General features: G+C 42.6%; 5 protein-coding genes and 1 non-coding gene across 9 annotated transcripts in view; 3 read left to right on the top strand and 3 right to left on the bottom strand.

Moving 5' to 3' along the window:
• The window catches only part of LOC120044602 (permeability factor 2-like), a 1403-nt gene extending 507 nt beyond the window's left edge, over positions 1-896 (top strand). The window contains exons 2-4 of the mRNA XM_038989273.1: positions 1-132; positions 379-465; positions 751-896. The exon at positions 1-132 is cut by the window's left edge and continues 1 nt beyond it. Coding sequence (XP_038845201.1) covers positions 1-132; positions 379-465; positions 751-760 — 229 coding nt within the window. The 3' untranslated portion in view covers positions 761-896. The remainder of the gene's footprint in view (positions 133-378; positions 466-750) is intronic.
• Positions 897-10134: 9238 nt separating this feature from the next.
• LOC120044601 (putative nuclease HARBI1) lies at positions 10135-11708 on the top strand. 2 transcript variants are annotated; one of them, XM_038989272.1, is made up of 4 exons: positions 10135-10567; positions 10637-10752; positions 10849-10960; positions 11055-11708. In XM_038989272.1, exons 1-4 carry the CDS (start codon positions 10135-10137, stop codon positions 11423-11425), a joined length of 1032 nt encoding a protein of 343 aa, XP_038845200.1. In that variant the 3' UTR covers positions 11426-11708. The 2 variants fall into 2 exon arrangements, 1 of the variants encoding a protein (XP_038845200.1); XR_005476568.1 differs by lacking the exons at positions 10637-10752; positions 11055-11708 and having other exon boundaries at positions 10450-10567; positions 10849-10898.
• Positions 11709-56719: 45011 nt separating this feature from the next.
• On the top strand, positions 56720-61732 carry LOC120038875 (sphingosine 1-phosphate receptor 1-like). The gene is made up of 2 exons (XM_038984463.1): positions 56720-56815; positions 58391-61732. Exon 2 carries the CDS (start codon positions 58664-58666, stop codon positions 59864-59866), a length of 1203 nt encoding a protein of 400 aa, XP_038840391.1. The 5' UTR covers positions 56720-56815; positions 58391-58663; the 3' UTR covers positions 59867-61732.
• A 1082-nt stretch (positions 61733-62814) lies between these two features.
• Positions 62815-65852, bottom strand: LOC120038887 (kinetochore protein Spc24-like). 3 transcript variants are annotated; one of them, XM_038984468.1, is made up of 6 exons: positions 65739-65852; positions 64441-64609; positions 64198-64342; positions 63447-63551; positions 63231-63307; positions 62815-63103 (listed from the first exon to the last, which is right to left on the bottom strand). In XM_038984468.1, exons 2-6 carry the CDS (start codon positions 64592-64594, stop codon positions 62997-62999), a joined length of 588 nt encoding a protein of 195 aa, XP_038840396.1. In that variant the 5' UTR covers positions 64595-64609; positions 65739-65852; the 3' UTR covers positions 62815-62996. The 3 variants fall into 3 exon arrangements, with proteins under 3 accessions (XP_038840396.1, XP_038840395.1, XP_038840394.1); XM_038984467.1 differs by lacking the exon at positions 65739-65852 and adding an exon at positions 64851-64951; XM_038984466.1 differs by lacking the exon at positions 65739-65852 and having other exon boundaries at positions 64441-64870.
• LOC120038866 (protein KRI1 homolog) lies at positions 65002-70739 on the bottom strand. Its single transcript, XM_038984453.1, has 19 exons — positions 70514-70739; positions 70135-70205; positions 69860-69965; positions 69648-69753; positions 69498-69558; positions 69357-69406; positions 69128-69218; positions 68949-69026; positions 68751-68857; positions 68486-68618; positions 68295-68390; positions 68021-68191; positions 67853-67928; positions 67646-67758; positions 67332-67485; positions 67072-67202; positions 66521-66585; positions 66316-66411; positions 65002-66221 (listed from the first exon to the last, which is right to left on the bottom strand). The coding sequence occupies exons 1-19, from the start codon at positions 70596-70598 to the stop codon at positions 65735-65737; spliced, it is 2277 nt and encodes a 758-aa protein (XP_038840381.1). The 5' UTR covers positions 70599-70739; the 3' UTR covers positions 65002-65734.
• Positions 66767-66864, bottom strand: LOC120045238. The gene has a single exon (XR_005476669.1). It is a non-coding gene; the product is annotated as a Z30 small nucleolar RNA (small nucleolar RNA).
• Positions 70740-71402: the final 663 nt, after the last annotated feature.

Raw genomic sequence — 71402 nt, 5'->3', positions numbered from 1 at the left:
GATGAGTCTGAGAGGCGTGGGGGCTGACCTGCGATGTCGCTGCATTGAGACGGAGAGCAGACGTATTGGTAAACTCATTAAGAAGATAGAGATGTTCCCTCCCAGCTCGCACTGCAGAGACACTGAGATCATGTGAGTCCTGCTGCTTCCTGATTGTAGTCCTATTACACTGGCAAATGCTTACTGTAAAATATGGCTATTATATGATGTTGACATTAAATGTGGTTACTATATAATGTTAACTTAAAAATATATAACTTCAATTAATCAGTCCTACTCCCTGACTACCATCCAATTTCACTAGCTAATGCTGACACTAAAATGTAGTTATTACCAGGTTTCATGATTGTCTGACTTTGCTGTGTGTCTGTCCTGCAGTGCCACTCTGAGCAAGAGTGGTCAGGAGATTTGTCTGGATGTCAGCGCTCCTTGGGTCAAGAGGGTCATTGAGAAGATGCTGGCCAAGTAAGTACTAGATAGGCTGTATGAGTTTAAGGATGTAAACCGACCGGTTAAAACCACACAGATAGGATGACTGTTAAATGACAGAGAGTTTGACTGGACAAAATGATGTCATAAATACAGCAGAGCATGACTTGCTTCACCTGACTAGGTTCAAATGACATTTTCTTTCATCTTTTACTATCCTAAGCTTGGGGAATTGTCTTGTCCAGCTTCACAAAAAGTTCTGAATCAACTTGACATTGTTGATTATATTGTAATAACGTAATCTTTTATTTTCCTCAACAGCAACAAATGAAGAGGGGGAATCATTCCATGAATACTCTGGGATTCTGAACTGTTACAAGATACAAACCAAATAAGTATTTATAAGATTGATAGGCTGAATTCTATCATTTTCTATCCATGTTGAAATACAATACTAGATTTAGAGTGCCATGAGACTTTTTTAAATGAAGAGACAGTCGGTTTCTTATATACAACCAAGTACTATGTACTAAGCTTATATTTTCTTTTTATTTATCAATAGTTTTTATTTTGTTGAGATTTACATACATTCCAGTTGTATTGGAATGATTTCGTAATGAACAACATCACATCCTACTTGACCCTCAAATGTATTTATACAAACCTCAGTATATTTATTGATATATTTATTTAGTTGCCTATTTACTCATATGAAACTGTTGAATCATGTTGAAACTTCCACTTTAATTCAATTACAATAAATGTGTGGAAAAATCCTCTGAAATCTGTCTCTCGCTGTCTCTATTTTCTGTATATAACCATTATTCCACTTCTAGAATTCAATCACAGCTTTTTACAACAGCTGGACTTAGACCAGCCTTATGACACTTTTCCCTGAAGCAAGGGAGGGTAGAGCATTGTAACAACACGACTAACAAGCAATCATTCAGTAAAAATAAGGACATCTCCTCACAGTAAACCAAAAGTTGGATTTCCATTTGACAGGAAAAGGGTAATTAATTGTTGCCTGTTGTACACAGTGGCCAATGAGCTTGGCTTGGATACAAGTCACTTTAGACTACCCCCATTCCAGAATGGATGATTGTACTTTGATTTGATGTTATTTGAGAAGATTCAGAACTCATCAACAAAAATATTTTGCTCGATGAAACTTCTATAAAAGAAAAATTGATGCAACATATCACAGCGCTCACATTTTTAAATATCTGGAAGTGGAGCTTGGCGCTCTTTTGGTCATTACATGATCATAAGGTACATGTGTTTTAAATTCATTATCAACCACTATGTGATCTACATCTCATTGCTTCAAGTTCATTTGCTTTACTTCAATGCTGTACTGGCAACAGAAGACACGCACAACTGACAAGGTGAAGACGATGTAGACTCCAGGTGAAGACGGTGTAGACTCCAGGTGAAGACATTGTAGACTCCAGGTGAAGACGGTGTAGACTCCAGGTGAAGACATTGTAGACTCCAGGTGAAGACGGTGTAGACTCCAGGTGAAGACGGTGTAGACTCCAGGTGAAGACATTGTAGACTTCAGGTGAAGATGGTGTAGACTCCAGGTGAAGACATTGTAGACTCCAGGTGAAGACGGTGTAGATTCCAGGTGAAGACGGTGTAGACTCCAGGTGAAGACGGTGTAGACTCCAGGTAAAGACGGTGTAGACTCCAGGTGAAGACATTGTAGACTCCAGGTGAAGACGGTGTAGACTCCAGGTGAAAACGGTGTAGACTCCAGGTGAAGACGGTGTAGACTCCAGGTGAAGACATTGTAGACTCCAGGTGAAGACATTGTAGACTCCAGGTGAAGACGGTGTAGACTCCAGGTGAAGACATTGTAGACTCCAGGTGAAGACATTGTAGACTTCAGGTGAAGACGGTGTAGACTCCAGGTGAAGACGGTGTAGACTCCAGGTGAAGACGGGGTAGACTCCAGGTGAGGACATTGTAGACTCCAGGTGAAGACGGTGTAGACTCCAGGTGAAGACATTGTAGACTCCAGGTGAAGACGGTGTAGACTCCAGATGAAGACGGTGTAGACTCCAGGTGAAGACGGTGTAGACTCCAGGTGAAGACATTGTAGACTCCAGGTGAAGACAGTGTAGACTCCAGGTGAAGACGGTGTAGACTCCAGGTGAAGACGGTGTAGACTCCAGGTGAAGACATTGTAGACTCCAGGTGAAGACAGTGTAGACTCCAGGTGAAGACGGTGTAGACTCCAGGTGAAGACGGTGTAGACGGTGCAGACGGAGCAGAGGGAACATGTCCAACATGTCATCCTCCCCATGGCGAGCAGTCATTTGATACAACTGTATGACAATCATAAACTTGTGTCGAAAATTAAATGTATATCTTTCCAGAATGTAATAATTACAGTGCATTTGAAAAGTATTCCGACAGTTTCACTTTTTCCATATTTTGTTACGTTACAGCCTTATTCTAAAATTGATTAAATACTTCTTTTTTTCATCAATCTACACACAATACCACATAACGACAAAGCGAAAACAGGTTTTTAGATTTTTGCTAATTTATTACAAATTAAAAACAGAAATGTAAACCTTATTTACATAAGTATTAAGACCTTTTGCTGTGAGACTCGAAACTGAGCTCAGGTGCATCCTGTTTCCATTGATCATCCTTGAGATATTTCTACAACTTGATTGGAGTCCACCTGTGGTAAATTCAATTGATTGGAAAAGTACACACCTGTCTATATAAGGTCCCTGTCACGCCCTGACCATAGATTGCTTTGTATTTTTCTATGTTTTGTTTGGTCAGGGTGTGATGTGGGTGGGCATTCTATGTTGTATGTCTAGGTTGTCTATTTCTGTGTTTGGCCTGGTGTGGTTCCCAATCAGAGGCAGCTGTCTATCGTTGTCTCTGATTGGGAGCTATACTTAGGTAGCCTATTTTCCATTGTGTGTTGTGGGTGGTTGTTTTCTGTTTAGTGTATGTTCACCTGGCAGAACTGTTCGTTTATCGTTTTTGTTGTTTTGATAGTATTCATTAAAAGTAATTATGAGTACTTTCCACGCTGCACCTTGGTCTTCTCCTTCTCCTCGATACGACGATTGTTACAGTCCCACAGTTGACAGTGCACGTCAGAGCAAAAGCCAAGCCATGGCGTCGAAGGAATTGTCCGTAGAGCCCCGAGACAGGATTGTGTCGAGGCACAGATCTGGGGAAGGGTACCAAAACATTTCTGCAGCATTGAAGGGCCCAAGAACATAGTGGCCTCCATCATTCTAAAATGTAAAGAAGTTTGGAACCCCCAAGACTCTTCCTAGAGCTAGCCACCCAGGCAAACTGAGCAATCGGGGGATCAGGCAGGTGACTAAGAACCCAATGGTCACTCTGACAGAGCTCCAGAGTTCCTCTGTGGAGATGGGAGAATCTTCCAAAAGGACAACCATCTCTGCAGCACTCTACCAACCAGGCCTTTATGGTAGAGTGGCCAGACTGTCACGTCCTGACCATAGTGCTTATGTGTTTTGCTTGTTTTAGTGTTGGTCAGGACGTGAGCTGGGTGGGCATTCTATGTTGTGTGTCTAGTTTGTTTCTGTGTTCAGCCTAATATGGTTCTCAATCAGAGGCAGCTGTCAATCGTTGTCCCTGACTGAGAATCATATATAGGTGGCTTGTTTTGTGTTGGGGATTTGTGGGTGGTTGTTTCCTGTGTCAGTGTTTGTGCCACACGGGACTGTGACGGTTAGTACGTTTGTATTTTTGTATTTTGTCTAGTTTTCTTGTTATTAAATCATGGAAACTTACCACGCTGTACATTGGTCCTCCGATCCTTCTCGCCTCTCCTCGTCTGAGGAGGAGGACGACTTAGACTGCCGTTACACAGACGGAAGCCATTCCTCAGTAAAAGGTACATGACAACCCACTTGGAGTTTGCCAAAAGGCACCTAAAGGACTCTGAGACCATGAGAAACAAGATTCTCTGGTCTGATGAAACCAAGATAGAACTCTTTGGCCTGAATGCCAAGCGGCACGTCTGGAAGAAACCAGGCACTGCTGGGGTTGTTTATCAGCGGCAGGGATTGGGAGACTAGTCAGGATCGAGGGAAAGATGAATGGAGCAAAGTACAGAGAGATCCTTGATGAAAACCTGCTCCAGAGCGCTCAGGACCACAGACTGGGCCAAAGGTTCACCTTCCAACAGGACAACGACCCTAAGCACACAGTCAAGACAACACAGGAGTGGCTTCGGGACAAGTCTCTGAATGTCCTTGAGTGGCCCAGCCAGAGCACAGACTTGAACCCGATCGAAAATCTCTGGAGAGACCTGAAAATAGCTGTGTAGCGACACTCCCCATCCAACCTGACAGAGCTTGAGAGGATCTGCAGAGAAGAATGGGAGAAGCTCCCCAAATACAGGTGTGCCAAGCTTGTAGCATCATACCCAAGAAGACTTGAGGCTAATCGCTGCCAAAGGTGCTTTAACAAAGTACTGAGTAAAGGGTCTGAATATACATTTTTATACATTTGCAAACATTTTTAAAACCTGTTTTTGCTTTATTATTATTTTGTATTGTGTGTAGAATGATGAGGGGGGGAAACGATTTAATCCATTTTAGAATAAGGCTGTAATGTAACAAAATGTGGAAAAAATGAAGGGGTCTGAATACTTTCCGAATGCACCGTACGTGTTATTTAATGCTTTCATGGTATGGTGTCATTATAAACAGGTATTTTTAAGAGGGCATTGCCTTGCACTTGTACTGTACTTGTTGTAACGGCAGTCTAAGTCGTCCTCCTCCTCAGACGAGGAGAGGCGAGAAGGATCTGAGGACCAATGTGCAGCGTGGTAATTTTCCATTATTTAATTAACACAAAACAAGACACTATACAAAATGACAAAACAAACTAACCGTCACAGTCCTAGCTGGTGCAGACAAAACACAAAGACAGGAAACAACCACCCACAATCCCCAACACAAAACAAGCCACCTATATATGATTCTCAATCAGGGACAACGATTGACAGCTGCCTCTGATTGAGAACCATATTAGGCTGGACACAGAAACAGACGAACTAGACACACAACATAGAATTCCCACCCAGCTCACGTCCTGACCAACACTAAACAAGCAAAACACATAAGAACTCTGGTCAGGACGTTACACTTGTACAGCACTTGTACTGTATCAGACATGCATGTGTCCTGTTCTGGACTGTTCAGCAGGAGTGTGGGGTGCTAAGATGTATCTTTAAAATGAACATGTCCATAACAGAGCACTATGTTACTTTTTAGGTGTCCACAAGTTTGCACCTTGCAATAACTGGGAACATGGGCTGGGAACCCTGTGAGGTGTATTTGATAACATAGTATCAGTTGAAAACTGGTCGAAGCCAACATACCATAACCCGAAATCCTGGGACTTTACCGTTTTAATGTTAATTCATACCTTTATACAATACTTCCTCTGCTCGGGAACACAGTCAGAAACTCCAACCCTTACTATATTCCATCTGTTCCTAAATTGGATGTATGGGTTTACATAGCTCTCTCTCTGTGTGTGAGCTATGACCTGTGTCCATGAACCACACGGAGACCTACACAGCCTAAATTCTATAATGGCTCTTAGTCCTAGACTGCCCAGGAGTCAGAGACCCCTTTTGGTCTACATAAAACTCCATTGACACATCCTTCCTAACCTCCACTCTAACTTCCTGTCTATCCAGATCAAGGGATCTCTTATGCTTGATTAATACAAAATTCTCATCATCGAAACCATGGGTCAAGTTATCACCTTCTGCATACTCAGGTGGGGTGTGGTGTATTAGGAATATGGCTCCCACAATAAGACAGCTCAGACCAATCAGCGCCCCTGTAAAGCCCCACCCTCTCCCAGAGAACATATCAACCGCCAGAGGCCAAGCCACACCTTCACTTCTATGAACGCTCACAGCGGGGAAAGGTCGGGTATTAGGGATTCTTCAGTAAGAGTTGGCCCCCAGTACCCTGTTGGTTCTGGTTCTGCTCCTACCCCTGTGATTGTTCGACAGTGTCAGTGTGTCCTACCCTCCTACAAGTGTGAAATGCCCCCCCGGTAGCTGCTTTTCAGGGCCTCACTGTGAATGCAGTCACAAGGAGTGCTTGGTCTGGCCCCTCCCAATGGGGCTGCATTCCACCTATTCTCCTCAGGTGATTGGACCCAGATCCAGTCCCCTGGCCCAATCATGTCGGTAATCCCCTCCTGTAGTTCTCCTGTAGAGCATAAAATCTTGGACATACAGGTTTGGTTAACAAACAGTTTTTTAATGTGTTCTGCTAGAACCTCTGTCATTCTATCTGTTCTATTTGATTAGCTAGAATGTCATCCATTATTATCCTAGGAACCCAACTCTAGGAAGAATATCTTGACCTAATTTTTTAGTTACCATACTCGTCTCCGCCAAGTAAGTTGGGAACGCTATATATATATAAAAAAAATGTTTTGTTTATTATTATTATCTGATAGGCCACATCTGATAGGCCACATCCTATCCTAGACCATCCCCCCTTGTATACTTGGCTCCGCCCTTGTATCAATCCTGGATCAACATAACAATTCTCTGTTAAGTGTTTTATCTACTTTAAAAGTTATCAGTGTTTTCCCTTAGTTCCTGAAACCAACTAAGTTTTTCATTCCCTCTGTCTCCCCTCAGTAACCGTGACCCAGTCTGTGCCACTCCTATCTCTCTGCTCTGCTCTGCTCGCACCCACCCTTCTAAATTCTGTGTAATGGTACGGCTTATCTCGGGACGCATTCCACTGATTATACTGGGCCTTGAGTCCCTTCACTGCCTGTAGCTTGGTCCCAAACATTAACTAAGTGTCTCTCTGTTATCTGAACCCATGGAATTACAAACCAAACAAAAAAATGTCTATGGTGGCAATTTCTAAAGTCCTTACATAGGTTAAATAAGGTTATCTCGATCCTGTCAATAATCCTGAATCACCACAGATAGTTCGCCACTTTATACTATTCACACTATGATCAAATGAGGCCAAAACGAATGCTAACCATCTAATATGCTTTCTGTACTAATGAGATATCTCCTACAGGAGCCCACTGTATTTTATCTAAACAATAACATGAACCTCCATAAGTTGACCAATGGCGCCCTCTAGTGACTTTTCATCCTCCACCAACACCCACAATGTTAATTTTGTATCACCTCAGAAGCCATCAGCCATACCACCACTTCAAATAAGTGTTATTTATTATATTATACAAAATAAAGAACCCTTTATCAATTTTTTTTAACGTATTTATGAAAACTCAGAAAACAAAACTTCAAATATTCCATATGCGAGTGTGTCCCTTTAAGATATTTACACATGGAATTCCCCTCAAACCCAACGTTTACTACAAGCAAAACCTAGCAATTATAATAAGTATATTGTACACCCTCAAATCATTAGTTTTAAATTTCCTTAATGGTTGATGTAACTCATTCAGTCTTTCTCCAAATTGTCTCCCCAAAATACTTTATACCCTGCCATTACACTCACACAACTGTGATAAATGTGTACTGTCCCTTTAAAATAAAATACTCCCAGCCAGCCATACCAGGGGCCTGTTGCACAAAAGTAGAATTAAGACATCCGGGATAAATGACTCAGCTGAGCTCAATGAAGCCAAAACATGTGCGTCCAGGCTTAATTGGTTGCACAAAGACCAAGCCAGGATGAGCAGACACGGATTCATTAAGCCAGGTGAAACCAATCCTGGATAGGTGCGCGCTCACGGCTCACTCAAATAGACCCCGCCACAGATCACAGATTAACTGATTTACCATGGCAACTAGAGCCGCGTACTTTTCCCCGTCGGAAGCACAAATCCTCATGGAGGCATACGAGGAGGTAAAAGATATAATTAAGAAGAAAGGCAACACCGCCACAGTGATAAAGCAAAGAGAAAAAGCGTGGCAAAGTATTGCAGACCGCCTGAATGCGTAAGTAGTGCACAATTACACACTCACCGCTCCGCTGAAACATCACAATTACAATTCAAATATTTAATTCACATCTCCAAAAATGCAGTTGTACTGTAATTATGAAACGGTTAAATTTTTAATTGAAATGCACTGCAGATATGAGTGAAATTGTGTAAAGTAACTCCATCACACTGTATAAAGCTAAGATAAAGTTTTTGATATTTTTACTGAAAACAAGACAAAAATACCAAGTAATTTTTTGCAGTGTGACTCCATTAAATGTGTGTGTGTGTGTGTGTGTGTGTGTGTGTGTGTGTGTGTGTGTGTGTGTGTGTGTGTGTGTGTGTGTGTGTGTGTGTGTGTGTGTGTGTGTGTGTGTGTAGATTAAACATGAACGGGCCAAAACGGACATGGCAGCAGGTCAAAATCAAATACAAGAACATTCTGCAGAATGGTATGGTCCCTGACTAATATTTAACAAAGCACAAGCATATATTGTACCCAGAAGGTGCCTGCTCACACATTGTCTGTACTGTTTTAGCAGTGAAAAAGAATACCCACAGACAAGGCACGGGTGGTGGGTCACCAAAGGCTGACCTTACCCCAGCAGAGGACATGGCCTTGGAGCTAAATAAAGGCAGGCCCGTCTTAGAGGGGATCCCTGGGGGGAAAGAGACGAGCATAGGTTCCTCCCAAGATGCCACCCGCTTCATTCAAGGTATGTCCTTCCATCTCTACATGGGATACAACCACATTCATATTGAATCAATTTGGACTGTCTGACTTTGGTTTACCTATTGCCTTGCAGTGTCTGGCAGCACTGTGTTCCTGTTAGAGCCACCAGCACAAGCACCAGACGATGCTGATCCAGTGAGTACTCCATCAAAGGCATACTGTAGGCCTGGCATGTCTTGTCTACTAGCTTCAATATGAATCCGATTAAATGTGATAGGGTGAAGGCCCCAGTGCAGCAGCAACAGCACATGATGGAGACGATGATGAGGAGGAGACCATCTCTCTGGATTCCAGAAGGCATGAGGTATCATGTTAAGACTGTGAAAGTACTATTTACTCTACAATGGTGAGGAGTCCTCATCAAAATCAAAAAATCTAATTTCTTTTACAGGACCCAGATGCTATACAGTGGGAAAACCAGCCTGGCAACATAGTGCGTATTAATAAAAGGACACCACATCCTGCCAAATTCCAGCTGCGCTAATTGTATTGTGTTCACAGAGCTCACAAGCTATCAGAAAGTTGTATGGCAACCACCTCCGGCGCCAAATAGAACTGGCAGACATAGACATTCAGTACAAGAAGAAAAAGATGGAAAATCTTGCACTGGAGTCCGAAATAAAAAAGAGGACAATTAGGAAACTGGACCTTGAAATAAAAAAACTTGAGAGGGAGGTGAGATATGCCTTCAATGTACACTGTATGCTAACTGTAACACAAATGTATTAATCATTATTTTTCTTTCCTCCCCCAGCTCCAAGAAGATGACACAGCTCAAAATAAAAATTAGGTATATTCTCGTAAAGTCAAGTGAGCCATGACATATGAGCTCTTATTGTGAGCACACAGGACGGTGGCATCTTTCTAAGGTTTTTTTTATTTTCCCAGCAATCAGTACAACCAAGTCATCGTTATAAGGCATCGCCCTCTTTTGCCCACCCCCCCAGCACCAGGTGTGGCCACTAGCCTATATGAAGGCCCAAAATTGTGTGTTCCTTTCTGCTCTGACAATGGCATGCCCATTCGTGCGAGATGTGGTGGATGAAGAAGCACTTGTGCTGAGGAGAGCCTTCAGGCGAGAAAGGGTCTTCAGGGACCGGTTGGACCCACTGGCCTTCCCTGATGACCATCTATATGAAAGATACAGGTTTTCTGCAGATGGCATCAGGTATCTATGCAGACTACTGGGTCCCAGGATTAAGCACCGCACTGCACGGAGCCATGCACTGAGTGTGGAGCAAATGGTTTGTGTGGCCTTGCGCTTTTTTGCTAGTGGAGCCTTCCTGTACTCAGTGGGGGATGCAGAACAGCTGAACAAGGCCACAATTTGCCGCACAATAAGGAGTGTGTGTCTGGCTATCAAAGCATTAGCAGATGTCTTCATCTCCTTCCCTGGCCACAGAAGACTCTGTGACATCAAAGAGGAGTTCTATAGGATTGCAGGTAAGAGGATCTACAAATTACAGGACAACTGTTAACACATAGTAGGATACTCATTACTTTGTGTGACAGGTTTCCCCAATGTCATTGGTGCAGTTGACTGCACACACATAAGGATAAAAGCCCCCTCAGGTGCCCATGAGGCCGATTTTGTGAATAGGAAATCCTTTCACAGCATTAATGTTCAGGTGAACATAACTTTTTGATATTGTCCATTGACGAACACTCTGCATTGCCAGTGATGTGCATTGATTGGTGTAATATTCCTCATCTTATGATTTCAGATGGTCTGCAATGCTGACTGTGTGATCAGCAATGTTGTGGCAAAATGGCCTGGCTCAGTCCATGACTCCAGAATCTTTCGGGCCTCTGAAATCTATCAGTGCCTATCACAAGGTAAGCCACACAACCCCTATTTATAACCATCATGGCTGTGTCAAGAATATCACTGTGTTTATGAGGTAGTAATGATGAGATTTTGTGTTGACAGGTGAATTCTCTGGTGTGTTGCTGGGAGACAGGGGGTATGGCTGCCAGCCTTTTCTCCTGACACCTTTCACAGACCCCCAGGAAGCACAGCAGGCCTACAACCATGCCCATGCCAGGACCAGGGCCAGAGTTGAAATGACCTTTGGCCTCCTGAAGGCACGCTTTCACTGCCTTCACAAATTAAGGGTCAGCCCTGTTAGGGCATGTGATATTACTGTGGCTTGTGCTGTCCTCCACAATGTGGCCTGCCTGAGGAAGGAGAGGGCCCCCAGAGTGCCACCAGCCATGGACTGGGACAATCCGGCAATCTTCCCTGATGACGACAGTGGTCGGCTGCTGAGGGACCAATATGTGTTGAATTATTTTAGTTAGTATGTGTGCTTTCAATTTTGGTTAAATATGTCCTGCGGTGGCAGAGGAATTTGGGTTTTTTTGCGTTCGTTTTTTTACGAATTTGGCCTCTTATGATGTTTGTGCGGTATACTGTGTGTAATACAAGGCTGCAGGGAGGCTACTGCATCCATTCATTTGTCTGTTCAGGTGATGTGTATGGATTTGTCCTGCATTTATTTTAGTGTGCAGACATGCAGGGTGTGTTATATACAGACCTTTGAATGTGTATGTATCATTTTGTATAATATGCTTGGATTCTGTGCTTTCCATCTTGTAGAGTCACTGTGACTTCAGTTTCGAAAGGAGCTGATGGTTTACCTGCTTTGTTTTGTCCTTATTCAATAAAGGAACATAATGTTACACATTGTGTTTTTATATTCATATGGAATGTGTATTTGTTTATATGACAGAGTACTAGGGCCACACTGAAGAAAAAGGATAAAGTCATAAATTTATGAGGCTGGTTCTTTCTGCAGAAAAGCTACATATTGTTTTTACAGTTTTGATACTTATGACAATGTGATACTTAATATTCTGGCACATCAGCATGTCTTTGTTTATGAAACCATACTGAAGTACAATTTCACGAAATGCCCCACATCTGTCATTTTAACAACTGTCCTCCTTTAAAACAACTGGTTACAATATTATGACTTGTGTTTTTTTCCCCTCTGTGGCCCTAATATTCTATCATTTTATAAATAGCCTTATAGTCTATGGGAAACTGTAAATTATCTAATGATAGCAACATCATCTAAAAATCATTTTTTATCCAAAATCATTGAAATTAATGATCACAAACGTTTAAATAATGACAGTGGGTCTAGTTATATGTGATAACAATGTATAGTGAGCAGTGAAATAACTATTGGTTTCCATTTGTGGTGACTGCTGACTGACATTAGGGATGAGATTAAATAGATCCTGGAATTTAGCCTGGTCTGGAGCAGGCTAGCTCCACAGAATAAATCTCCATGGTAATTTATACCATAACATATCCTCCTGCCCCCTATCCATCTTTAGTGCAACCGGATTACGGATCAATTGAGCCAGGATCACCAAGATATCCTGGCTTAATCCCTTATCCTAGTTTTGTGCAACAGGCCCCAGTTCATTGTTCCCCATAATGAAAACAAATAATGTTTAGAATACGTTTACTTCTTGTTCGAATTACCTGGTGTTCCCTAACCAAAAACCAATAACTTTTAGCCACTTTTGAAAAGTGACTCAAAGCTATAATGCACGCCTTTTCCCTCTAAATGACACAACCAATTTTCTCTGTCATAATTTGATACGGCCACACCCGGTGGGGAAAGTACAAATTGTATCCCGTTCCTCCTATAATACCCAGTGCTAAATTCAACGTTGTGGTTAATATACGGATTTGCCAATCATTATCAAATGTTGAATATACAGGTTTAGTAATTTTATCAAATAGATTAGTATAGTTCAAATCAAGATATGCGTTTACATATACATTCACACTGTTGCTCTCTTTAATTAAAAAACTCCTCAACTATAGTATTTATTACTAAATGGAATTAACAATCCCTAATATAAGAATTCTTATCAAATATCTATTCAAATTAATCACAGTCACAACATCATTGCCTGGTTGCAAAAGTGCATCGTGAGTTATGTCAACAACTAGCGCTCAATCGGTGTTCAGAACGCAGCAACTTTCAACGAACTGTAAATCATTGTTGACTAACTGCAACAGGCAATAGTATGGGTTCGATAACCCAAAACCAATTTATCACAAAGGTTGGATCTTGAATATAATTTTACAACGTCAATCAACATCTCTCAATCGAAATTATACTGCCAGAAGTACAGTAAAGAGTGTACCTGAACAATGGCCAAATCCATTCGAGTAAAGTAATTGTGTATCCCCCCTAATGACGTTGTTTTACGTCGTTACACAACAAATCAACCTGCCTTTAGCAACGTACCCTGAAAATTAGTAGCCAATACAATACCAAAACTAACTCTCTTATTCCTGCCTCTAGGCAAAACATCCACTTACTCCAACTGAGTTTTGCACCAAAACTATCCTATAAGTAAAATCAACTTCTCAACTTTCTCTACTCCAAAATGTAAACGTACCATATACTTCGCTAAATTTATATCGCATGTCAATCATCCATAATAATTATAACATTCCGATGGGCACAACTTTATCGTATTTCTCCGTTATTCTTTAGAATTCATCAGGTTTAGGTAACTGTCACTTCTACGATTCAGTAATATAAATACGACTCATGTCTCCATACATTATTCATGAAGATCATTGAGGCAACACAACGTATCACATCGAAAGCGCATCGCTATCATTTAGAATTAGATTAGTCTTTCATTTTAACCTAAACAAGTTATTAAAACGTTTCAGTTTATATCCTATACCGACACTAATGACCATATTTTCTCAGGCAAAACATACAAATGGTTTAATTACAATTAAAGACTCAGATTTTAGTCAGAGCATTTACCGTGAATCGAAGTCAGGTCTCAAGCTTGGGAGGCAGTTATTTAACCCCTGAACACCATCACTTTTGGAATAAAGGAACCAATAACCCTATTATTAAAATTTTCTGTAGTCGCAAACTCCCGTCCATTCCGGGACCTCCTTGGAGCATTTACTACCCATGTTTAATAAATCCTTGCCGCTCCTAGTAGCTATGGTCCTATTATTATAATTTTTCTATGATTTATGTATGTGTTGTTTTTACCGTTAGTTTTTACCTAGTTATTTTGGTTGTTTATCTTTATCTTTAAACTTTATCTATAGCGTTGCATTTGTTGGACATTAAATCTTACCCGTACAAATATAAGCTATTTCCCGAGGGCGTAAAGTCCCAGTTAATAACCTATTATTTTGTGTCATAGGACTTTTAAAGTTAATATCTCGTATCTTACTCCGCCATATTAGGTTTCCCTCTCTCCTGGAACCTCCTGTCTATAGATTTGGCTTTTATCTCAGATGTATAGATTTCGGTTTCCCTCTCCTCCTTTTTTGATACATCTTTCAGTATTGGATAAGTGCAGTCATCTTGCCCGAACAGAACCACCCTTCCTTCTCACAAAGCCTATTTAGGTATGTCTTTTGAATTAATGGCTGTCCTATCTGCACAACACGACTGCACCTGTCAACACCTGTCCTAGTATCTCGTCTTAATAACCCCTCTGGCCCCTATGGCACCCGGATCTATTAAGTTATTTTTATTTACGGTAGTGCACCTTACCTCAGGTCAATTTCAGACCTGCCCCCTTATCGATACCTGTATATTGGTCATACAAAACCCCTTGGATCTGTTTGGAATAGCAAAGGTCCTATTATTGATAAATTCTAAACCTTTTAGAACATTAAATCAAGGATAACTTAAATCATTCCCCCCAGAATCGAGAATATAGGCTACTGACCTTGTCGCTGACTGGGAAAAGCAATGTTCATTGGATTCTCGTCACCACCTCTGTCGTGTACCAGTTCACCACTGGCCTGAAATAAACCCTCAATTCAGAGGTCAGGTCTTTGTCTTACGGATCCTGGATCCGGCCGTGCACGGTTTTCAGCAGTTTCTTGGAACGACAGAGGCAGATTTTGAGATCCGACTCGAAGGACCAAATTGTTAAAGGAATTTTGATTCCTGTTTATTAACCAATTCAATTAAAACCCTCTGCCCATAAATAAGAATTTGTAAGATAATTATCAGCCAAATGGACAGAAACCAGTCTTAAAATCAATCAATCAATAGCGTTTATTCTCGAGAGTACTGATCATAATACATTTTACATCAGGTTATATAATAAAGATGATGTCATAGGTTTTAATGTCCAACCTCCTCTCGGATACAATGGCAATACAGTTCGAGTTCTCATTACTGTCTGCCACCTGTTAAACTATCTACAACCAACTCAAGGTCTTTCCCCTCCCTGGGTAGAGACATCATTCTAGCCTGTCTGAAGATAAACCCATTCTTTCTAAACAAGGAACACATAACATTCAACATTTATGAGTTATAATTCTAAGCCAAATGTATACATATTTTAGTCATTAAACACAAAAATCCCGTAACAGAATTGAAACAGGTAAGATCAGGGATATTGTCTCTGCTTATTGAAACAGGTCGGTATTGTAGTGAAATGGAAGAGGACAGCCTATGTAACTATTGTGACCTCAAAGAAATAGAGAATGAAACTAATTTGATCATATATTGCCCTTTCTGCCACGATATACGCTTGCTCTTGTTCCAGAAAGCACACCAGATAGACCCTGGCATTATGTGGCTGAGCAATGAGGAGAAACTGAAATGTTTTTTTGTCCATTGTTTATTTCCGTTTGTGGAATATTTAGATAAAGCCTGGAATAAAAGAAAAAGGGCTACCTGCAATTAAATTGTAAAAATGTTTAGCTTCTATGTGGTAAATGGCACATGTGTGTATATAGATTGTGTATAGGCTTGTCTCCCATATGAATCTTCTCTGTGCCAGACTGGGTTCAAACGCCTTCTGTTAATTTTTTTCTGTATTTATTTATCTGTATATGTTATGTATGTATGTATGTATGTATGTATGTATGTATGTATGTATGTATGTATGTATGTATGTATGTATGTATGTATGTATGTATGTATACAGTATGTATGTGTGTAGGTATATTTTACTGCTCTAGGGATATAATTATTGCTTGGATAACCTTATTTACTATTATGGATTGAGTTTTACCTTACATTTTTTCACTCTTCATTCGATGTGCAATGCAGAGAACACTGGAAGAAGAATTATCATTTAATTACCACAGTGAATTATTGTAATATTTGTTTATGTGTCAATTAACTGGTCAAGCCAACTGGTGATTTGACACGAAAATAACATGTCATTCAGTCATTCATGTACCTTACTGCCCTTAGATAAAACAGTAGACCTATAGTTTTTAATTACCTATCATTACCTATCCGCAATTTGGGGCTGCTTGTCGAAGTAGACTTCATTTACATACACATGGCATGTTGAACAGGCCAACGAAGCCTCATATGCACCTGAGTATAAACACAGTACCAGATGGTAACAGAACAGATCACAAGTAGACTATGAAATGCAGGCACTGTCATCTTTCCAAGCAATATACTAAGACAGAAAAACAATACATTTCAACTTCTTGAGGAACCCATGTCTTTGATCATGGACATGAATGTGGATGTTGTCCTCCACATGAGCCTTCACTGGGATTCTCTGTCCTGAGTGGGCTATGTAAGCAACTTTAACTCTGCAGACACAAGTGACAGAGAGCAAAACAATTGGACTACAAGAAAATTATGCTACTTCTGTAGGCAAACATTTTTTTTTCGTTAAAAAGATAAGCAAATGGTGGCACTCCCAAACAGAAGGCGTATTTCAGTTTCTTTTAACATACACATAGAAAATAGGCTAAACATATTTGGCCCAATTTCAAAGACATTCCTTCATTTCAACACCTGGTCATAAAGACTCTGTAATAGACTATTGGTACAAATGTTTCAAATTATACAAACTAAAGTATTACAGTTTATCCTATGGTAGTTTCAATGAGCAGCAATATCCCAAAGGCCGGCAGATGGCAATATTGAGTCATTTCATCTTACCGTCCAAAGGCTTTGTATGCAGCCGGTTATACATATGCTCGTATCTCCGTGGACTGGTTCATACATAAAACATTCTCCATTCAACCTGCAAATAAGGTTTTCATTAGTTACCACAGCCACAAAGTCAAAATGGCTATATCGTAAAAATGAATAAAAACTCAAATTAGCTTTTTGGTCTTAATTTAAGGTCCGGGTTAGGTTAGCAGTGAGTTTTGATTAGGGTTAGGTTTAAGATTTTAAGAAGATAAATTGTAGAATTACGCAGGGTTTATTACTTTGTGACTGTGGTAACTAGTGACAGCCATGCCAGAAGTGGCTAATGCCTAGGAATGCTAGTCCCGGATGTTGAGTGATGCGTTCAGCCAATCAGGTTGCAGCAGTCTGTTGTTTACGCCTGGCTAACCTAACAAAGCAGGTGTAAAAGAAAACACCTGAGCGGAGTTCCCACATCCGGTTTTCAGAGGGAAATACAACTACACTACTTGACCAAAGGTATGTTGATACCTGCTCGTCGAACATCTCATTCCAAAATCATGGGAATTAATATGGAGTTGGTCCCCCCCTTGCTGCTATAACAGCCTCCACTCTTCTGGGAAGGTTTTCCACTAGATGTTGGAACATTGCTGGGGGGACTTGCTTCCATTCAGCCACAAGAGCATTAGTGAGGTTGGGCAATGACGTTCGGTGATTAGTCGTGGCTCGCAGTAGACATTCCAATTCATCCAATTCATGTTCGATGGGGTTGAGGTCAGGGCTCTGTGACGACTGGTCAAGTTCTTCCACACCGATCTCGACAAACATTTCTATATGGACTTTGTTCACTGGGGCATTGTCATGCTGAAACAGGAAAGGGTATTCCCCAAACTGTTGCCACAAGGTTGGAAGCACAGAATTGTCTAGAATGGCATTGTATACTGTAGCATTAAGATTTCCCTTCACTGGAACTAAGGGGCCTAGCCTGAACCATGAAAAACATCCCCAGACCGTTATTCCTCTTCAACCAAACTTTACAGCTGACACTATGCATTCGGGCAGGTAGCGTTCTCCTGTCATCCGCCAAATACGTCCGTCGGATTGCCAGATGGTGAAGCATGATTCAACACTCCAGAGAACGTATTTCCACTGCTCCAGAGTCCAATGGCGATGAGCTTTACACCACTCCAGCCAACGCTTGGCATTGCGCGTGTTGATCTTAGGCTTGTGTACGGCTGCTCAGCCATAGAAACCCATTTCATGGAGCTCCCAACGATGTGCTGACGTTGCATACTTTTGTATATATAGTGTAGGTTGAAACAGCTGGTTCCCTGAAAATCAGATGCATCCGGTTGTTGGTAATTCCACAAAGGGTGACCCCTGGCTCTACACGGGGCACAACATCAGGAAGTAGCATTAGCCACTAGTATGGTGGTGGAAAATGGCGTTTCGTAAAGAAAGAACTCATATTTTTCCTGTTTTCTTCCCTCCGTCTCGTCATTAAATCGAGTTACAGAGGAAATCGACACCTTTACAACCTGAACGGAGAATGTTTTATGTACGAACCGGTCCACGGGGGATATGAGTTTATAGCTAGCTGCATACAACACCTTTGGACAGTAAGATGATATGACTCGGCATGCGCTCAGGACCTACTTTCAAGGAATTTTGATCCTTCTAACATTAGACTGGAGAGGCTTGGGAATTCCCCAGGACAGCGAGCGTTGATGGAGGAAGTGCAATGATGCGAAGGTGTAAAAATTGTGTTGTTAAGATCAGAGATTTGTCTCCTGAGTATACACCTTTGTTCGAGGTGTACATACCTGCGTCTCCTGATTACAAACCAATATGACTTATATGTATTCATGCTCTCTTGAGAACCTTGACGATCTTGAAATGGAGTCAGATGGCAGTGGTGAAGGCTCTGAGGTTGAGCCAGTCCAGGATGAAGTAGGCCTACCTGCGGTGACAGGTGTAGTGAAGACTTCCAACATTTGGCCTGAGAATCCTACCAGAGATGAGTTTGGACAGGTAGGAGTGAGACTTTTGGGAAGAGTGGATTCTTGCTTTTTGGCCGACCTATACATTGTGTCGGGCTGGGTAAAGGACAAACTGGGAATGGATGCATGTGAAAGTTTCCAGAAGTGGAATTGTTTTGATTTGTTGTGTATCCGCCACCTAGAGTAAGCACACGCTTTGAGTCACGCGGCACGCGGCTCAAACTGTGGTGTGCTTTGCTCTCTGGAGCCGCTAAAAGGGGTCATCAGTGGGGTAGTGTTGAGTGTAAAAGGGGTGATCAGTGGGGTAGCGTTGAGTGTAAAAGGGGTGATCAGTGGGGTAGCGTTGAGTGTAAAAGGGGTGATCAGTGGGGTAGTGTTGAGTGTAAAAGGGGTGATCAGTGGGGTAGCGTTGAGTGTAAAAGGGGTGATCAGTGGGGTAGCGTTGAGTGTAAAAGGGGTGATCAGTGGGGTAGCGTTGAGTGTAAAAGGGGTGATCAGTGGGGTAGCGTTGAGTGTAAAAGGGGTGATCAGTTGGGTAGCGTTGAGTGTAAAAGGGGTGATCAGTGGGGTAGCGTTGAGTGTAAAAGGGGTGATCAGTGGGGTAGCGTTGAGTGTAAAAGGGGTGATCAGTGGGGTAGTGTTGAGTGTAAAAGGGGTGATCAGTGGGGTAGCGTTGAATGTAAAAGGGGTGATCAGTGGGGTAGCGTTGAGTGTAAAAGGGGTGATCAGTGGGGTAGCATTGAGTGTAAAAGGGGTGATCAGTGGGGTAGCGTTGAGTGTAAAAGGGGTGACCAGTGGGGCAGCGTTGAGTGTTGAGGTGGATCAAATGAAAAATAATATTTGTGATGCCCGCCGTTTGGTGAAACATAGACCCTGTGGCAATGGCGAGACTTAGAATGCCCTGTATGTCTTGTTGACCTTTGACACAGAGTTTGTTCCTGATAAGGTCAGGTTAGGTTATATTTTCTATTCTGTGAGGACCTATGTTCGAAACTCGCTTCTGTGACTTTGGTGCCAAGGACTCGGACACATTGCATCAGTTTGTAGAAGGGAGATCCCACGATGTGAGAGGGCATAGTCAGAGGGAGAGTACAGTTGGGATAGAGAAAGCACTGTGTCAACTGTAGGGGTGTACAAAAGCTGAAGAACAAACGCACATCCAGGTACTTTCTGCAGGTGCTGGAGTTGTAGGCAAACTCATGGAAAACTGTAAGGAAAACGCTGCACACTGCTGCTCATGCTCCCAGGTGATATTTATAACAACGTTTCGACCCTTAGGTCTTCATGCGGCATCCATGCAGCTTGGGATCCCAAGTGCCTTGTGAGAGAGAGAGAGAGAGAGAGGTTCAGATTGCCAGAGTTGGAGTGAGGCAGAAAGTTTCCTATGATGAGGCAGTGAAGAGAGTAGAAGATAGCCCAATGGTGAGTGAGTCAACTGGGAGGTCTCCAGTGAGTAGGCCTGAAGAGAGAGAGCCAGAGAGTATACGTTTTAGTAAGGTTGGATTTCTTGCATTTATATCCATGGTGATCAACTGCACTGCACTGATGGAGCAGAAATCACAGAGATAGATGTGGTAGTTGCAGCAGCAGATAAATATTTGGGCATGAGAGATTTTAGTGCAGAAGATCTACAGGGAGGAGGTGAGGGCCCTGGCGGAGTGGTGTCAGGAAAATAACCTCTCCTTCAATGTGAACCAAACAAAGGAGCTGATTGTGACTTCAGGAAACAGCAGAGGGAGCACACCCCCATCCACATCGACGGGACAGCAGAGGAGAAGGTAAAAAGCTTCAATGTCCTCTGCGTACACATCACTGAATATCTGAAATGGTCCATCACACAGACAGTGTGGTGAAGAAGGCGCAACAGCACGTCTTCAACCTCAAGGCTGAATAAATTTGGCTAGGACCCTAAGACTCTCACAAACTTCTACAGATGCACCATTGATAGCATCCTGTTGGGCTGTATCACAGCCTGGTACAGCAACTACACCGTCCGCAACCGCAGGGCTGTCCAGAGGGTGGTGCGGTCTGCCCAACTCATCACCGGTGGCAAACTGCCTGCCCTCCAGGACATCTACAGCACCCGGTGTCACAGTAAGGCCAAGAAGATCATTAAGGACCTCAGCCATCCAAGCCATATCCTGTTCCCCCTGCTACTGTCTAGAAGGCAGGCGCATGTAGGCGCATCAAAGCTGGGACTGAGATACTGAAAAACAGCTTCTATCTTAAGGCCATCAGACTGTTAAATATTCACCACTAGCCGGCATACACCCAGTACCCTGCCCTGAACTGTCACTGTCACTAGCCGGCTACCACCCGGTACTAATAGAGACTGCTGCCCTATGTACATAGTCACTTTAATAATGTTTACATATTGTTTTACCCACTTCATATGTACAGTTGAAGTCGGAAGTTTACATACACTTAGGTTGGAGTCATTAAAACTAGTTTTTCAACCACTCCACAAATTTCTTGTTAACAAACTATAGTTTTGGCAAGTCGGTTAGGACATCTACTTTGTGCATGACACAAGTAATTTTACCAACAATTGTTTACAGACAAATTATTTCACTTATCACTCACTGCATCACAATTCCAGTGGGTCAGAAGTTTACATAGACTAAGTTGACTATGCCTTTAAATAGCTTGGTAAATTCCAGAAAATTATGTCATGGATTTAGAAGCTTCTGATAGGCTAATTGACATCATTTGCGTTAATTGGAGGTGTACACGTGGATGTATTTCAAGGTCCACCTTCAAATTCAATGCCTCTTTGCTTGACATCATGGGAAAATCAAAAGAAATTAGCCAAGATCTCAGAACGCAAGTACGCAAGTATAAACACCATGGGACCACCCAGCCGTCATACCGCTCAGGAAGGAGACGCGTTCTGTCTTCTAGCGATGAATGTACTTTGGTGCGAAAAGTGCAAATCAATCCCAGAACAACAGCAAAGGACCTTGTGAAGATGCTGGAGGAAACAGGTACAAAAGTATCTATATCCACAGTAAAACCAGTCCTATATCGACATAATCTGAAAGGCCGCTTAGGAAGGAAGAAGCCACTTCTCCAAAACCGCCATAAAAAAGCCAGACTACGGTTTGCAACTGCACATGAGGACAAAGATCGTACTTTTTGGAGAAATGTCCTCTGGTCTGATGAAACAAAAAAAGAACTGTTTGGCTATAATGACCATTGTTATGTTTGGAGGAAAAAGGGGGATGCTTGCAAGCTGAAGAACACCATCCCAACCATGAAGCACGGGGGTGACAGCATCATGTTGTGGGGGTGCGTTGCTGCAGGAGGGACTGGTGCATTTAACAAAATAGATGGCATCATGAGGATGGAACATTATGTGGATATATTGAAGCAACATCTCAAGACATCAGTCAGGAAGTTAAAGCTTGGTCGCAAATGGGTCTTCCAAATGGAGAAGGACCCCAATCATACTTCCAAAGTTGTGGCAAAATGGCTTAAGGACAACAAAGTTAAGGTATTGGAGTGGCCATCACAAAGCCCTGATCTCAATCCTATAGAAAATGTGTGGGTAGAACTGAAAAAGCGTGTCGGTTAGGACAAGGAGGCCTACAAACCTGACTCAGTTACACCAGCTCTGTCAGGAGGAATCGGCCAGAATTCACCCAACTTATTGTGGGAAGCTTGTGGAAGTCTACCCGAAACGTTTGACCCAAGTTAAACAATTGAAAGACAATGCTACCAATTACTAATTGAGTGTATGTATACTTCTGACGCACTGGAAATGTGATGAAAGAAATAAAAGCTGAACTATATCATTCTCTCTACTATTATTCTGACATTTCACATTCTTAAAATAAAGTGTTGATCCTAACTGACCTAAGACAGGGAATTTTTACTAGGATTAAATGTCAGGAATTGTGAAAAAATGAGTTTAAATGTATTTGGCTAAGGTGTATGTAAACTTCCGACTTCAACTGTATATAGTGTATTCTAGTCAAGGCCTATCTTCTTTAACTATTGGTTTACATTTACTATCCATAATGTCTATACATCCCATCATATATATCTACATATATATTTATATTCCGGACTCTGACATTGCTCGTCCTAATATTTACGTATTTCTTAATTTGATTATTTTACTTTAGATTTTGTGTGTTGTATTTAGTATTGTCAGATATTACTTCACTGTTGAAGCTAGGAACATAAGCACTTCGGTACACCCGCAATAACATCAGCTAAATATGTGTACGCGACCAATAAAAGAAGAAGAAAAACAAGAATGAAACGATTCAATATCACCATCTGCCGACCTTTGGGTAGAGCAGCCAGAAGTTGGAAGAGCTCGATGACTTCCACTTCCAATTAGATATTTGTAGCCTTTTTGTCGGGGTTCTGAAAATGTCCATGTTGTATTTCTTTGTCTGCTCAATATTTCCATGCGTGAAAGTATTCAATAGAAGCAAATTAACATTGCCATGAGTGTGTTTGGTTCACATAAAATCGAATTGAACCTAGGTGAGAAACAATGTTGCCAGGTCGAAAAACAAGGACATGAACAAATGATTACATACAATGCTTGTGGAATTACAAAATGTGTCAGTAGGCTAATTTTCTTTCTCTGTGGCGCTTCAATTGCTTTTGACAACAGAGGGAGCTCTTGCATTGCATTTTAAAGAAGAGGGCCAACATTAACCTTTCATCAACACCAAGCAGTGGTAAGTTCTTTTGTTCTTGTCTGTTATTGAAATGGAAATAACTTTCCCTGCATTTCCAACAGCCTATACATTTTATGATAAGCATTAAATTGAAAACAGTGAGGGTAAGGTAAGGTTAAAACTCCTGAAGGCCTACACACCCTTTCATGCTGTAATATGGCTGAGATATTCCCCAGAGCACACACACCACTCTGTCAGGTGTCTCTCTCACACACACTGACAGACAAACTCCCACCTCATTTAGCTTGACTTAATTACCTTCTTTGACTGACACCATACACCATACTGCACTAGTTAAATACTGCCTGGTCAAATAAAGGTTAAATAAAATTAAAATAAAACTAGCAACTGTACCTGTGTTCACTGGCTGTTACCTCCTGAGAAAGCAGTGGGCTACCACTACATATGTGTTGTAGAGGCACTAATTAAGATACTGTATAATGATGGGATATTGCCATCCTGGACTCAGGGGGTTGATGTAACATAGTAAATGTAAATCCTTTTAGTATGATATGTTACGTTTGGTATGGTATGTATTAATTTGTGGATGTCCATCATCCATTTTATATAATATGTTACAAATTACAATTCATAGAATATTTTACGAATTTGCAAAACGTATGATGTGTTACGAATTCCAATTTCTTGTGGCTAACATTGGCTAGGTGGCTAATGCTAAATTTAGCTAAGTGGCTAAATTCGGTGGTTAAGTTAAAGGTTTAAGGTTTGGGTTAGGATTAGGGGAAGGGTAAGCTAACAAATGGTTGTAAAGTATCTAAAACGTAGTAAATAGTTGCAAAGTTGCTAATTAGCTGAAATGATCAGCTTGTCCGTGATGAAATTCAAACACGCATCCTTCGGGTTGCTAGACCTTCGCGTTATATGCCGACCCTTCCACCCCGACCAGCCATCTGCTTTTGTTTTTGCCTTAAGTAACCTTCTGTTTTATGTAACCGAACTTAACATATCCTACTAATTTGAGTGTCCCAGATGTACATTTACTATGTAACGTCTAATCTATGAGACCAGGCTGATATCACTGATAAAGGTATTACCTCAGCAGTTGGACATGTCAATTGTGTAGCTCTGCAGTAAAGATTGAAGCACAGATGGAAATCTTACCACACTTCCCATTATTGTAGCCACGGTTCTTGGCACCTAGAATATCCCTTTACCCAGTTGGCCTTGGTCAGTTGTTTGTTATTGTAGGATGTTTGAGGGGCATTACAAATCTGTCTAATATTAATGGTTTTTGGTTGTGTTCCTCACTCAACTCTATGCAGATTGACAGCAGTGGTTACAACTCTGAAACAGTAGTTTCCCCTGAGTTGTTGTCAGAAAATCCTACAAAGACAGAGAGTGCAGAATGCAGATGTTTTTTTGTTTTAAAGCTCAGTGTGTATCAGATTGTCAGACGCTCTGAGGTCAGAGTGCTAGCGGGGGGATTGTGTACAGCAGCTAGTTGTTAGAGCGTATGTGAGATGAACGGTGTTATGACTGGGCTCTACTGGGTGTGGAATGGGGAGTGTAAACATTAGCTCTCAGGCTCTCTGCCTCTACAACACAGACAGGAGTCTGAGAGAGAGATAAGAATGTGAAGATGTACTGTAAAGATGTGTACCTGACAGCTTTGTGCTCCTCTCACTTCCTATGTCTCCTCCCAGGATCTAAGGGCTGCGATGTAATGCCAATCTACTATCTCTCACTGTTATCATAACAAGCAATGAGTTGGGACTTGTCAAGGATCTCCACAAGGACCATTGAATCACGGCGTGGTTTCAAAAGTGTATTGTTTGGTCTAAGATCTGGAGGAACTGTGGAACAATGTGCTAACCTCAGAGTAACTGGCAGGGATGGATCCTCTGATGTGCTGCGTACATTGGGTCTTGGCAATGATACACGATTCCACTACACAAACACTACCAGCAGGGCTGCAGCCAGCAGCCTGATGATTTTCTTTCATGTGGTCCTCAGTAATCCCCCCAAATATTATTGTAACGAAAGCTAAAACATGAGTTTCCAGAGAAATTAACCCTGAGGCAACTACACCTCTATATAATCACCCTAACAGCCGTAAGGGAAAGGTGAGCAATATGTAACTTTCTGAGATAACGAGTTGTAAAATGACTGTCTGAATTATATTTGTAGGCCGTGATTCTATCCGTAGCGCAGTACGCTGGACAGCTGGCTATGTGTTTTTTTTTAAGGTAACTCTCCGATTGAGCTGACATCTTCACATATACAGCGTTTACTGTGAATGTAATATCCGCAAATGTGGGAACTTTGCCTTTCAAAGCCGCATTGTCTACAACGCGCGTTCGGATTGAATCGGGTTGAATATCTGTATATAGACATTTAATGTTGGTTTATTACTATTGCAGTGGATTATTATCATCAGACAGTGCCAGTAATGTAGTCTGAAATGTTTCTTACTTCAATTTAATTTTAAAAAACGTTACTTATCCCCGAGGGGCAATTCATTAGGGCAGTCTGCAGGAACTACAACAACAAGGCAACATACCACAATGACAATACCACGTACAGGGTTGGAAAGGGAGGGTATATTACTGGTAACTTTAGCTTAAGTTTACCAGTAACTACCAGAATTTGGGTAACTTTCAAGTATTTATTTTATTTTATCACATGACGTCTAGTGGCCTTTTTGGGTGCTTAAGATTATCACAGATGTCTGTAATTATCTCTGGCTCTCTGTGTGGCCTTATCACATGTAAAATATATAAAATAATAAAATAAGATGATTTTCAAATACAAAATAGAATGACAAAGCTGTAAAACATTATCCTAAAAATAAACTGTCAACTTAGTGAATACCTTTGGTGTTTAATATGAGGGTTTCAGCATGAAATATCCTTTCTTTTTTATACACTTAGATTTTTTACTTTGTAAATATGTCTGTCTTTTGGCACCAAACTGATGGCAGTTGTGAAAAAGTCAATAGTTGGAAGAGTTGCAGAGTTAATAGAAAACAATTCCATTTTTTTCATTAATTACACTATTTTCTCTTGAACCAGGTTGTCTATCCACTAGAAACTCATGGACAATATGGACACATATAGAAAAATGTAATACTATATATGAACACATATTTTTTAAAGTTATTCAAGTATAAATGACCAAAGTTACCATAGATTGCCATAGATTCTGGTAACTTTGCTAAATTACCAGTAGTTTTGCAACCCTAACCACACACAACCATCACATCATCATTAATATCATCATAGACCACAGGACAGGACAATACCGGCATACAGGTTTAAAAGTCATAATATAATTAAAGTCCATAATAAAAGGTCAAAGATCAAGTCCATTACCTGATGATGTATGTCTTTACATGGATACAGCCAGACAGAGGGAGCACCAGGCAACAACTGCTTTCAAGGAGCCCTGGGGGGTCATGACCCTGGGGTGGTGTGTGGTAGAGAGAGGGGCGACCGCTGCACTGAGGCTGCGTTGTTCTCGTACCCTGCCCAACCACCCTACACCCCTCATAATCCCCCCAACCAACCAGGCTACTGCTCCTGACCCCCTCAGCTGTGACGGCACCACATTCCTGGGACAATTCATCTGACAGATACATTCCATCAGTGGCATTCTTTACACCCACCTGGGTCTCTCTATAGTTTAGATTACACCCATAAGGCTCCTCCATAACTCCTGTCGAACTAAATATTTTCTGTACTTTCTGTTGTGCTAGCACAGCAGTCATATATATGACAGCCAGGCCTTTGATATCTAGTAAAGTTGCATGTTGTTTGATATTGATGGAGTAGGGGATGCATGCATGCCTCTGTGCCATCCTAAAAAGTTTTACTTTTCCTACAGTTTCACCAGTCTGTGATGTTTGTACACTTGTGGATACCTCCTATGAATACATTTGCTATGTTTGCGCTATTAATCTAGATGTGTAGGTGGTGATTATGCACGTGGATGTCTGTTGAACCGCTGGCCTACATTCTCTCTAGGCAACAGGCAAGAGAATCTGAGGGGACATCCCACTGTTGTCTCTGACTGCTTGCGAAATCCATTACTATCAGACAGACCACACACTTCAACCCAAAACAGCAAAAAATACACATCAGAGGGGCGATTTAATCTCCAACTCATCCATTTGGGCCCCCTCTCCCGACACACCTACTGCAGAGACTGGTTGGGGGCCATGCTAAGAGGGGTTGGAACCAGTGTCAGAACAGTGCTCTGGTCAAGAATAAACAGTCTTTTGTAAACTTCCCTCTCCTGGAGTCATGTGTCTGTGGACTGGGCAGCTGATTTAATTAGTACAGTAGACGTTTCTAAACCTTTATAAAGTGCTAAGGGCCCGTGAAGCCAGCTATGAGCTGGATAGTCGATGTGTTTATTACATTTGCCAGGAGGTTTCTTAGGCATTGCCACAGGTGGTACTACATTTAGATGTAGCATTACATTTGGACGGTAGTGAAATGTGTTTTACAATAACTTTACTGCAGGGAGTTACAGTATATATGCTAACGGGCAGTATAGTTGCCATCACATGTCTGTCAGTACTGGGCATCAGTGTGTGAAACGTGTGGATGGTAGATGATGGGTAACAGAACTGCCTGCTTCACGGCAGCTTGCCTCTCTCTCTCTCTCTCTCTCTCTCTCTCCTTCCTGGTGATGAGTGTCTGTCCCATGATGGGAAATCTGGGTCGCCTGCTCCACACACACACACACACACACACACACACACACACACACACACACACACACACACACACACACACACACACACACACACACACACACACACACACACACACACACACGCTCATGGACACATGCATCAGCCCACTCATCCTAAACTCAGCAGCTTGCTCCCAGGAGGCTCCCCATGTGTCCTCACATTCCTCTCTGCTGTAAACGGATCAGTGTTTATCCTCCGTCTCCTCAACATGAGGACATTCTACAGACAGACAGCAGCCCCACTCCGCTCATTAGCTCTGACTTTGATCCCTCTTCCTCCCTGTCTGACTGTCCGTTACCTGTCTGACTGGCCCTCCACTTTAATGGAATAATCGTCTGAATGTAGCCTAAGCCGGAACCCAAATCGGCTGCGCGCGTGAGCCATCGTGCGCCATCGTGCATAAATGTATTTTGTTCCCCCACACCAAACGCGATCACGACACGCAGGTTAAAATATCAAAACAAACTCTGAACCAATTATATTAATTTGGGGACAGGTCGAAAAGCATTAAACATGTATGGCAATTTAGCTAGCTAGCTTGCACTTGCTAGGTAATTTGTCCTATTTAGCTTGCTTGCTGTTGCTAGCTAATTTGTCCTGGGATATAAACATTGAGTTGTTATTTTACCTGAAATACACAAGGTCCTCTACTCCGACAATTAATCCACACATAAAACTGTCAACCGAATCGTTTCTAGTCATCTCTCCTCCTTCCAGGCTTTTTCTTCTCTTGACTTTATATTGCGATTGGCAACTTTCATAAATTAGGTGCATTACCGCCACCGACCTCGTTCGTCTTTCAGTCACCCACGTGGGTATAACCAATGAGGAGATGGCACGTGAGTGCCTGCTTCTATAAACCAATGAGGAGATGGGAGAGGCAGGACTTGCAGCGCGATCTGCGTCACAAATAGAACTGACTTCTATTTTAGCCCTTGGCAACGCAGACGCTCATTGGCGCACACGAGCAGTGTGGGTGCAATAATTGAATAATATAGATTTCTAAATTTATTTTGCAATGCTCTGCACACGACGCAAGGGATGTAGTCAGGGTATAAGAGTAACAGTATGTATTCAGCACATTCTTCACTCTTGCCTACTTTGGGTTATCATTCACTCAATGCATACTGTTTGCAATGCTAAGGATTTCATGGCCTTATTGGTCTTCTTCCAAGTTTGGGTTATTGACATGACATGACATGACTAAAGGGTATGTTCGACAGGAATGTGACCTTAACCACTCTCTCTTTCTCTCTCTCTCTCTCTCTCTCTCTCTCTCTCTCTCTCTCTCTCTCTCTCTCTCTCTCTCTCTCTCTTTCACTCACTCACTCACACACACACACACAAACAAACACGCACGCACGCACACACGTACGTACGCACGCACGCACGCACGCACGCACACACGCACGCACGCACGCACGCACGCACACACACACACACACACACACACACACACACACACGCACACACGCACACACACACACGCACACACACAAATGCAAACAGTTCTGCTTGCAAATGGCATTCACACTTAAGAAATGTTATTTGTCCACACAGGATCACACACCCATCACTTTGACACTATAAGCTCAGTAAGCATTCATGACAAAAGACAAACAGGTCACAACAAGTGTGCATATTGTTTACAGGGCTGCTCAATTTTCTCTAGAACCAGAGCTACAGTACATTACCAACTACCCTTGACAGAGGGTGAACCGCCTTTGCCACTCCAAGCCAACTCATTTAAAACAGGTTTCTCTATGTGACACCACTTTCAGTTGTGTATATGTGTGGGAAAATGTCACTCTATCTCATGCAAATGAACGGAGACGCTCAAACTATGAGGAAATGTTTTTCCTCCTATTACAGTGAGGTCCCAGCTTATCATGGCCACCCTAACTTTGTCTCTGGGCCAAGAATAGCAGCAATGAAAGAGTATTATCTCTTATCTCCTTTGATTGTGTCAATGCCTTCCAGCTGTGAAACATTCTGGCAAAGAAGTGGATGTTTTTTAAGCTATGATTTTCATTTTGGTAAAGTAAATTATATGGTTAATCCCGCATACTAGCCTAGGTGTCACAGATGAAGCAGTGAGTCAAAGAGATGTTGCCATTATCTGTCATTTGATCTTGTTTCTCAGCTTACCTCAAACAGATTTACAGGCTTATGTATTGATCTACCACTACGCTGTATTTATTTTCCTTATCATTCTTTCTGTAACAACAAAACAAAAAAACAGAAAGTAAACACAATTTTCAGTTGAAGGAGAGAGAGTCCGGAACAAAGATGTACCAGTTAAACCTCTCCACCAGTTAAACCTCTCCACCAGTTAAACCTCTCCACCAGTTAAACCTGTACACCAGTTAAACCTCTCCACCAGTTAAACCTCTCCACCAGTTAAACCTGTACACCAGTTAAACCTGTACACGAATGACGTCTCCACTCTTCACTTCATGATGTTTCCACTTGGCTACCAGCCTTCCACTATGGCTCCCGCAGTTCAGCTAATAGCTGTGTCAGCTCCCTGGTGATGTTACAGTACCTGCCTGGCCTGGCTGTAGGCCTTTTGGACAGTGCACTTCTATGTAGCTGTAGCAGCACATCCTCTGAGTGTGTGCCAGACGTGGAGCAGCAGATCAGAGCGAGGCCCTCTGTCCACAGGGACTCTTTACTGAGTCAGGGGGAAGATTTACGGGTGCAAGGGCTCTGAGGGATGCACACGACACTGAATGTCTTCATTGTGCTGAAAACATGTGTTGAGTGATATTGGGTGAAAGAGAGATGTGAGGCATTTCACAACCCTCCCATGGGATCTAAAGGGCAAACCATACACACACACGCAGAGAGACAGACCCCCCCCCCCCCCCCCCCCCACACACACACACACACAGACACACACACAAATCAGTGATACAGTAGGCCTTAATGCTGTGGTGTTAGAAAGAGGTCAAGATGTTATTTCTGTACCCAATTTTATGTGATTTATTAATCCATCACATCTTGGAAACATCCAACAATTTGACTACTGGGAAAAAACAAAACTATAAAATGATTGGTCAAGTGATGAACATCTCAAGTCTCAAGTCCTACTGTACTGTACTCTCAAGTCCTTCCTATTGATTTTATTTATAAATGTCATACCGGTCCAAACCGGAAATCAATAATAATAATAATTTATTATAGTTCTGTAGCGCTTTTCATAGAATCTCAAGGCGCTTCAAGAGCAAAAAAACAAACAAGCAATTTATCATGACAGCTCAACGAATTGAGGCCAAGTGTTTGAAAGCTGCATCCTCCAAAGACGGAGAGGGACAGTTGATGGCTTGAGTGAAGGGAGATAGACAGAGGATGGTAGATGATGGTTATGGAGTCTGCTGATGATCTTGTAGAGGGCAAGGAATTGGCAGCCAGATGAAACAAAAAAAATTGTGCTGTCATCACTAAGCAGATGCATATGTAACATGGGAAACATACTGACTGACTCACCCACCCAAGAGTTCTGGTCCTGGAGTAGACTTTACCCAGGAGCACTATGCTGTCTGAACGCAAGGCTACAAATCAAGCCTCCTAGCTGTTTAGACCTGTTCCATTTCATCAGGGTTGAATCCACACAGCCAGAGAAAAGCTCTCAGCCTTGAGCCTTCTGCCCTGGCTCGATGTGCTTGGCAGGAAGGCAGAAATCACACGATACCAAAATCTCTCACACACCGCATGAATTATGTGAGCTGCATCCTTTTCTCGCATTCTTTCTCTTGCTTTAGGACAGCTTTGTAAAATGGATTTATTTTGTCTTGTAATCTTGACTTCCTTTCTTTACCAGAAGAATCATGTGCCAGAAATAAAGTTCTGTAATACCAATGTATGGGAAAAGGAGAGTAACACAGGCTTCCAGTTCAAGTAAACCAAGGTTGTTTGAAGTTTGAGTGGCAATAAATCATCTTTGTCAAATTGAAATATATTCTTTCAGTGCTTCAACCACAGTAGAGTGACATTTGACTGATGTTTCAATTCAAGGGATCTATTCAGAAGTTCACCCCATATTCCCCTGAGTTCTTTAGGAAAGATTACTCAAAAACATAATGATTTCCAAGGATAAGGTTAACAGCTTTGTGTGAGTGTGTTGGTTTGCTCCTGAACGGGTGGCAGGTAGCCTACCGGTTAAGAGCATTGGGCAAGTAACCGAAAAGTTGTTTGACTAGGTGAAAAAAGTTGAGTCGACTAGGTGAAAAATCTGTCAATGTGTCCATGAGCAAGGCACTTAACCCTAATTGCTCCTGTAAGTCACTCTGGAGAAGAGCATCTGATAAATGACTAGTGTGTGCGCATGCATGTTTTTGAGTGCACTTCAACATTTGTTTGTATGTGTTTGTGTGTACGCATACATGTGTCTGTTTAGTGCGAGTGTACTACTATGTGTGTGAGGCAACTCCCTCTGATTAGAGGGTGGCATTCTGCCTGCAGAGTTTCCCTTAGATCAATTCACCCTGTAATTTTCATCCACAACACGTGCTCTCAATGAGGAGAGAGGGTGCGTGACCTCCTACCTACACATGACCACAGGAGGTGGAGTTCCCCATTCACACACCCCTACAGTTTAGGCCTCACTGACCTCCTGCAGTACTCTACATTCTAGTAAACAGGAGCTTCTAAAGCTCCAGCCTCTTGCTCTTTTGTACTGGAGCTAAAACTGTATGTCCATTGTCCTCCATATGATACAGTATGTACTATGTATACGGAAGTCGTCAGTGGAGATGAACTGATGACATTTATACAGGGTTAAAGCTGTCTTGTGTGGATTTAGGCTTCCTTCCCTAAATCTCTCTGAGCTGGAGAAGACACATAAAAGGGCCTAAAAAGACACTAATGTTGACCCAGGCAGCATGTCTTTGAGGATTTTTTTGTCAACCTTGTCTCTTTCCCTTGCTCCCCCTGTCTCTCATACTCTCTCACTTTCTCTCCCAGTCATTTGGTTTCAGTCTCTCCTTCCCCTACTCTCTCTCTCTCCTCTCTTGCACACTTACACTGCACTCACCCACATCCAAGTCCTTCTAAAGACGTCAAAGAGTCCAGAACCATCCAGAAAGACAGAGGCACTGAAGCAGGCACCACCGCAAAACAAACAGCCTGGGGGCTCCTTGGCCAGGCCATGGCCTCTCTCTGAGGGATGGGAAACCTAGTGCCTCAGAAGGGAAAACAAAGGAAAATTCCCCAAGCAGACAAAAACACTGGATTCCGTTGTTCTGAAAGTTTGAGGTTCAGGACCATTAAGTTTAAGGAGAGCTACAACAATACTGGAGGTGGATTAGAGGCTGTACTTCAGAGCAGAACAATGGATGGCAAGCAGTGCTGTGGTCCTGCTGTCTGCAGTTTGCAATCAGATGGATCTGATGAAACGCATGGGTCTGAATCCAGGGTTCTAATCTTCTCATAGGGAGGGAATGGGGAACCACACAGTCAGAGTGGGGTTCAGTCTGCAGTGTTGGAGGCCAAGACAGACTCCATGCAAAACAGGTACTGTACGTCTGAACTATGAGGGAGAGAAGTTATGTGACGAAGACAGCTCTCCATGTGCTTTAGATGATAATAATCTAGAGCAACACCATTCCAATGACCTTGATATACAGCTTCAGCCTGGCTTCAATTAGCATTAACCTCTCATCTAACACCAAGCCTTGCCACTATAATTCATGGCAAGCTTATCTTTATAGGAAAGTAAGATCACCTGACAGATGGGACTCGCACAGGGCACAATATATGACTACTGTAACACCATGGGGAATACCATTTAACCGGCAGGGGCATTTATCCCCATAGGGATCTACCTGTAGGCCAACTTCAAATGGCCAACATAGATAGGGTCCCACAAGGGCCTCAATCAGCCCACAGGACATGTATCTAACCCCACAGAGGAGGTCAATTTCCACTGGTGTGGTGGGAGTTTTCACCCTGGGGCAAAACATCACCACCATAGGGACTAATCCTCAGACTCAACTCCACAGGGCCCCACACTAAGCCATTCATTGACACCATAGAGACCACATAGACCCCACAGAACCAGGCCTGTTCACCACTTTGTGATAGCAGGACTTTTTACAGGTGTTGTTTTATTCATTATCCTTGTATCCTTCCAAGTAGAAACATAGTACTTTTTATTTTTTGTAAGGCTCAGAAACTTCTATACTCTTCTGTCAATATTGATTATCACCATGTAATACCAAGATGAAGAAAATAAGTAGTGTCTCTCGTCTTCCTCTATGCCATGAATGAAGGACGGTGAAATGTAGTGTCACAGTTCCATTGAGAGAATGAGGCCACTTTGTTTCCCTCATGTATTCTATATGTGTCCCTCACACTGGTCAGCATTCCTCATGGAGCCCCAGTTAACAGACAGACAGATACCACAGTGGCTACACTCATTGTCTGTGGTCACATGGAGACTGTGGCACACACACACACACACACACACACACACATAAAAACAACAGGATATAAACTTGCAGGACTGAACACGCACTACATTAATCAGGGGTCCCCTAAGATAATGCTGTTATCTGTTTTTACATACAGGGATCCTAGTCAGGCAGAGGGATTTCTGGTAAGATTACCCAACCCCGAACAAGGGTTTGTTTTTAGTCAGGACTACTCCTATTTTACTATCGCTCTATCTGTGTTGTGTTAGTGTGGATTATGTCAGTGTTAATCATATGGGCATATACTATAACAGGGGAAACTGCCCCACATACTTGACTATAGTAAATAGAAGGATTATATTCTTAAGTAAATTGCACTTGATTGATGACACTGTTCAGTCAAAGCCTTAGAGGGCCCTGTCTTTAAGACAGAATAGTTATAGATCTCCACAGAGAGAACATGGAACAGAGAGTCCAAAGGGCGTGTGAGCCTTCACAAAAGCACCTCTTAATGACATCCAAACGTTTGTGATTAGAACAGCTTAGCACTCTCTCTCTAGTTGGAGGATGACTAAATGATTTAATGACCCAACTGTTCCTGTGTTCCCATGAACTGTGTGAAGTTTACAGACCCAACTTTTCCCCCTCTAAAACTATCCTTAAATACTTGCAGTGCGATAAATACTTCCAGTCCCCACAAACAACAGTAGGAAATAACCCCCAGGGGATTTTACAGTGTAGGAGGCTGTGGCTCGCTGCCTTTGCAAGGGCCTCAATGTCTGACAAAACCCAGTCAACCTCAAATGACAATGACCTGAACTGATAACTGATAAGGGTCAGACAGGCATGGGTCCAGCAGTCTGGTTTCCTGGGTCCTGACATATGTTGGAAGACTGTCACAAAACATGATGAAGATCCTGCATAAGTAGTGTAAATCAAGGGTTGAGATGTTCTGAAATACATGCAGTGGTGCAGACGGCCTTACAGTACATCCAGCACACACAGAGACAGATTGATAGGATACTTGGTTCTGCTGCTGTGGTACAGGATGCTCTGCACTGTGCTTGTCTGCTGGTGGCAGCATTCAACTCTTTTCCTCTCTGTCTAGGGGAATTGTTGAGTCACTCTGTCTGTAAGTCAATGGTAATGTGAGCGTCCACAGGCACCTTACCTTATCACCACAGGAAAAGAGAGGAGAGGAGTATGTATTAAACACATTATGTAATGAAGTTTCAAGGATTCGCCTAAAGAGTTTCTATATTACAGAGAAATGCAATACTAAAGCACCTTTTTTTAAAGTTATCTCGCCATTATCTTGGAGAGGCTTATCTGCATCGATGGCAGAAAGTCAATAAAAGCAGTGGTGAGGGATCCCTTGATGTTTACTGGAGGTGAGTGGGGACAAGTAGCTCTTCCTTTTCCAGTTATGCAGCTGTGGTGGACAGCCTGCCTGGTCACTGCTCTGGCCCCGCCTCCACCGCTGAACAGCACGTTCTCCAGACCTGGCACTGCGCCTACCCAAACACCCCTGTGCCTGCCACCGACCCAACAACCCTTCCGCTTGACCCCTACGTCACACACAGCCACAGCTGCATCCGCACAACCAGGGAGAGAGCTGTGTGTGAGGGATGAAGGTGGAGTGAGGAGGGTGACAAGAGCACCTCTACTCTAAATAGACACAAAGAGGATCTCCAAGGACACATGACTTGGGCAAATACAGCCAATGTGCCTTCTTAAAAGTTGTCTTGTTTCTGTCCAGGCACCCTCCCCCTTCTACTGAGATGGAGGGAGAACAGAACAGCGAGGAGTTGGACTGAGTTTATACTGTATCTACAGCTGAGAGGTCAGCTTTCCTCTGGGACAATGTGAGGATATGACTGTTTGATGACAAGATACGATAAGCGACTCCAGGGGGGAGCAGGGGTGACGGGTGCAAGGCAACAAGTACACTTTTTTTTTTTTTTTTGCCACAGCCCTGGTTTACCCTTTCATTTTTAGCTGCTGCTACATTTCTGAGAATATTACTAATGTGTCAGTGTCCTTGACTGACTGTGTGACTCTTTTTAACTAAAAAGTGTGTCTCTCAGCTCGGGTCCCAGAGCTGGGACTGTGTTGTAAACATGATGAGCGGTAAGTCGAACTCAAAATGGCTTGTTTTCTTCTACTGTAAACTGAAAATAAACTTTGTTTAGAAGCTTTTAAGGACTCTCCTTGGCCCTCCAATGAATTTTCCTGCTTTATTTACAAACAATTTACATTTAGTCTGGATTTGCGACATCTATATTCAATCTCCATGGGTCACTGTAGATATCATGCTCTAGAAATTCAGGAAATAGCTTGTACAACAATACTTTTGTTAGTTATATCACTGTAAAAATCTGTATTTATTTGAAAAAGCCTTATTTCCAGGTGATTCAGAGGAAATAAAGAGCTCATCAGTGGTCAGGGAGGGCACATGTTTTCCCAGGGCAGAGTTAGTGATAAGCAAACACACATCCTTCTGTCAGCATCACATCAAAGGCCTCTATCTGTCGTACCAAACAATGGACTCAGGATTCCTGCTCTGTTCCGCAAAGAATCAGGTAGCAATTTAGATAACCATATCTCAGTATTTAGACATACAAGCTAAGTCAATGATATCATTTGTTGAAACAGTGCAGTGTTAATAGCTATTCAAGAACAGTTGTTTCTAAGTAACAGAGCAAACAGTCAGTTGACAGAAGGATTCTGATTGTTCAGTGGCCTTTGATGTTTTAAACTTTGATTAGGCACGTTTATGTTCTTCTTAGGTACACAGGAGATCTTTAAATGGTTACATTGCAGAATGTAAATGACACTGACCAGTGAAACATATGTACAACAGCGCCAAACATTCCCAAGATCAGAGGCACTGTTGGTCTGCGCTGCGGTATCTGATGCTGAATCTGTGATGGAGGGAGAGAGACTACTACACCAACACTGATATTTCAGCAGAGTCCACCATTGAGTTGTGGTTTTAGGAGGAATGGGTTAGCTAAAACTGCCCCCATATCTACTCTGTGTCAGACTCAAGAGGTTCTAACAGTTAGACCACTCCCAACACCCACACCAATCTGAAGACTGAAGAAAGGATATAGAACTATGAGAATGGAATGGATTAGTCAGGATTGGCAAACGATGACTTCCTGTAAAGAACGAATTGACATAGAATTACGATTACTCTCTTTTCTTTCCTCCATATCTCATTAACCCTCTTAGACATTCTCCAATACAGAGCTCTGAAAACTATCATCATCCAGTTGCTAGGGGTCGTTTGTAATGGCAGGTTGTGCTCTTCGACTACCATACCCACAAAGATGTTAAAATAGGCAAGACAGAGCAGCAGGAAAAGGAGGAGTGGGTTGAGCTGGCTCTTGGGTGAAGACTGTGAGTTTCATGGTTATGGGCTGCAGGGTGGTTAGTTACAGGGTGAAACAGCTTCAATCTAAGTTGCTGGCCACTCTTAGAAAGTGAAAACCTGAATGTGATTCACCAGGCTTTATTGGCTATAGTGCTCCCACTTCCACTGCCATCACCACCCATTCTCTACATGTAGCACATGATGATGTGTGAAACTTACTCCTCAGCCTGAAGTCTTCCCACTTGTGCCAGTGAACAGCTAGCTTTTCACGTGGCGCCGACTGGTAAGAAGCTTCAGGAGGGTGATCACTTGTGCTAGCAAGGCAGAGGTCCCGAGTTTGCGCCTGGTACAGGCCGAATAGGGAGGAATTGGTACTCGCTAAGCAAACAACATGATGTCCTTTATATATGCATGAATAAAATCTATGAAGTTGCGAAACTCAAGGTTTGCTTTATACATGAAAAAAGTTCCTCAGAAATGGATGTGGTATATTTTTGGGCAATCGCACACATTCACATATTCATATTAACTTATTTGACAAAAATAAATCTTAGAAGAAGTCACTAACATAGATTACACTTTTACGAGAAGCATAGGCCTATCTGAGTTCATAGTGTGATATTTCTTTACTGAGGGGCGAAAACAGCTGCAAGCAAATGTGCAGCCTAACTCCAGCCCAGCTGTCTAGTTGTGGTGCAACGTGTCACATATTGTAATTAGGAGGTCTCTGAAAACAGTGCAAACAGCTCATGAACTCATGGGTAAAAACAGACACACCCACCTCTGACTGTAAAGGCCTGAGTGATGCTATTAACATCTCCTCCACAGCTATGAGACTCCACATTGGAATTCTCTCACAAAACGCATGTACAGTTGAAGTCGGAAGTTTACATACACCTTAGCCAAATACATTTAAACTCAGTTTTTCACAATTCCTGACATTTAATCCTAGTAAAAATTCCCTGTTTTAGGTCAGTTAGGATCAACACTTTATTTTAAGAATGTAAAATGTCAGTATAATAGTAGAGAGAATGATTTATTTCAGCTTTTATTTCTTTCATCACATTCCCAGTGGGTCAGAAGTTTACATACACTCAATTAGTATTTGGTAGCATTGCCTTTAAATTGTTTAACTTGGGTCAAACGTTTCGGGTAGACTTCCACAAGCTTCCCACAATAAGTTGGGTGAATTCTGGCCCATTCCTCCTGACAGAGCTGGTGTAACTGAGTCAGATTTGTAGGCCTCCTTGCTCGCACACGCTTTTTCAGTTCTGCCCACACATTTTCTCTAGGATTGAGGTCAGGGCTTTGCGATGGCCACTCCAATACCTTGACTTTGTTGTCCTTAACCACAACTCTTTACACTGGCACAACACTCAGGCTCAGACTTGTTCAGTAACCTGAGGGCAACCATTAGGAAAGGAAATACACACACACACGCACACACACACACACACACACACCTCCCTCGGCCTCTTATCTAGTAATCCATTTTGCAGAATGTGTTAACCACATCATCATTGTGTCAGAGCTAGTGGTTGTTGGGATGGAGTAGTTGTTTCATTTAACATCCAATTCTAGGTGCAGAAATGGCCTTGTGTTCTCACTCAAGGTTTAGCTGCATGCTTGAGAAGTGCAATTGCAACACTTTGCAGCCAGTTAGCATTTAGAATACATAATTTTTGGGGATTGCTCTAAATGATCTAGTTGACTTGTTAACAAGGCAGATCTACTCTATAGGGATTATGACACTGTTTGGGAGATTAATATATACAGTATACAGGGTTTAGGATTATGTTGGTTTAGGATTATGTAGTTAATCTCCTATGCAGCGAGCCATGTGATTATGGATGTAACGATCGTCGTAGGTGGAATTAGACCAAGGTGCAGCGTAGTACGTGTTCATGCTTCTTTATTTAAAAAAACAAACACCAAACAAAACAACAAAAGAACAACGAACGTAACGTCTTGAAGGCTCACCAGAGCTAACAAAAATATCCCACAACCTAAAGTGGAAAAACAGGCTGCCTAAGTATGATTCCCAATCAGAGACAACAATAGACAGCTGTCCCTGATTGAGAACCATACCTGGCCAAAACATAGAATCACAAATCATAGAAATAAAGAACATAGAATGCCCACCCCAAATCACACCCTGACCAAACCAAATAGAGACAAAAAGGCTTTCTAAGGTCAAGGCGTGACAGTACCCCCCCCCCCCCCAAAGGTGCGGACTTCGGACTCCGCAAAACTGAACCTATACGGGAGGGTCTGGGTGGGCATCTATCCGCGGTGGCGGCTCTGGTGCGGGACGTAGACCCCGCTCCACCTCTGGCTCACCCCACTTTGGTGGCGCCTCTGGTGCGGGGACCCTCGTTGCCGACCCCGGACTGGGGACCCTCGTTGCGGGCCCCGGACTGGGGACCCTCGTTGCGGGCCCCGGACTGGGGATCCTCGTTGCGAGCCCCGGACTGGGGACCGTCGCTGGAGGCTCCGGACTGGAGACCGTCGCTGGAGACTCCGTGCTGGGGACCCTCGTTGCCGACCCCGGACTGGGGACCCTCGTTGCGGGCCCCGGACTGGGGACCGTCGCTGGAGGCTCCGGACTGGAGACCGTCGCTGGAGGCTCCGGACTGGAGACTGTCATTGGAGGCTCCGGACTGGAGGCCGTCGCTGGAGGCTCCCTGCCATGGATCATCACTGGAGGCTTCGTGCCATGGATCATCACTGGAGGCTTCGTGCCATGGATCATCACTGGAGGCTTTGTGCCATGGATCATCACTGGAGGCTTCGTGCCATGGATCATCACTGGAGGCTTCGTCCCATGGATCATCACTGGAGGCTTCGTGCCATGGATCATCACTGGACCGTGGAGGCGCACTGGAGGTCTGGAGAACAGAGCTGGCACAACCCGTCCTGGCTGGATGCTCACCCTAGCCCGGCAACTGCGGGGCGTTGGCACAGGACGCACTGGGCTGTGAGAGCGCACCGGAGACACTGTGCGTAGAGCCGGCGCAGGATATACTGAGGAGGCGCACTGGAGGTCTGGAGAGCAGAGCTGGCACAACCCGTCCTGGCTGGATGACCACTCTAGCCCAGCCGATGCGGGGAGCTGGAATATAGCGCACCGGGCTATGAGTGCGCACTGGAGACACACTGCGCAGAGCCGCATAACATGGGGCCTGACTAGTCACACTCTCCCCACAGTAAGCACGAGGAGTTGGCTCAGGACTCCAACCTGACTCAACCAATATCCTTGTGTGCCCCCCAAAACATGTTTTGGGGAGTGGCTTCTCGGGCTTCCGTGCTAGCCATGTCCCCTCGTAATGCTGGGCCCCCTTTCTAGCTGCCTCCACCTTCCTAGCTGCTTCCACCTGTTCCCATGGGAGGCGATCCTTCCCCGCCAGGATCTCCTCCCACGTCCAGGATCCTTTGCCTTCCAGGATGTCCTCCCTTGTCCAGTCCTCCTTACCACGCTGCTTGGTCCGTTTGTGGTGGGATGTTCTGTAACGATCGTCGTAGGTGGAATTAGACCAAGGTGCAGCATTGTACGTGTTCATGCTTCTTTATTTTAAAAAACGAACACCAAACAAAACAACAAAAGAAATCAAATCAAATGTATTTATATAGCCCTTCTTACATCAGCTGATATCTCAAAGTGCTGTACAGAAACCCAGCCTAAAACCCCAAACATCAAGCAATGCAGGTGTAGAAGCACGGTGGCTAGAAAAAACACCCTAGAAAGGCCAAAACCTAGGAAGAAACCTAGAGAGGAACCAGGCTATGAGGGGTGGCCAGTCCTCTTCTGGCTGTGCCGGGTGGAGATTATAACAGAACATGGCCAAGATGTTCAAATGTTCATAAATGACCAGCATGGTCAAATAATAATAATCACAGTAGTTGTCGAGGGTGCAGCAAGTCAGCACCTCAGGAGTAAATGTCAGTTGGCTTTTCATAGCCGATCATTAAGAGTATCTCTACCACTCCTGCTGTCTCTAGAGAGTTGAAAACAGCAGGTCTGGGACAGGTAGCACGTCCTGTGAACAGGTCAGGGTTCCATAGCCGCAGGCAGAACAGTTGAAACTGGAGCAGCAGCACGGCCAGGTGGACTGGGGACAGCAAGGAGTCATCATGCCAGGTAGTCCTGAGGCATGGTCCTAGGGCTCAGGTCCTCCGAGAGAGAGAAAGAAAGAGAGAATTAGAGAGAGCATACTTAAATTCACACAGGACACCGGATAAGAACAACGAACGTAACGTCTTGAAGGCTCACCAGAGCTAACAAAAACAACATCCCACAACCTAAAGTGGAAAACAGGCTGCCTAAGTATGATTCCCAATCAGAGACAACGATAGACAGCTGTCCCTGATTGAGAACCATACCCGGCCAAAACATAGAATCACAAATCATAGAAATAAAGAACATAGAATGCCCACACCAAATCACACCCTGACCAAACCAAATAGAGACAAAAAAAGTCTCTCTAAGGTCAGGGCGTGACAATGTAATTGGTTCATTAAGATTGTGATGTTAAAACCTGGACACGAGAAACGTAGAAAGTGTCAGTGTCAGTATGGTTCGATATTGTCTCCTTCCCTACGGCACCTCAGTTAATGCCTTCATACTGTATGCATTGTATTCAAGCCAGTAATCACCATTTGCCCATGATGACAGGCCAGACCAATCACCTGAACCCTTTAACCCCCCTGGGATATGTGGGACGGTAGCATCCCACCTGGCCAACATCCAGTGAAAATGCAGAGCGCCAAATTCAAATAAATTACTATTAAAAATTTAACTTTCATGAAATCACACATTCAATATACCAAATTAAAGCTACACTTGTTGTGAATCCAGTCAACATGTCAGATTTCAAAAATGCTTTACGGCGAAAGCAAACAATGCTATTATCTGAGGATAGCACCCCAGCTAACAATCACAGACCAGCATATTTCAACCTTCCAGGCGCGACACAAAACGCAGAAATAAAGATATAATTCATGCCTTACCTTTGACGAGCTTCTTCTGTTGGCACTCCAATATGTTCCATAAACATCACAAATGGTCCTTTTGTTCGATTAATTCCGTCGATATATATCCAAAATGTCCATTTATTTGGCGCGTTTGATCCAGAAAAACACCGGTTCCAACTTCCACAACGTGACTACAAAATATCTCAAAAGTTACCTGTAAGCGTTGTCCAAACATTTCAAACTACTTTTGTAATACAACTTCAGGTATTTTTTAACGTAAATAATCGGTCTGTGTTCAATACCGGAGGAAAACAATGTGTAGCATGCTTTCTGGTCATGCGCCTCTAACAAACAGTACACTTCACTGGAGCCTCATTCTGAACATGGCTACTTCTTCATTTCTCAAAGGAAAAACCTCAACCAATTTCTAAAGACTGTTGACACCCAGTGGAAGCGATAGGAACTGCAGGAAGGTCCCTTAGAAATCTGGATTCCCAATGAAAAGTCATTGAAAAGAGAGTGACCTCAAAAAAAAAGAAATCTGAATGGTTTGTCCTCAGGGTTTTGTCTGCCAAATAAGTTATGTTGTGGTCACAGACATGATTCAAACAGTTTTAGAAATGTCAGAGTGTTTTCTATCCCATACTAATAATAATATGCATATATTAACATCTGGGACTGAGTAGGAGGCAGTTTACTCTGGGCACGCTTTTCATCCAAACGTGAAAATGCTGCCCCCTATGCTAGAGAAGTTAATAACCCTGTTTGTTAACTAATCATTGAAGGGGTTATTTTAGATGAACTCAGTTATGCAAAGGAAATGGGAATGAGCCCTGCAGTTATGAAAAGGGAATGGGAAGACGAAACCCCTCTATGAAGCCCCTACTGCTATTAAAAAGTACATCCACAATAAGCAGATAATATGACATTGAGGTCAGATATGTACTGTATCTCTCCTGACCTGCTAATGTTAGCTCGAGGGTTGACATACTATTGTTATCAAGTCTGGATTTCCTGTTATTTCTCTGATTGGTTGCATTACCTTTTCATCATCTGTGCCTGATTGTGTTTGGCTCATCTTGTTGGGGCTTCTTCAGATGCAGGGCCATTTCCTGCAGACAGCAGCAGTTTTACGTCCTGCCCTTTGACTGTTACACGGACCCGATAACAACTGTTATTAATCATGTGAAATTACATTTTTAGGAAGCCTGATATATCAAATCAATATGATATTACTTAGAGAGGTGCTTTAAGGTGGGGTCAAATGCAGACCACCACTCTCTTTACAGACAGACACAGGTTGTGGTTATTTCAGGTTCTCATAAAGGCCTGTCTCTTCGAGGTAATTTGGGGTATGACCATAAGGTAATAGAAGGTGCTAAAGGTTGCCCATGTAGGCTGGACTGACTTATACAAGGCTCATATTACATTTACTATGATGATTAATTACATCCAATCCAATTTCAAAACTTTTCAATATTATTTTAAAGATTACTTATGACTTTTAAATCTTACAGTGTTACATTGAGGCTATAATTCAATATACAGTTGAAGTCAGAAGTTTACATACACTTAGGTTGGAGTCATTAAAACTAGTTTTTCAACCAATCCACAAATGTCTTGATAACAAACTATAGTTTTGGAAAGTCGGTTAGGACATCTACTTTGTGCATGACACAAGTAATTTTTCCAACAATTGTTTACAGACAGATTATTTCACTTATAATTCACTGTATCACAATTACAATGGGTCAGAAGTTTACATACACAAAGTTGACTGTGCCTTTAAACAGCTTGGAAAATTCCAGAAAATTATGTCATGGCTTTAGAAGCTTCTGATAGGCTAATTGACATCATTTGAGTCAATTGGAGGTGTACACGTGGATGTATTTCAAGGCCTACCTTCAAACTCAGTGCCTCTTTGCTTGACATAATGGGAAAATCAAAAGAAATCAGCTAAGACCTCAGAAAAAAAATTGTAGTACCTCCACAAGTCTGGTTCATCCTTGGGAACAATTTCCAAACGCCTGAAGGAACCACGTTCATCTGTACAAACAATAGTACGCAAGTATAAACACCATGGGACCACGCAGCCGCCATACCGCTCATGAAGGAGACGCGTTCTGTCTCCTAGAGATGAATGTTCTTTGGTGCGAAAAGTGCAAATCAATCCCAGAACAACAGCAAAGGACCTTGTGAAGATGCTGGAGGAAACAGGTACAAAAGTATCTATATCCACCGAGTCCTATATCTATATAACCTGAAAAGCCGCTCAGCAAGGAAGAAGCCACTGCTCCAAAACCGCCATAAAAAAGCCAGACCACGGTTTGCAACTGCACATGGGGACAAAGATCGTACTTTTTGGAGAAATGTCCTCTGGTCTGATGAAACAAAAAAATAACTGTTTGGCCATAATGACCATCGTTATGTTTGGAGGAAAAGGGGGAGGCTTGCAAGTCGAAGAACACCATCCCAACCGTGAAGCACGGGGGTGGCAGCATCATGTTGTGGGGGTGCGTTGCTGCAGGAGGGACTGGTGCACTTCACAAAATAGATGGCATCATGAGGATGGAAAATTATGTGGATGGAAAATTATGTGGATATATTGAAGCAACATCTCAAGACATCAGTCAGGAAGTTAAAGCTTGGTTGCAAATGGTTCTTCCAAATGGACAATGACCCCAAGCATACTTCCAAAGTTGTGGAAAAATGGCTTAAGCAAAGAAAAGAGCAAATATCAATGGCAAACTTAAAGCTTGAATCCTTAATAGGTGAAACTACTACGTCCCTTTGGGATATTACGACAACAAACACAATTCTTTCCCGTCGGACATCATTACACACGCAATAGAACAGCAGAATATGTACTGCAATTCTTTTTTCCACACTGCCGGATGCTTCTCTGCTCTGTTTTCATCAACAAAACAAAAACAATAGCAAAGGTACTAGGTGGCGAACAGTGGCTGCTGATTTAATCTTTAAAGGGCAACTGCCCCTAAAAACAAATTCTCATTTATAAAACAGCCTATGTGGCATCAATATGAGTCAGAAACATTTATTCTACTGTTAAAGTGTGTCATATGATAATTTTGGTTATAGTCAGTCTTGTCCAAAACAGAGTTTTGTGAGACTTGTGGTCGTGACTGCATCAGAACGAAAATTAAGGTTGGGTTTGTTTCAATCCTGCCCACTTGCCCATAGCTGGCAGCACACAAGTATTCATCAATTCGGAGTGCAGCTGCACACAATTCAACTGTACCTCTGGGACTAGTTAGGGACCATCGGTAAATTACACAACGTACATGAGACAATATATTAAAATTCCAATGGCTCCAAATTTCTATGACTTATAAACCTCAACCCAACTGTAAATTGTAGAAATTCATATACAAATATTGAAAGCATTTAATGACAAAGCTAAAGGTGTGCAACATGAAAATATTGTCATATACATTAATAATAAATTCTTGACGGTCTCAAATTAGCCCCAGAGATAGGCTATCCAAAGTCAATCCAATTTTGCAACAGTCGCACACCAGCCGGCTGAAGCTAATTGACAAAATAATTTGGCTTACTCTTCCCACATCAAACCACACCCCAAAAGCCAACTCCCATTTTAATTCAGTCATGACCACTTGAATGTCTTAGTGAACCAAATCTAAAACGAGGCAAAATCAGGAAGTTCAGTCGCCCTTTAAGGTCAATGTGCTGAATAGGTTTTGTTGCACACTGATAAATGTGTCAGACTCAGGCAAAAATAAATTGTCTTCATTTGAAAGTGCTGAAATGACATCCTTTTCTCAGGTTATCACAATTATTAACCCCTGTACTGCACTCAGCTCTATGCTGACTACAGTAGCTGCTGCCCTGTACCTTGTACGTGTTGTACAGTATGTGAAGGTTTTGTCTATTGTACTTCAAGGGCACCTCGAGCATTTCATAAACCCCAGAGTCTTATACCGGCCAAAGACAGCCACAGGACACATGGTGGATCAGAGCAGAGGTTTATGGGAAACCAGAGCTGTTCTACAATACCCCAGGTCATCTGCAGCCCTGCACATGGTCCAGCTAGTGCACGTCATAAAGCCCTGGCTGCTGCTGCCTAGTGTAAATATTTCACCTCTCCCCGAAATGCTCTCCCTTTTTTACTGGCACAAAGAGCGGCTAGGCCTCTAAAACAACAAGGCTTTGTCCTCTGTCACTGGCCTGCTTCTCATTACTCCAGATCAGCCCTTTCATTTCACAGGTGTGCCCCCCACTGCACGGTTTAAGCCCTTATTTGTCACTGTGTCATTGTCCGTGCTCACTGCACCAGGGAATGACATCTGTTTGTGACTCAGTGGCCATCAATTGTGTTTGTCTCAGGCAGGAGGGTGAAGGGGGCAGGAGGGCTCTAGTAGACCAATGTCCCCCAGCACTACTACCATAATGTTCAGAGAGCCTCCAGTCAATCCTATACATTCTGTACCATGTGGCCTATTGTACATGCAGTCCAGAGTAACATATTCTCACCAGGTCCTGCTGTTGCTCTCTTTGGGTCAGAATCCTCCATGATAAAAACACACGTGATGAAACTGACATTCCTCCAGCTAGCGCTGGTTTGGAGGTTTGGAACCATGGACAGCTTGTGAAAACCACTGGCATCCAAACAGGGCTCTGCTTTCCCTCTAGTTAACAGTCCCCCAATAAGCCTTCCAATAAAACTACATTTTAAAACAGTCCCCCCATATAATTTTTTTAACATAATTTAACATGAACACCATGCCGGACCATTTTTCAGGGTTATAAACATGTGATGCACAGGGGAAAGAAGGACAGTGGGGTAAATTACTTGTGGTAATTGGTTAATGAACAGAAGATCAGGATATTGTAAACCTTCCAAAGGGATCACACAAAAAGAACATGGAATCCATACGGGTAGTCATGTTTATGATAACAGAAACCATGTGTCCAAATAATCAGCCGTCCCACAAAATGATACATCTCTCAACTCAATTTAGACAGCTCATCAAAATAAACAAAGGGATGAGCCTGAATGGAAAGGCATGCTACTAATTTCCAAAGAACATCAACAAAGAGTGTAAACCAATATGAGCCTGTGCTGTAATTCCTTGTCCCTGTGTGTGGATGAGGTAGGATTTGGGGAATTGAAACCCTCTCCTGGGTTGAAGAGGGGGCTGTTCCAGGGCTACAGTTACAAAGTGCAGGAGACAGGAGTTTGGAAATCATCTAGTCCTTGTCTCCTGGATATGTTTTACAGCGGAATACCTCACATACCTCCACAGCCATACGGTACACAGACAGAGCGCAGACACAGTGGGGTGTTGATGTCCCCTTGCTGCCATGTGTTGAGCACTGTCACCATCATGCCCTTCACCGTTACAGTACACACTATCACCACCGGCAACTTGGCCCCACAGCTGTTTCCCATCTTTGATGCCTGTTTCCAACACGCACAGACTTGACATGATCGGAGTGAGACTGCCACGGACCACTACCGCCATGACCCAGATGAGGAAGTTACCGGTCCTGGTTTGTGTAGCCCAAGACCGGGCGGTTAATCGCTGGTGATGGGTAGAGAGAGGGAGGCAGGGATACAGAAGTAGCTAGAGACACATCAAACTCAGGCCCATGTCTGAATCTTCTGACTGTGTTCTCCAGATTGTGCTGGCTAGATCTACAGTAATGGGTTCTAGAGGGTTATTGTCAGCCAATGACAACACAGTCACAAAAGGCAGGACAATTCACTTCCTGTAGTGATGGGAGTTATCACCACCACAGGCAGCATGCACTAACAAATTCTCTTCTCTTACTAAAATATGTCAGGTTTAAATTATATTCTAACAAGAGTAAAAGTTAGATTCACAAGTTTTTAAGAGAAAATATAAAGCCTTTGGGTTGTAAGTCCAATTTAAGCCCTTCACTACATTGAAAGGCCAAACATTACTCTCTCTTTTATGTGAGATGTAGTGCAGGAAATCAGAGAAGCAGAGACAACAATAGTTTTGATTTGGGTTAAGCTGAGCATCAGTGGAACATGCACGGCGGAACCTCTGTGATGGTCTGGGTAACTCTAACAGCTGCCTGGTTTCCCCCAGAGCGGCCCGTACCACACTGACAGAGCACACGCATAATTAAGGGTTTACGTTCCGCTTTTAGGGAATGCTATGAAACAATATACGGAACATATATTTAACATATAGGCGAGGGGGGTGGAAGAAGACAGAAAGCGAGAGGTCTAGTGATAGCTGGGTGCTGTAACCAAACTCATAGATTTGTTTAGTTTCTCACTCAGACGGGTTTAAATCTAGCCTATTTGCTGGTTTGCATGGATTGAGCTAAGGAAATCCCATCCTTAGAAACATGGTCCAAGAGCCAAACTTCTTGTTTATTCTTTGATTTGATTTAGTGCAAAGATGGTTATTTGAGATATTTGGTTTGTTTATTTGCTCGTGAAATTACAGATCCCATCATACTTTAGAAGTTACTGTCCAAACGTCCTCACCACAGCGTCATACGGGTTGAGCCAAGTGCATCTTATATGTAAACATCCATACCCTTGATTGAGAGAACTGTGCAGGCATACAACCTGAGGAATCTCCAGCACCACCATAGAACCTCACTTGAGTGAATGAGTGGGCTGGTTTCCCTCCACTGTGCTCATTTAACCCTAATAAACACACCAAAAGGCATAGGGGGAATAAAAGAAGGAACACTAACATTGTCTCAAAACATTGTTAGTCACACTACACTGCACCCGACTTGACTTGAACAGGGCCGTATCAACAATCAAAACGCTTGAAGCAAACCGCATCCAAATCAAAAGAAAGAGCGGAACAAGGGAAGAAAAAGACTCCAGGGCATGGCCGGAGTAGCATTTTGCCTTATCAGCCTTTACACTACATGTTTTAATGATTAACCTTCCTCTCGGGAAGCCAGCCACTCCAGTCCGGCTCACTTCTGACACTGTAGGTTCAACTTTATGGTCTTATTTTTTATGGAGGTAAAAAGGTTATACAATGGATTGGAGAATAGTGATGTTTATGAGATGACTGGCCTGGGGGTGGTCGTAGTTAGGTACGGCTATTGAATACAGACAATGGGCCTGAAAAAAGCTATTTTTAATGTTGACGTGTGCTTCTTAGAATGGCTTTACATTACATATTAGGTCTGTACACTTCCAAAGTCTGTCCTAAATACAAATCAGAGATATTATATTACTTCCCCCAAACCCATAAAAGGCGTCATTGAGACACTGTTACAATGACCCATATCCTGTACCTCAGTAGCTAACACACAGGTGATGTGGTCAGAGGGTATGCTCTCCTCTCTACAGGAAGAGAGTATGAACCCAGGGCTAGATCTCATTAGTGCTGGAGTTCACCAGAGGAAAAATGAAGACAACTTTATTCATCTGTATTCATTCATTCAATGAATACACATTCACTATTTTATCGTGTACCAGGGGAACACCAAAACTGGAAAGGGTCCCAGGGTCGGATGCTGGATTTTCCCATCGTCTAGATGAAAAGAGTCTTGCCATTTATCATTTCATTTCGGATTCCGCCCCCCTCCAAGATGGCTGCCCCCTCTGTGTGGAAGCGAGGGTGTCTCTTCCCAGAATCTGACTCCTGACTAAGACATGGTGGGCTAATTGGTGCTTATTGGTCATTGAAAAAGTTAGAATAAATCTGGTGAAAGACCTACCTCATTCACATGACTCACCCAGAACGGTTACACCCCCACCCCTTCTCCCCTTCTCCATGGGAATGTTATTTCTTCCATTCCTCCTTCCAGGATGAACTCATCCCAAACCACGATTCAGCGCGGCTTCGAAGAACAAAACAGCCTTTCATAAGACTCTTCATTCAAATCATACTCAGCAACAGCTAATCTGGAGAATTACATATGTAATAGAATGAGCAAAATTTGTAGGTCATCCAACATGATGCTAGCTAGGGAGCCTGAGAATTGAAAGTGACAGTAAGTGTAATATTGTCAGTAAAACCCTTTATCCTAAGGCCTGGGGAGGGGCGGGGGACCAAACCAACCTCTAGAATGTAGTGTTTCAGAAGGTTGCTACGTCACTACATTCTAGAGGTTGGTTTGGTCCCCAGCCCCTCCCCAGGCCTTAGGATAAAGGGGACCTGGAATGCGTTGTTATATTATGTTGATAGACGAGACACAGCAGCAGGGAAAATGGGTTGACTGCACTTTTAGGGTGATATCTCTGTGGTAGGGGTTTGTATTCAAAAAGCAATGCACGTCAGCTTCAGAGTGAGGATTTGTAGAGGTTTAGATAAAAGCTGAGGATGTTTGTGTTTATGCACAGACAAAGTCACATTCACATTTTGCAGAGTGTGTGTATAATCAAACTGTTCCCAAATGGGAGCCTCTTCCTGTTGTTTATTTGTCCCAGACAATCCCCACTGACTGCAACGACAACATCAAACTGAACAAAGCGTTTTCCATCTCCTGTTCCACTCAAAAAGAGGAAAAATGTACATGGGAAAAGATTAAAACAAGTTTGTTTACCCAGTGAAATAAATGAATGCATTCCAGTGTAATTTCTGTTTTATTGCACCACCCCTCTCTATAAAGTCTGCCTGGCTTACACACAAAGGCTAAACTTCAAGAGTGTGTTTCCTTATAAAAACAAAAAGTCTGGATCACAGCAATTTGACATTCTGCTCTACTTGAGAATTCCAAACACACAAAGCTACAGACCTACAGGCGAGTAGAGACTATGGTCCATACACTTAATACAACAATTGCTGCCCACGTTTGATATATTTGCATGCATTTCCATGTAAGACATGCTAGTTTACATACTAGAAGTCACACACAGGGAATGGACAAGAGAGGGAGGCAGATACAATCTTCATCCATCTATCCATATTCAAATTGTGAGAGAATAGTGTAGTGAGTCCTGTTGTGTGGTTTAGAAAAGGACTGCATCACAGGACAGCCTCAGAGTTCTCCAGACAGCCAGTGGCTGGGAGGAGAGTCAGGTGACGTGCCTGACAGAGGTAGACGGACCAGTAATGGAAAGGAAAAGTCCAGCAGTTTCATATGTTTCCCTTACTTCCTCTCATTTGGAACTTGGGCTGTGGTCATTGTTTGAACACTAAGCTGTAGTTAATCACCATCAAAACCTGGACTTTCTACACAGAAAGGCAGGCGAACAACTTGTTGCGCACATTCAGAGACATTTTTATGAACTCTGTCAGTCTCTGTCCTTTAGTCTCTCCACTGTAGCCTCTGTGAGAGGTTTGTGATGGACAGAGGCTTTGTCCAAGCCACCCTACCCAGATACGGTGCTCCAGACAGGAGGAGTGGAAATCCCATGACCTCACTTCACCCAGAGCAACATTGGGTCAACAAGCCGCCCAAATCAACAACTTCCAAATTAAAAAACAGCCACTCCCTCAACCTACTGTACATTTGAAATATGACACTTTGCATTTAACTGAGAGAGAAAGAGAGAAGAGAGAAGAAAGAGTGCAAACACTTTCTGCTCATGTGGATCTTGTGGCTTGCATCTACGCGCTGTATGTTTTGTGATGAATCCTGCCAAAAAGATAGTGTGGAACAAGTAGGGGAGTAAGGGAAATCAAATCAAATCAAAGTTTATTTGTCACGTGCGCAGAATACAACACTCCTCCTGTCTGGACCTTACAGTGAAATGCTTACTTACAGGCTCTAACCAATAGTGCAAAAAAGGTGTTAGGTGAACAATAGGTTAGTAAAGAAATAAAACAACAGTAAAAAAGACAGGCTATATACAGTAGCGATGCTATAAAAGTAGCGAGGCTACATACAGACACCGGTTAGTCAGGCTGATTGAGGTGAGCCAAAGGATGGATGAGAAGACATGTCCTTTTGAGTTCAACCAGTGTCATCCAGATGAAATATTGTTTAACCCCTCACTTTCATCCTCTGTTCTGTTGACCCTGTGAAGTGAAGGGGTCAGAGTTGAATCAGAGGATGAAGATATTTAACAAGCTCTTGATTGGATAAACACACTAACGAAACACCGTTCTAAGCAGTGGGAAGGTGTGATTGCTTTTCTCATGACCTTTTCAGGGTCCTTCATACAGTATGTACGGCAGGCACTGTTATTTTGACTGAGGTGAGAATATTATTCTGAGGTGAGAATGTTGCTCATCAACTGGATTAGCGCTGAAATGCTGCAGCCAAAGGAAGTTGTCATAGTCTCAGAATGCAATGCTACACTGAGGTGTGATTCTCACATCCCACAATGGACAAAATAGTAAGAGAGAAAGGATCCTGTATCATTATGAAACAAGCAGAATTATCAGACTGATCAACAGGGACCCTCTTTTTTGGGGGAGTTTCTGGCTCATCAATCAAGACATGACAGCCATACTGGCAATGTGCCTACCCTAAAAGGACAACACACAGAGCACACAAACAACAGATACATTAAAAACTCATCTTTACTCCCATTGACTTCCACATTACAAGACCAACGTCACAGAAATATATCATCCAAATCCAAAGCACTTCATGCATGTACTATACTCCCTAGGGGCGATGGGCGACTAATGAAGAGTACAGACACAAGACCTGAAGGAGAATAATGGGGGACTGAGTAGATTCCTACTGTGGGAAGCAGCTGGGCGGAGTCGGGTGTCATTCTGTCTACTCTTTGTGTGTTAATGAGGGTGATATGGTGAGATAGTGTCACAGCAGGAGGCTAACTGCCACTCGGGTGACAGGCCCATGGAGAGGATCACCTTCTTAGCAAGCAGCCACTGGGTGGGCCTTAGGCCAGGGGACAACTGAGACAGGCAGGACAAGTCAGGGTTTACCACCAGTTCTCTACTGCGGGGCCAACTGAAAATTACTTAATGGGGGCAAGAAAATAAATAGTTTAACTCCAGAGAAGCAGCTGACGTGAGAAGTATGCCTCCTCAACAGTTAAATAAAACAGCCTTACAGAGAAAAATTGCTTAAATAGATTTAGCCTCTAGAAGCTGATGGAGCATGTCAGAGGAATGGAACCCAATCGACTAAAAACGAGTCTCATGTCTCATGCAGTAACAAAAACAATGTATGTGTGTTCTGTAAATGTGATTTGTTTACAACGTATTATGAGTCCTCTTCTAACTGGAAATGAGTAAGGTGGCATTGCATTCCCAAAGGACAGTGTGTTCCACGTCAAGCTGGAATGCACAGTGTCAGTGTCGAATCCGTCTTACTATGACTTCATAGGTGTTTCTCAAGGAAATCCCTCTCCCTTCTAAGCACAATGAGACGGCTTCCTGTTTAGAGAAAGTAGGATCCAGCCACTCAGCCACCCACCATCCCTTTACGTAATTTCCACATACTAATGTAGTAATTTATCACAACTGCACAAAGTGCACATATTGTTGTATTTCCATCATCCTCCTCATCCTCAGAAACATGTACGGTTATGAGGAAGGTCTACATACTCTATACGCGTTGAGGTGTGGGAACTGACAGAGAGCATTGTCCAAATCATGAAAAAGAACCATGGACCACGTTTTCATTCAGAATGTGAATAAAGATAAGATGTAAACCAATAAAACTTAAAAAGGTAAGTACCATATCATTGTAGGAAGTGCAGTCTGGTCTCATATACTAGACGTAACATAGTAAAAGTAAATCCGGGCCCTCAAATTATGCTGAACAAAAAAATAAACGCACATGCAACAATTTCAATGATTTTACTGACTTTCAGTTCATATAAGGAAATCAGTGAATTTAAATAAATTCATTAGGCCCTAATCTATGGATTTCACATGACTGGGCAGGGGCGCAGTCATGGGTGGACCTGGGAGGGCATAGGCCCACCTACTTGGGAGCCAGGCCCACCCACTGGGGAGCCAGGCCCAACCAATCAGAATGAGTTTTTCCCCATAAAAGGGCTTTATTACAGATAGAAATACTCCTCAGTTTCATCAGCTGTCTGGGTGACTGGTCTTAGACGATCCCGCAGGTGAAGAAGCCGGATGTGGAGGTCCTGGGCTGGCATGGTTACACGTGGTCTGCGGTTGTGAGGCCGGTTGGATGTTCTGCCAAATTCTCTAAAACGACACTGGAGGCGGCTTATGGTAGAGAAATTAACATTCTCTGGCAACAGCTCAAGTGGACATTCCTGCAGTCAGCATGCCAATTGCACGCTCCCTCAAAACTTGAGACATCTGTGGCATTGTATTGTGTGACAAAACTGCATATTTTAGAGTGGCCTTTTATTGTCTCCAGGACAAGGAGCACCTGTGTAATGATCATGCTGTTTAATCAGCTTCTTGATAGGCCACACCTGTCAGGTGGATGGATTATCTTGGCAAATGAGAAATGCTCACTAACAGGGGTGTAAACAAATATATGCACAACATTTGAGGGAAATAAGCTTTTTGTGCGTATGGTACATTTCTGGGATCTTTTATTTCAGCTCATGAAACATGGGACCAACACTTTACATAGTATGATATGTTACGCTTGGTATGGTTACCTGAGACAGAAGGTTACTTAAGGCAAAATTAAAGGAGGGAAAGGGAAAGGGAAAGGGGGGTACCTAGTCAGTTGCACAACTGAATGCCTTCAACTTAAATAAATCAATCACTGAATCAGTGATTGGTCGAGCATATAACGTGTATAACGTCTAGTAACCCAAATGTTGCGTGTTCAAATCTCATCACGGAAAACTTGTGCATTTTAGTTAATTAGCAACATTTCAACTACTTTCTACTTTTTAGCTACTTTGCAACTACTTAGAATGTTAGCTAACTCTTCCCTAACCCTAACCTTAACCCTTTTAGTTAACCCTTCCCCTAACCCTAACCTTAACCCTTAACCTAACCTTAACCCTAACCCCTAGCTAACATTAGTCAACTAGCTAAGGTTAACATTAGCCTCCTAGCCACCTAGCTAACGTTAGCCACAACAAATTGGAATTCATAACATATCATATATTTTGCAAATTCGTAACATATTGTACATTTAGCAATTTATAACATATCATACAAATTGTAATTCGGAACTTATAATACGAAATTGATGATGGACATCCACAAACTAATACATACCATACGAAACTTAACATATCATACTAAATGGAGTGTGATGTATTTATGTACAGAATCATATGAAATGCTCTGAGACCAGTTTGGGAAGTAGTATAGTGATCCATTTTACAACCACCGATCAAAAACATATCAGATGGCATTGACCTAGAAAGAATGCACTTTTAAACCTTACAGCATGCGCAACTGCCTGTAGCCAAAACAGATCATAAATGCCTCCCACTGCATCCCTGCAATAATTGTAAACCAGAGAGTAATGCTATTTCATCTCCAAGCCACCTCGGGCAATTTATTTACCTTCAGTTATTGCGACTTCAGAAGCCAATTAAAGGAGAGGTAGGGAGGAAGCCTGAGCGTTGGAGGGCAGAGTCCAGCCCAGCCCACTTCAAGTCGAGTCCTGCACCAGTCTATTTTCTCTTATCACCATCTGTCACGTCTGATCATCAGTCAGAGCGTACGGTATTCAACGCAAGACAACTGCGCTAAATAAGAACACGTTCTCAGGCAAAGTGAAACTTTTAAAAGGTAGGTCTTTGTAGTTATATTTGTGTAATAGCCTACTTATATTTGTACGGGGTATTCTTCGGATTTATAGATATTTTAATGATACTTGTTTGGTATTTATATATTCAACAGATATTATGGTGTTTTAGACAGTTGATCGAAATTCTATAATTTGATGGCAAATTAGGCTAAAACAAGGACAGGTTTATTTGTCTTATATTTGAGAAATTCAGCAATGTTGTGGAAAATCCAGATATTTACCTTCACAATTTTGATACAAGCCTGTAGCCTATACTTGCCCACTGATAAGTTGATGAAAACAACAGATTTCAGTGTTGTCTTGTTATTTTTCTGAAATAATAAAAAACTTGAATAACTAATAATTGTTTAAAAAACGTAACTTAATTCATACATTTGCATACCCAGTCCATAATAATTTTGAAGTAGTGTTTTATCATATGCTATGTTTCAAACAGATAGGCAACAGTGCCTCAAATACAATTTAATACAATTGTATTTGCACATGCTTGTAAACAACAGGTGTAGACTAACACTAAAATGCTTACAGACGGGTCCTTTTCCAAAAATGCAGAGTTAAAGATTAAAAAAATAAAAATAAAAATAGTGGGACAAGGAATAAATACACAGTGCACAACGAATAACAATAACGAGTGAAAATAACATGGCTATACAGGGAGTACCTGTACGGAGTTGATTTGCAGGGGTACGAGGTAATTGACGTAGCTGTGTATATATAGGTATGGGTAAAGTGACTGGACAACAGGATAGATAATAGACAGTAAATAGACAGTAGCGTGTGTGTGTGTGTGTGTGTGTGTGTGTGTGTGTGTGTGTGTGTGTGTGTGTGTGTGTGTGTGTGTGTGTGTGTGTGTGTGTGTGTGTGTGTGTGTGTGTGTGTGTGTGTGTGAGAGAGAGAGAGAGAGAGAGAGAGTGTGTGTGGCGTCAGTATGCATGTGTGTGCGTTTTATGTGTGTGGACATATGTATTGTGTGTGTGTGTGTGTGTTTTGAGGTGTTAGTGTAAGTATGTGTGATTGTAGAGTCCAGTGTGTGTGTGTATAGAGTCAGTGCAGGAGATTTAGTGCATACAAAAAGTGTTTGTGTGTGTGTTGGGGTGTCAGTGTAAGTATATGTGTATATGTGAGTGTGCCTACATTTCTGTTCATGTGTGCATCGAGAAAATTAATCAAAGTTGACAGGCAGAATGACAGTTTTGCCCCCCAAAATAAAACTGAGCTTGAAGACAAAGATAAATATGCTAAAGATGAATATGAATTAGTGACATAATAGGCCAAGTTTCTCCAGGACAAAACACTAATATTGGGAATTCTGTTATTATGTATTTTTAATGGCGCCTTAGCTTGGTAATTTCTCATTTGTAAGGCACCTGTGGAGTAAAGTCTTTGCCAGTTTCATACTCAAAAACATTCTATTAGAATTTGAATGAAGACAGGTACTGTTAATTACAAGATTAATGAGGAATGTACGCCCCCCCCCCCCTTTTCTTTACATGTGTGTGTTGTTACAGATAAATAGGCTATTATACTGTATATCAATACTGTTATTTTGTTTCCAGGTTTCTTGCTTGTCTGAGCCATCCAGTGGATTGTCCAGGCATTGCACGGTTTTGGATAATCACATTGAACATTCTTATTACCATCCATTCTAATACTAAATACAAAAAACTGGACTGATCTATCTGTCAGAAACGACATTCAAAGATAGATTTCCTAAGGAATGTACATTCCCCACTTCCAACATATTGAATTATGGACTGCTTAAGAACTATGTGACGCAGAGTGGAAAGCATCTTGTCAGCTAAAAAGAAAGCAACATTCCCAGAATACCAATGGAAGCATCGCATGCCGCTTACGCTGCTGTTGCTGCCCCCACTGTGGTTCCCATGACCCCCTCGGCAGGGTACCTGCTCCGGATGTTCCACGAGTACCAGAGCAATGCTGTCATCAGAGAACACTACAACTACACAGGCAAACTGAAGGAGAACAAGTACAAGGATGGACTAAAGCCAGAGGCCATAGCCTTCCTGCTGATCTGCTTGCTCATAGTGCTGGAGAATGCTGTGGTGCTGTTAGCTATCTGGAGGAATAAAAAATTCCATCTGCCCATGTACTATCTGTTAGGCAGCCTAACACTCTCAGACCTGCTAGCAGGCTTCACCTACATGGTGAACATTGTGACTTCAGGGGCCAACACGTTAAATATGACCCCTGTGCTGTGGTTCCTGAGGGAGGGGGGGGTCTTCATAACGCTGGCCGCCTCCGTCATCAGCCTCCTGGCCATCGCCATTGAGCGCCACGTCACCATGGTGAGGATGAAGCCCTACCAGGGGGCCAAGCGAGGCCGGATGTTTGCCCTGATCGGGGCCAGCTGGGTTCTGTCAGTGTTCCTGGGGGTGCTGCCCGTCCTGGGCTGGAACTGTATGGGCCGTCTGGACCAGTGCTCCACCGTCCTGCCGCTCTTCGCCAAAAGCTACATCCTCTTCTTCATCACCGTGTTCACCGCTGTGCTGCTGGCCATCGTGGTGCTTTATGTGCGCATTTTCCACACTGTCAAGTCCAACACAAAGCACCTGGGCTCTGGCCCGCAGCGCAAAGGCCTGGCCCGCAAGTCCCAGAAGTACATGGCCCTGCTGAAGACTGTCACCATCGTGCTGGGCGTCTTCATCGTCTGCTGGCTGCCTCTCTTCATCCTCCTCCTGCTGGACTTCTGCTGCCCGGCACGGAGCTGCCAGGTGCTCTTCAAGGCGGACTACTTCCTGGGCATCGCCATGTTCAACTCGCTCCTCAATCCCATCATCTATACACTGACCAGTAAGGACATGAGGAGGGCCATCCTGAGGCTGCTGTGTCAACGCTGCCTCCTCACCAAGGATGGCCAGGTGAAGAAGATAGGTGTGCCCTTCCTAGAGTGCAGTACCAGTAAGACTGAGGCGCCCTCCCATAGGCTGGAGGGCCTGGAGATCACAGTCTCCTCTGCCAACTTCACCCCTTCCACTATTAAAGCCATCTACCCCAGGATGTCAAAGACATGACTTGTCCATGACGGCCCAATGTGACTCAGCAGTAATAATGGATAATTGTCCAATTACAGTAAGAGCAGAGTTCTGGATACCCCCTTGACTGGACCACTCTTCGGCACCATCTTACAGCTGTGAGACTACTACATGTTACGTATGGGTTGTAAATGGAACTACAAGCAAGGAGGAAGTAATACTCTTCCTCTCACCTCAATGGTAGAGAACGTCAGCGGAACCCACCATTGTCCTATGTTTTGCCTTCCTCCGCTGGTCTGGCATTTTCTTCCTAGACAGATAAGCTGGAGGTTTCCACTTAAAGACTGGTCGGTCTATTGTTAGGAAGTCAAACCTCAGTCACAGTGTTAGAGAAATAAATACCTTGTTGGTTTTTACTCTTCGGCGCGAAGCATTAAACGGATTAATATGCTGTTCTCATACTGTGAAATTCCTTTTCTCGTATGCTGAGATACAGTATATATTTCATACGTTAACAATCTTCCATAATCCAAACTGCAGAATAGAAAAACCCTCCTGAAGGAATGGATTCATGTTTGTAGCAGTATTTTGAATTCACCATTTACCGGTAGTTAAAGAGAACCACTCAACCAGCACCTGTGAAATTAACGTTATTCATGTATTTTTATTATACAAACATTGAAAACACATTCAGTAGATATTATTTTGAGTCATATACATAATTAAAGTATACATTTGAGTCATGCTAGGGCTCATCCTTATATCCCCTGTAGAGAAAATACATAATACAAACATAATGACATGTAGTTAAAACATGAAGCATCCACACCCAAAACTGCTGCCAGAACCATGTCATTTTTGTCATCTGATCTCACGTCAGCTGGAATTCTGGGTAGAGGTTCCCAGACCAACATTAGAGGCTTGGTGGCTTAGAAACACAGATAATTTCACGTTGATGCCTCTTCTGGTTTGCACATCTTTGGAGGTCTCTAAAACACACGTAGCAGCAGACATGATTGAGAGCAATTAAAAGGACAGATTAGGCTTATTGACGGCTCTGGTTTTGTGGACTCAAAGTATGGAAATCATACTGAACACAGCCTGTTCACAAAAACAATAGCCTTCAGAACTTTCCTGTACAAGCTGGAGAATATCCCTCTCATGCAATGAAGTGTTATGTCTATCTTCTGTAAACAGTGGTTAATTAATAGAAACTTGTCAAAAACAAACCACAAATGCTTGGGGTTCCATGTATGAAGTTCCATTGTGACAGCAGTGATGTTTGAAAGCAAGCAATTCAAATCTTTCACATTGTATATAAATGTACAAATGAAAAAAAAGAATTTATCTTACTGTACTATACGGTATATTGTGTAAATAAAATGAACTATAGTTTCTGTATTTTAAACTAAACTTAATTTATGAGGCCACTGCCAATGTTTTATATGTACATTCAAACGATAAATAAATGTATGTAAACAACATCTCCAAAAACAGTATTTTTGGACATTGTTTTGCAGAATAAACATCCATACAAATAACATTTATTCTAGTTATTTCCTCTCACCAAATCTTTGTGAAGCCAGAGGCCTCATGTGTGAGAATATGAAAGTGCTAGTGTCAATGTGGTGAGAGCGATGTTTCAGATCTTTCACAGGAAGCTAACACTCCCATCATCCACCAGCTATAAAAGGCTTTGACCTATAGTCACCACATACCATATACTTCAACACTGAAAAGTGCATAAACACTGATAAGCATATGTCAACTTAATTAATTTTAGAAGATGGAACAGTCTACAAAATATACATATACACCAAGGTGTAGTTTCCCACGATAGAGCAGAGACAGATGCCAAAGAAACAATGTACTGTATATCACAATAAAATGTAAATGTCTGATTGATGCTGAAGTTATTGAATAAAACACACAAGCACACACGACAAACCCCCAACATGACCCACAGTGCACCAAATCCATACCACAAGCAACCACCCAAGAAGAAGGCATGCGCTTGTGGTAACACAGAGAGAAGGCAGCAGTCATTGGGGACAATAGACTTGACGCCCCGTTTCCAGTAAGATTATCAACAAGAAACCACCAGCTGACGAGGTTACACGAGTTGAGATCCAAACGAAACCTGTCCCCCGCCCTGTACCAAATCAACTACTCACCACATGCTACACTGGCAGAAACCTACCTAAGCATCGGCAATAAAATTACTAATTTACAAAACGTGTGGGACGTGCAATGAAGATTAATGGTAAGATTTGCATAAATTGTGTGTGAGCAAAAAACTGCCCTTTTCCATTCAAAACTAGAAACAAGTCCTCTCAACCATAAATGGTTGAACTCACTTTGTCAACTTGGACTTTTGCAAGTGGGTCAAGTTTGGGCTGGCCACAAATTTAATAAATACAGTTGCTCTAAAATGAAATCATCTCCACAATAACTCATGTCAGGCTTTCTGCCCTGCCAATTATTTTATCCCTTGGGCTTTTAGGCTAACAGATGTTCATTAGGAAAATTCAATGGGTTGACAACTAACAGCAACACATTATTACTGCAGCAGTTACAATTATCTTTTTATTCAACCAAAATCTCAGAAACACTAGCCAATTGCGCATCCTCCTTGCTTTAGACATGGAAAGCCCATGCAGGAATAGCATTTACCATGAATAACAGTTACCATTCCAGAAACTCTCAAACTTTGCAAATTATTATTTTTTATTGCTGCAATTCAGTCCAGAATACTGTCTGTTGCATAAGCACACCTTCAAATTGGACATTTATTGCATTAAAAAAGGTGAGCAGCACCCAACTTTTCAATACAGTAATTTCAGTACTGTATCAAAAAGCAGTGGGCTTGCAATGACACCTATTGGGAGAAAATAGCCTTTATAAAAATCATATTGACTATGGTGAAAGTAGATACAAATAAAAGCTAGGGTTATAGGTTACTACCCAAATAAGTATTCTAGGAAATGTGATGTTTAGAAAAACTGCTTTATTCAATATAACAAAATGTCATGGAAGGCAATACCAACAATAGGAATACAATCTTAGTTTAAAATAAATGTATTACAACACACAACACAAACACCACAGACAATCCAACTACAGGACAAACAACTACTGGACAGATATGGCAACTTTACTTTGATCTCTTCTACCATTCAGTGCTGACAAAGTTCCACAGCTCATCACTGACTGAACACCGAGACCGCACAGAGGTGTCTATGTTGATTGGTGTGGCCAGGTCAGCTCCATAGTGAACTGAAAGGGATTAAAGTACACTCAAACTTTAGTTAAACGCAACCAAAACCCACATCAGCCAGCCATTAAACAAGAATTCCACATTTGTGACTCTCTGATGGAAAAACAGTTATGCAGTGACAAATACCTCCTCTCAGAATGTGTGGCTCCGTGTCATACTCCCACTTGATCTTGGTCACCTTGTGGTACAACTGGGCCACGTATCTGCAGAATGAACAGTTTGTCAAGTTGCACCATGCTGTTCATGATGTGAGATCAATGCTCACCGACTATCATGGTTTAGTGTGGTGGGCTCGTGTGGTGTTGGGAGTGATTATTTCAGTATGCTGTTAGTCCTACTCACATGGCTGATGGGATGACCTCTGTAGTGTCATCATCAACCTCCTGCTGCAGGGTCTGCAGCTCCTGCTCCGAGTCACGCAGACTCTCCAGCTCCCTCTGCAGGAACCTGAGGAACAGGTCAAGGAAACCAACACGGGGAGAATCTCAATTGGTGCTGTTCGACTCCTCGTTTCCTCAACTCCATCCTCTACTACTCCTCAACTCCAACCTCTCCTTGCCTGATTTTGAAAAAGGTCAAAGGTAATTGAGGAGCGGAGTTGAGGAAACAAATGCACTTGTATTAAATAAGAATCCTTGTCCACTAGTATGTCATCAGGCAAATTACGTTTACAAGGGTGGAGTCCCAAAATAAGTGTAACGTGATAAAAACATTTAGGTAGTATATCAAATCTATGTAGTTAAAAAAAAAATATATATATATTTTTTTTTAATGTGTGCATGGATTTCTCTTTCGTGAAAACAGCTGATTTAAAGGTGTTGTTGCATATTTTAACACACTTCAGCGCTAGTCACCGGGAGGATCCTCTGCATACTCACTGTATGGCATATAAACTGAAATCTCAAAATACTTTCAACAATGGATGGCAGCCTGGTCAGCCTGCAGCAATGGACAAGCTCAAGGTAGAATGTGACTGCTCCCTATATGTATTATCTGGGCAACACAGCATTCATGTGCACTTTTGAGAGCACCAGTTGCAGTACATTTAGAACTTGTTCTGTATAGAGACAGAGCATGACTGGGTGAAGGATACTGTAGTTCTGAGTCCATGTTCTGGCTCCTTGCTGTACACTGCTGCAGCTCCTGCTCCAGGCTGTCCAGTTCCCGCTCTGCCTGGATCTTCTGCCCCTCCATGTCCAGCAGTTTCTGGCTCGCCTCATCCTCACACTGAACTACACCTGAGGACAATGGCGATCAAGATTAGGCTATATATCTTGAAGGCATGGAAAGAAAGTTATCATATGATAGGATCTACAAGTTAATTATTTTTCCTTACCGTTTAACACCAGTGTGATGGTTTTCTTCGTGTCCAAGTGTCGCTCAAAGAAAGACTGCTGTTTTTCTCTCACTTTTCTTAATTCATCGTCAGCTTTGCTGCTTTTCAGTATTTTGACCATCGACTCTCCCGTGTCCATAACGTCCTGAAGCATGGTGACACGTCTTTTCTGTGGAATATTTGAGTAGAAATAGATAATAAATGACTGCCTGTTCTAGAGCAGACTAGCCACAAAAATTGTTTGCTGCCTACGGTCAACAAAATCAAATGCTATGTCTAACTAACGTTAGCTGCAGAGGCTCTTGTTTGGAAACAGCAGTCAACTTTAATGCCCAGACCCTCTGACAGCTACTGTTACTAACATCTTAATTAGATACGTTTAGAAAGTTGTACAACAAGCATTAACTTGCCGTGTTTTGCCGATTGTAAACAGTTCACTGACAGTTTTGGTTCACTTCAGTCGTTTCCGTAATTCAAAGTTGTCCTGCGAACGCGCGCACTTACATGAGGTGCCAGCGAAAGTGCCTGACAGAATTTTTGATTCTAAACAAAAAAACTAAATTACAGGACAAATGTAAAGTATTTATTCACATACACAATAAGTAGATGCCTACAATTGAAAATATCAAATAGAAAGCGCCAAAAATATCCAGCGTTGTGATTGGCTAGATACACATGGGGGTGACAATGTCATGAGATTGTGTAAAATAAATCGTGCAATGGAACCTGATGGACCCACGGAGTTTAATTTTCGTTAGACGAACAATGTAAGGCAGTGGTTCCCAACCGTTTTCGATTACTGTGCCACCAACTGAATTTTGCACTGCCCGGAATACCCCCTCGTGTGCATTTTACCAGTAAGCCTATGGTCTATTCTCAAATACCCCGTGGATAGGCCAAGTACCCCTGGTTGGGAACCAATGATTTATAGTATACATACTCTCTTCGATGGAACTGCGGTTGTGCGGTGAGATAGGTAGACTCACTGTACCTCCAGAGGTTATTTCTGGACAAAATTTGTACATTTTAGGGAACCATTTTCCAAGTTGTTCAAGCTGATCTGAGTTTTCAGGAATAAAATACAAAATATACAATTCTAAGCGGCCCTCAGAAAAATAGCAGGAATGGCAACTATCAGTGCCAATGCTATTGTAAGCTCATTCAACTTTGATTTATTAGGAACCATACTGTTCTCTGGTCCATTTATATTGTGCAGCTTGTCACTTTACCAACCATTCTCCGCAAACCACAAAAATATAAGGGGAAATAAATCATGATGGTGCCGTTCTCTCCCTCACTCCTTGATCCGTTGCTTCTCAGTCTTCTCTTGAGCCTTTCGTTTCTGCCTGCCAAGCTGCCTGAAGTGCAGTCTCTTGGGATTCAGTCCATAGGCCTTCAGTCTCTGTCCGCTGAACTCTCGCCCACCCATTTTCACCCTGAAGGGCCCCTTCCCCGACATGAGGCGGCTTCCTGGGTGCCTGTTTTTCTTCTTGGGCAATTTTGGCCTTTCAGTCCTTGTGTTGGCAGTCTCCTGAGTGGTAGCAACTGTTTCCTGCTCCAGTTTCAACTTCTTGGATTTGGGTACCAGGAACTCCTCTTCCTGGTCTCCTGCCTCTCTCAGTGCCTGGACTACCATCCCCTCACCAGAGTCCAATGCAGAGCTTTCCTGACTGGGTCCAGCCTCATCATCATCCTCCAGATCCTTGTCATCCTTCTCTGCATTCTTCATCCTGTCTCTTCTCTTCTTACCCACTTTGGTCTTGCCCTCTGCTTTGTCCTCCCTGCAAGGAAATATGTGCACAAATTGGTCAATGATGATAATTCAGTTTTCTGGCAGAATATGTTCTCTAAATCTGCATATGGTAGAATACTCACTCAGCATAGAAAGAGTTCAAGACTTCTATCTTTTTCTTCACATTTTGTCCTTTGATTTTGTAGTTCTGCAAATCACTCATCTCTTCCTTGTCAGACCTGAAAAAGAGATTGAAGAAAAAAATAGAAAAGGAAAAATCTGAAAGGCCATTTTCCCCATTAGTAGCTGATTAGTAAATGCCTACTGTTTTGAGACCAGGTTCAGTACCTGAACATGCAGGTCTTCTTTAGCGAGGCCCAGCGGTTCAGCTCTTTCTCATCTGCTCCCAGGATCTGAGGGAAGAACAAGTTACTTTCTGTAATAGTAACATATTCATACAGCCACTTTAAACATAGAAGCTAAATCCACAGAAATGACTTTAAACCTAATTTGTGCAGATAAGGCTCCAAGCAAGTTGATAACTCAGAAAGAGAAATGCTTGTATGCACTATCATTCTGTCTCCTCATCCTCGTCTGCTCAGAGAGAAGATTAACTGAAGTCATGCCCTGGTCAGAGCCGTCCCCGGAGGGTGGCAATACCAGGTCAGCCACATCTCAGCTCATCAGTGCAGGACTCAGGGTCTGTACAGTACAACACTATAGCACAACCCAGGGTTGGGGGGGTCAATTATATTTCAATTCCAGACAACTAAAAAAGTTAACCAAACTCCAATATTTTCTAATTGAAAAGCATGGGAAAGAATTTGAATTTTAGTGTACTTCCTGAATTGACCCCAACCCTGAGACAACCTAGTAGGAACTAGAGCTCCCAGTCTCACCTCGTCAGTGGACAAGCCAAAGTCATTGGCCAGGACTTGCCTGTAGCGAAACCTGCAGGGGATGTCGTCTATGATGTCCTCATAGTCCAGCTTATAGTACTCGTCCAGGTACTGCTCAAAGGACTTCTCCTCTGAAACACATATAAACGATGGATGCATGAAAGAGCATTCAGTCTCAATATCTATAGTACATCGAACAGAATCTAAAAGGTTATGGAAAATAACCCAAGATTCATGGCGCTGAACCTCCTGAGACTTACGGGGGTCAAACACAGGCTTGTTTTGGGTAATGACCTCAGCAAAATGAGACTTCTTTCTCTTCTTTCCCATCAGCGGGGCATCCACCTTCATCTTCTCCTTTTTCTTCTGCTTCTTGGAGGTGCTTGGCTGACTGGGATCATAGTCTGCATCCATCTGGTCAAGTGAGAGTTCAGATGAGTGAGTCACATACAATCTCAAAGGCCTGACTATCGCCAACATCAACGAGACCTTTATTTCTGACTAGCCTCCACTAAACGTGTTTCTGAAGGTCTGCAGGCAATGCTGAAGTGATGATCATATTAGAGGAACTCACAATAAAATCTGGATCTTCACAGTTTGGCTGGTCATACTCTTCTCCTTCATGCTCCTCTTCTTCACCACCATATTCCTTTTCTCCACCCTCTCCTGTCCATGTGTCCCAGTGTTCTGCAGGACAGAGAAAGCTACCTTATTACAATGCCACCGATTCTAAAGTATTAAATTCTACTTGAGATAATAAAATCAGCAACGAGGGACTTACCACCCTCTAGCTCTTCAACTTCAAACTGGGGCTTCTCCCCCCCTTCCTCTCCATAATATTCATCACCAAAGAATTTCTGGAAAAAGAAAAAAATACAGGGAGAGACAATAAGAGGAGTGTCTTTTTATTTACAATCTGTTTCTCTTCTTGAGGTGTGTGAGTGGTCACCTGCATGAGCTGGTCATGCTGCTGGGGGTCAAAGTCTCCCTCCAGGTCCACCTGACTGGAGGCCAGCTGCTCGTTGCCTGTCAGCTCCTGCAGCCGCCGCAGCTTCTGCATGATCTCATTACGCTTCAGGTTCTTCAGCTGCTTCAGCTGCTCATGCTTCTGCTCCTTCTCCTGCATGGGCCAGAAGAGTGACAGGTCGGTTCGATGGGAGAGTGAGAGAAATGAGGAAGGGATGGAGTGATGTATAAGATTAACTAAAAGAGAGTCTACTGACCCTTTTCTTCCTATCCTTCACTTCCTCCCTTTTGAGCTTCCTGCGCTCGTCTTTGGAGCGGACAGAGGTGGCAATGGTACGGGGGTAAGTCTTGATCTGTAAGGAACAATAGGCAACTATATGACACCAATATACATACACTACACCATACAAACAGACATGTGCATGTAGAGACAGACGGGAAAGTCCACCTTCTGGGCATCAGGCTCCTCAAAGCGGAAGTTGTAGTGTCTTTCAAAGTCCTCCTGGCGCTCCAAGAATGACTCCCCATCCTCTTCTGAGTCCTCCACGTCATCATTCACCACCTCGTCATAGCTGGGAATCCTGCACACAGCCATGGCAGATTAGTACACAGTCAGAGTGGTGATGAGCACTGCTATACGATTACAATTGAAAGCATACATGGACAAAACATATGTGTAGACACATAAAATAACTTGTGTAAATAACTGTTACCTGTCCACGTCATCTTTCTCCATGTAGCCCTTATTCAGGACAAAATCCCTAAGGAAACACTCCTCCTCATCCAGCTCTGGGTCGTTCCAATAGTCCCTCAGGTATTTCTGTCTCAACACACAGCACATATTTCAGTCACAGCAGGTCATTACATATCGCTCTCTTGCCCTCTATTCCAACAGTTTCTCCATCACTCACCATGTCCTGCACCTCTTCTAGGACCCCCAGCTCTGCCTGGCCTTTCAGCCAGTCCACATAATCCTCTTCCTCTTTATCCTGTTGGGTAGAAATATAACAGGTTAGAGGAATAGAATGTTTCTCTCTGCAGTGCTTTATACTGTAAGATAAGACAAAGTCAGGCACCAGTTCCCACTGACCTTCTCTTCCTGTGTTTTGCTCCTCCTCTTCAGCAGCTGAAAGTCCTCTTCACTGCCTTCCTCATCACTGTCCTGTATGAATTTACGGAAGCTGGTGGAAGCATGACACAGTGTTTATGTTCCAGAGACAGTTATAAAAGACAGAAAACAAGAGTTTATTTATAAGTGTAAATACACCATGTTCTTTAGGGCAAAGGACACAGTGATTATGAGAGAATTTAACCCTTACCTCTCTTTCAATTCTCTCTGCTCCTGGATGTAACTTGGAGATGCAGCTCTCTGTCAAAGAAAGCAAAGGTAAACAATACATGACTTCTCATGACATACCTCCATGTAAATGTGTCATTACATACAATGTATCATAACATGCCTCTCTCCTCTTTGCAGCCTCTTCATCATCACTCTCCTCGTCATCATCATCCTCATATTTACTGGGAACGAGACAAATTGTTATTGTCAAACCATTTGCCCCAAATGAGATACAAAGATATGCACAGTAGGAACACTGCAGCTCACTCACCCTCCCCTTTCCAAGATAACTTTTCGCTCATAGTCTTTCAGATACATTGGCTTCTCTGTGGTTTTCTTTGAAGTTGAAGGCTGGGCATCATCCCCAATGGATGCATCTGATTAAGAATGAAAAGTTGGGTGGTGAAAGACACCTCTTAAACAAACAAGCAACACAGAATCAAAGTGTCATACCGTAATCAGTTGCAGCAACAACAACAATACCTTCCACTGTGTAGAACGTTGCATCAGTCTGATAGATCTTAGGATCTTTCTTCTTCAGCAGAGACAATGTTCTGTAGAAGTCCCTTTCAACTTTGGGGTCAAGTTCCTAAGAAGACACACATTAGTCTGCATTGAAATTACAAATATACAGGTCAAGGACACAAAGGTAGGGCCAAAAACACTGACAAACGATAAACAGAACACCATGGCAGTGTTGGCATTGTGAACTTGAAACTATATAACTAGCCAAATGTATATACAGTAATAGTACTTACCACCTCGCTATCATCATCTGACTCTGAACCAGACTCACTCTCGTCAGCTTGGTCGCCATATTTGTCTTTCACTGAAATAAAGCAATAATGAACATGACAAGCCATTCAATGTGCTGCAAGCATTCCGCCAGGAAAACAAGTCAGAACTAAATTGCTATCTAGCTCGACATGCTAGCTACCTAGTTATAACCAAAAATGTAATGATGGCTAAGTTAACTTCTGATCGTATTATTATGTAAGTTAAATAAATTACAGAATAAGATTAATTTCAAGTGAGAATGGGATCAAAAGTTAGCAAGCAAGTTGAAAAGGATAACTTTAGCTAACATGAGCTAAACGGCTGGCTTGCTAGCTAACAAGCTTGGGAAGTCACACTTACGCCTTTGTAACTCTTCTTTTTGTCTATATTTGTCATATTTCTCTGCAAAGTTTGAATTAATCTTGAAATCCGAATTGCCTGACATGATTACTTGTGAACTGGATAATATTTATCGGGAAAATAATTCAGTGAAATCTGTTCATGATGCTAACATCCACATGTATAGAACTACCACGTGGTTTCCTGAGAGGAGGGTCAGCAGTGTTGCTTTTTCGGGTAAGTTGCTAGAGGCAGGTTGATTTGTTGCTAAAAGTTGCTAAATGACGTTGTGATGTCATTTTGTGATAACGTAAAACTGCGTCATTACGTAGAATACACTAACGTTACTCAAATTGATTTGACATTTTGTTCAGGTACAGACTCCCACTCTTTTCTGTACTTCTGGCTGTACAATTTTGATTGAGACATGTTGATTGATGTTGTAAGTTCTGTTCAAGATCAAACATTCGTGACCAACTATATTCATTGGGTTTGGCTTGTCGAACCCGTACTACTGCTGCTGCAGTCAGCCAACAATGATTTGCTGCTGCCTGTGCACGGGCTGAGCGCCTGCTGCTGACGTCACTCACAATGCACTTTTGCAGCCAGGCAGGTGTGTTGTAACTGAGTGTGTGACAGAGAAAATCATTTGTGTCATTTAGAGGAGATACAATGCTAATCTACTCTGTAGCTATCTAATGTTTTTGTGTTGTCTGACTCAGAAAGAACAGGTCAAAGACACCAGTTTACTCACCCTGTTTTCAATTGCAATTATCGAGACAACTATTCCTTTTTATACTTCATCAATATAATGTTCTGTTTTTGTCTAGTTGGACGAGTTAGGCCTATGCCCAAATTATCTCAGTATATTCTGTTTGTCACCTCAACATTCCTGTGGCTCTGACCTCTC

Source organism: Salvelinus namaycush, chromosome 3 (genome assembly GCF_016432855.1).
Source record: "Salvelinus namaycush isolate Seneca chromosome 3, SaNama_1.0, whole genome shotgun sequence".
NCBI lineage: Eukaryota > Metazoa > Chordata > Actinopteri > Salmoniformes > Salmonidae > Salvelinus > Salvelinus namaycush.
This window is presented reverse-complemented; position numbering and strand designations above follow the sequence as displayed.

Coding starts and splice junctions, on each gene's coding strand:
- LOC120038866 (XM_038984453.1), bottom strand. CDS start 70,598: ATGTCAGGCAATTCGGATTTCAAGATTAATTCAAACTTTGCAGAGAAA. Junction 68,619..68,750: donor GAGAAAGATGACGTGGACAG/GTAACAGTTATT, acceptor GGCTGTGTGCAG/GATTCCCAGCTATGACGAGG. Junction 66,222..66,315: donor TTGAACTCTTTCTATGCTGA/GTGAGTATTCTA, acceptor ATTTCCTTGCAG/GGAGGACAAAGCAGAGGGCA.
- LOC120044601 (XM_038989272.1), top strand. CDS start 10,135: ATGGCATGCCCATTCGTGCGAGATGTGGTGGATGAAGAAGCACTTGTG. Junction 10,753..10,848: donor TTCACAGCATTAATGTTCAG/GTGAACATAACT, acceptor TTATGATTTCAG/ATGGTCTGCAATGCTGACTG. Junction 10,961..11,054: donor CTATCAGTGCCTATCACAAG/GTAAGCCACACA, acceptor TTGTGTTGACAG/GTGAATTCTCTGGTGTGTTG.
- LOC120038875 (XM_038984463.1), top strand. CDS start 58,664: ATGGAAGCATCGCATGCCGCTTACGCTGCTGTTGCTGCCCCCACTGTG.
- LOC120038887 (XM_038984468.1), bottom strand. CDS start 64,594: ATGCTTCAGGACGTTATGGACACGGGAGAGTCGATGGTCAAAATACTG. Junction 64,343..64,440: donor CATCACACTGGTGTTAAACG/GTAAGGAAAAAT, acceptor CATTGTCCTCAG/GTGTAGTTCAGTGTGAGGAT. Junction 63,308..63,446: donor GAGGTCATCCCATCAGCCAT/GTGAGTAGGACT, acceptor TTCATTCTGCAG/ATACGTGGCCCAGTTGTACC.